General features: G+C 45.6%; 2 protein-coding genes across 4 annotated transcripts; both read right to left on the bottom strand.

Annotated features, from left to right (window-relative positions):
- Positions 1-43486: 43486 nt before the first annotated feature.
- LOC123052583 (protein TPX2) lies at positions 43487-48361 on the bottom strand. Of its 2 annotated transcripts, none has more exons than XM_044475834.1 (20): positions 47924-48361; positions 47740-47834; positions 47575-47633; positions 47282-47388; positions 46986-47193; positions 46783-46891; positions 46593-46709; positions 46356-46457; positions 45834-46010; positions 45682-45744; positions 45525-45605; positions 45367-45446; positions 45209-45287; positions 45003-45131; positions 44837-44926; positions 44645-44764; positions 44406-44572; positions 44201-44309; positions 44038-44097; positions 43487-43927 (listed from the first exon to the last, which is right to left on the bottom strand). In XM_044475834.1, exons 1-20 carry the CDS (start codon positions 48105-48107, stop codon positions 43748-43750), a joined length of 2316 nt encoding a protein of 771 aa, XP_044331769.1. In that variant the 5' UTR covers positions 48108-48361; the 3' UTR covers positions 43487-43747. The 2 variants fall into 2 exon arrangements, with proteins under 2 accessions (XP_044331769.1, XP_044331768.1); XM_044475833.1 differs by having other exon boundaries at positions 46986-47196; positions 47924-48360.
- A 1431-nt stretch (positions 48362-49792) lies between these two features.
- On the bottom strand, positions 49793-62755 carry LOC123052582 (serine/threonine-protein kinase svkA). 2 transcript variants are annotated; one of them, XM_044475832.1, is made up of 20 exons: positions 62442-62755; positions 61238-61294; positions 60733-60760; positions 60497-60619; positions 60226-60337; positions 59172-59209; positions 59011-59064; positions 53135-53203; positions 52948-53064; positions 52769-52837; positions 52217-52296; positions 51973-52104; positions 51628-51901; positions 51455-51547; positions 51186-51350; positions 50978-51102; positions 50772-50892; positions 50398-50522; positions 50160-50321; positions 49793-50069 (listed from the first exon to the last, which is right to left on the bottom strand). In XM_044475832.1, exons 1-20 carry the CDS (start codon positions 62534-62536, stop codon positions 50030-50032), a joined length of 2079 nt encoding a protein of 692 aa, XP_044331767.1. In that variant the 5' UTR covers positions 62537-62755; the 3' UTR covers positions 49793-50029. The 2 variants fall into 2 exon arrangements, 1 of the variants encoding a protein (XP_044331767.1); XR_006424777.1 differs by lacking the exon at positions 49793-50069 and having other exon boundaries at positions 50232-50321; positions 50986-51102.
- Positions 62756-72089: the final 9334 nt, after the last annotated feature.

The following is a 72089-nucleotide window of genomic DNA, read 5'->3' as shown; positions in this document are numbered from 1 at the left end:
AGCCATTGGTTGCAAATGGGTCTTTAGAAGAAAACCGATGTGGATGGAAATGTTCAGATCCACAAAGCTCGGCTTGTCGCTAAAGGTTATGGACAAGTTCAAGGAATTAACTACGACGAGACTTACTCGCCGGTAGCGATGCTGAAGTTGGTAAGGATCGTACTAGCTATAGCTGCATATTTCGATTACGTGATATGGCAGATGGATGTCAAAACAGCTTTCCTTCATGGAAATTTAACCGAGGAAATGTATATGATACATCCTGAGGGTTTTGTCGATCCGACTGGTGCTAGTAAGGTATGCAAGCTTAAGAAATCCATTTATGGGTTGAAGCAAGCATATCAGAGCTGGAATTTTTGTTTTGATGAGGTCATCACTGGCCTCGGTTTCATCAAAAGTGAAGAGGGCACTGTTTATACAGGCAGTTGAGTGGGAGCTCGATAGTGCTTTTGATCCTATATGTGGATGACATATTGCTGATCAAAAACGATGTTTCGATGCTGAACTCGGTCAAGGAATCATTGAATGGCAAGTTTTCAATGAAGGGCCTAGGTGAGGCAGTGTATATTTTAGGCATTAAGATCTATAGAGATAGATCTAGGAGGCTGCTCGGCTTGAGCCAGAGCACGTACATAGATAAAGTGTTGAAGCGGTTCAACATGAGTGAGGCCAAGAAAGGGTTCTTTCCTATCTCACATGGTATAAGGCTAAGCGAGACTCAGAGTCCTTCGACATCTGATGAGCGAAGCAGGATGAGTCGGATTCCATATGCCTCGGCAATCGGATCCATCATGTATGACATGATATGTACACGACCTGATGTTGCTTTTGCAATAAGCCTAACAAGTAGATATCATGCCAACCCAGGTGAGAGTCACTGGGCGGTAGTAAAGACTATTCTAAAGTTCCTGAAAAGGACTACAGAGATGTTCCTAGTTTATGGAGGCGAGGAAGAGCTCGTCGTAAAGGGTTACGCCGATGCTAGTTTCCAAACCGATAGAGATGATTGTCGATCACAGTCCGGATTCGTGTACATCATGAATGGAGGAGCAGTGAGCTAGAGGAGCTCCAAGTAAGAAACGGTGGCCGATTCTACCATAGAAGCCGAATACATTGCGTCTTGTGAAGCTGCAAAGGAAGGTGTTTGGATCTGGAACTTTCTGGATGATCTTGGTATTTTCCCAGCCCCGGTAAAACTGTTGGACCTTTATTGTGACTAGAAGAACGCCCGCGCGTTGCAACGGGGCCACATTAACTTTAAGAGTTCAATATTAATATTCTCATACATATCAAGTGACATTGGCGACCTTTTTACCATCAAATCCTCACACACACACTCTCCCTCCCTCTTCCTCACTCTCTCTCCCCCTCTCCCTCGCTCTCTAACACACACACACATATCCATCATATTGGGTACGGGACTATAATCCATCTATTTCACACGCACACACACACGCTAGTGCATAACAATATGGATTATGTGTATTATATTTGCCACCACAACTGAGGGAATTAATTTCATGTAAATCAGCCAGCCACAGCTCCAAGAATACGCGGAGAAGGTGGCCCGGGTCAGCGTCGGCGTCGTCCGGCGCGGGCCACGGGCCTGCTTCCAAGTGCGTCTGCACGCCGGCCACCCACGCCGGGTCCTTCAAGTGCCGCTTCCACCGCACCAACTCCCAGGGCCACGGCCACGGCCAGGGAAGCCGCCCTTCTTCGCCCCCTTCACCGGCCGCGGCCAACATGGTGCCGCGGCACCCAGCCTCGTCGTCCTTGTCCTCCGGCACCGTCGTGACCCAGTGACGCAGCCCAAGCATCGGCCTCGACAACGGAGAGGGAAGGGAAGATCATATACATGACATAAGAAAGGGAGTTTATTTACTGCTCCCTCGATGTATTGTTTCCTTTGTTTGGAGATTGATTACCATCCGTGAGTTAGGGTAAGGTTAATGTGATTGAGCGATTTTTCTGAAAATCAATTATTTGTTTTCTAATTAATGTGATTGATTGATTTAAGGTAAGGTTAATTAATTTAGATTTGATCTTTAGAGATTGTTCGTGATTGATCCTACATTACTAAATAACTTGCGCCAGTATGGAAAGTTCTGATCTGTTCAGATTTCTTTCGTTGTGTGAGAGGGTGATGCAAAAATAAACCGATGAAGTGGGGGGAGGGGATGAAAAAAATCTACGAAAAAACCAGCGAAGATGGGAGGAGGTACCAAAAAAACCATGGAAGGTGGGACAAAAAAAACCTGGAAGCGAGACTACCAACTGCTCCATTAGGAGTAGAGATAATTCTGGTGCCATCGCACAAGCCAAGGAGCCGAGGAATCACCACAAGACCTGACACATAGATCGGAAACATCACCTGATACGAAAGATCGTAAAGAATTGTGATATAGAGTTATGCAAAATTCACACGTATGCAAATATTGCAGATCCGCTGACTAAGCCGCTTCCACAACCCAAGCATGAGGGGCACGTTAGAGCTATGGTCATATGATGTATGTTTGATTGACTCTAGTGCAAGTGGGAGAATGTTGGAGATATGCCTTAGAGGCAATCATGTATGATGATATTTCCTATATGTTTATGAATAAAGATAGTCCTTGGACATTATCAATGATGTGTATCAGCAAGTACATGACTTGTTTGTCGGACTATGCATTGTATGATGACTGTCCTAAAAGGTCCCTAGTCAAAAGGGTTGTGTGGACGCAGAGCCAACTAGACTAGCATATGACACGGTGGATGGCTCGGTCTCACTAGCCATGGAGCCTTAGATGCTAACCGGATAATATGGGCTCGGAAGGATCTTCTCGGATTCGACATGGTCGGATCCAACTCGAGATAAGGTTCGAGTTGGACAGACCCAACTATGAGACGCAGCGATATGTCATCTGTGAGTCTCTAGTACAACATACATTCTATGTCCTAAGACCTGAATTGGCGCATGTACTCGGGATGGCGACATGCCTGCTTTGGGCCGACCAAACGCTACTCCGTGACTGGGTAGTCATAAAGGTAGGTTTCAGGCTTCTCCAGACCCATGCTGCGAGACATGGTCGAGCAAGATGGGATTTGCCCCTCCGACCAGGAGAGATATACGCTGGGCCCCTGGTGTGATCCGACCAAGGTAAGCATGGCCATGCAACATAGATTATGAGATAATCCGGTTTGTTGTCGACATCACTGGAACGAGAAAGAGGTTGGGCTAGCACAAGGATGACAGACTTGCCTTGAGCCCGACAACATATATCGTGTGGCAAAGGGAATAGAAGTGTGACACGGTGTACATGTTCGCCTAACCAGTTTCATCGGACACTTGGAGTAGGCACGCTTTGCTAGAGGCCGCTACCGACTAGATGAGCCGGATATGATCTGACTCGCGACCAAGTAAACGAGAACCTAAGGGGTCGCGCGCTTAAGGGAAGGAACCTACGAGGCTGGACACAACTCCACGAGTCGGATGTGATCCTACTCGGACTCGGATCCAGACCGAATAGACTTTGGGCTTTAGGATCCGTGCGAGGCCCAAGTGTTGAGCCCGCGATGGATGCTTATATATAGTGGGGTTGCGGCACACTCATTTGGTTGATCACTTCGGCGCTGTCACTAGGTTTTGCATGTGTTGCGAATAGCCACCTCCACTCGTCGCCGACTGTGTGATCGGACCTAGCAGCCCGCCGCACGGTATTCCTCCTGCACGCGCGGATACCGTTAGAGGCGGTGCACTTGCGCCACTCTGGCGAACCAGTACGCCGGATCCGACGACCGGCTGTTCGAGGGAGATCAGACGAGGAGGAGACGAACCACACGGACGCGCTTCCCCAACTCTTCTTTCGCTGCACGACACTGCACGTCTAGTGGTAACGATCTGTGATCTATCTCCCGTAGCATGTTCTTGGTTGATCTTCGTGTAGGAATTTTTAATTTGCAGTCGACGCACCCTACTGTAGAACCCAACATAGCTAGCTCCTGAACCGAAGCCCGCCTCCACCTGGGACCCTCTCTAGTGCCGAAGCGCTATCACTAGGACGCCCGAACCCCTATCCGTCTCGCTAACCTCTCTCTATCCCGCTGACGTTGGGCCCCGCCCGTCTTCTTCTTCCTCACAAAAACATGCCCAGAGCAGAGCGCGCACAACGCCGCCGGAATCCTGATCTTCTCGAGATCGCCTATGTCGCGCTTTCCCCCCTCGCCCACGAAACTCCGCCTATATAAACCCCCGCCTCCCCTCGTCCAATTTTTGCCAAAAAAATCTCCCACCGTGCCCTAGAGCTCCGCATCAAACTCGCCGGAGCGCCGCCACCTTACTCCGCGAGCCACCGTCACTTCAGATCGCCGCCGACTCTATCTTCGGACTCGTCGTAGAGCACCGCACCTCTTCATGTATTCGCCTGAAGCCGAGGAGCCCCGGAGTCGTCACCTCATTCGAGCCAACGCGCGCGCTGCCATCTTCCCCGACGCCGACGACACCACGCCGCTGTCGCCCTGCCTCGTCCATGCATTGCTGAGGAGCACCACCGTCACCTTCACCTTCCCCGCGCCGCGCTGAACACCCTCGACCCTCGCCCATCACCGGAGGACCGCCGGAGCAGCCACCCCGACCACCGCCGCGTCCTGTTCTTGTCTATTGTCGGTGCCACACCACTGTAAGGCGACCAACTCCTCCCGACCGTTCGTCTAGGGTTGACAATACAGATTAGTTCGACATTTTCTTTTCTGATAAGATTTCGACTATATAGCGGGCATTCGTTAGTTTACTTTAGCAGCGAGCAGCCCTAGACCGTCCAATCGAGATCTAACCGTCAGGTTAGATCTGTTTTTTTTCTGTTGCTCACCAAAGCGTTTTTTGCTGACTATAGATCGTCCGCCACTATACATTTTCGGTCGCTAGCATGACCCAGTAGGAACGCGCCACGTAGCACTGCCCGGCTCGTAGTGTTTTTCTTTATTTTCTGTTTTAATTTCTTTTCAGAAATAGTTTCAATTTTAGATTGCTTATATCTTTCAAGTTTTAAGTCCAAATTGAGTGATTCTTTTTTTCATTAGTTTTATAATGTATTGAAGTTTCTGTTTGTCCCATTAGTTTTCAAATTTGAATTGCTTAACTTTCAATTTGCATGAATTTGCTCAAATTAGTATTTTGACATAACTTGAGTTTGAAAATAGTTTTTGAATTTATTATTTTTGCTCCTCCACACTTGTGATATTTTCTAACAATAGGTTTGATTTGGGATATTTTAGAAAAAATTTAAATTAGGGTTTTAGGCAAAACATTACGGTTTTACTTATAGTTTTGTGTTATCTTTAACTCTTTTGCTTTTATTTGTTTTTATTTATTTCTTTTGTAACTTCTGACAACTTTTTGTTTGTTTATGTTAGGAACAGTGGGCACTTTTATTTGTAGTTAAAATAAAATTTTATTATTTTTGTTTTCTTTAGTTTTGTAGTAAAACTTGCATAGGTCATAAATAGAGTTTTGTAAAAGCTTTTTATTCATTTCTTTTTTATAGTAAAAAATTATGAAAAATACTTTCTATTAACTTAGTTGTTTGTTATTTTTCTTTTTTGTTAATTTATTAGTTTAGTAATTTTCTTTGTGGTTAGGTTTTACTTAGGACAAATTTATTTTTGTGCGCATCATAGAGTTTTCTTATGTAGTTTCTTAGTAGTTTTCTTTTGAAGTTTTCTGTGGATTTCTATTTGGTTGTCTTATGGATTTCTTTGTTGCTTTTATTTTGATTGAGTGTTAATATGATTGATAGTATTGATTGCTAGAGAGTTTGCTTATGTGAATGTCATGCTTGTTTAATATAGATTTCATTGGAGTGATGAATAGTTCAATCGAGTTCGTTTTCTGGGAGCGATTATATCTTCATCGACTTACCAGGCAAGTTCACTTTGACCATGTTGTTTTATACCTATGATTTTACTTGCATTTAGTGCCATCTTTTAATCAATTCCTACAGTAGTGAAGTTGAATTCTTGTAGTTGAGTAGAATGCATGAGGTAGGAACCCATCTCCCTATTACCAAGCCCGAGACGTTGTTTAGTTTTAATGCCAGGTTAAGGTAGACAGGGTTGGTATGAGTGTTCGAGAGTGGTGTGAGATGGAGGACCCTATGGCAATGACGACAACTCCATGATGACTCTACATCAAGACGACAACTTCATGATGGCATCTTCAAGGCCTGTTTCTTCAAGACCAAGACTTCAAGACTCGAGACAAGATTTTAGTACACACTACTGGGTGGAAATTGGACCGTGCGGTGATACGTCCATTTTGCATCATGCTTTTATATTGATATTTATTGCATTATGGGCTGTTATTACACATTATGGAACAATACTTATGCCTTTTCTCTCTTATTTTACAAGGTTTACATGAAGAAGGAGAATGCCGGCAGTTGGAATTCTGGACTGGAAAAGGAGCAAATCTGAGAGACCTATTCTGCACAACTCCAAAAGTCCTAAAAATTTACAGAGAATTATTTTGGAATATATAAAAAATATTGGGCTAAGAAAGCACCAGAGGGGACCCACCAGGTAACCACAAGAGTGAGGGGCGCGCCCAGCTTGTGGGCCATCTGGCAGGCCTCTGGTGCCCATCTTCTGCTATATGAAGGGTTTTGACCTAGAAAAAATCAAGACAGAGCTTTCGGGATGAAGCGCCGCTGTCTCAAGGCGGAACTTGGGCAGAACCAATCTAGGGCTCCGGCGGAGCTGTTCTGCCGGGGAAACTTCCCTCCCGGAGGGGGAAATCATCAACATTGTCATCACCGATGATCCTCTCATCGAGAGGAGGTCAATCTCCATCAACATCTTCACCAGCACCATCTCCTCTCAAACCCTAGTTCATCTCCTGTATCCGATATTTGTCTCAAAACCTCAGGTTGGTACCTGTGGGTTGCTAGTAGTGTTGATTACTCCTTGTAGTTGATGCTAGTTGGTTTATTCGGTGAAAGATCGTATGTTCTGATCCTTAATGATAATTAATACTCCTTTGATTATGAACATGAATATGCTTTGTGAGTAGTTATGTTTGTTCCTAAGGACATGGGAGAAGTCTTGTTATAAGTAATCATGTGAATTTGGTATTTGTTCGATATTTTGATGAGATGTATGTTGTCTTTCCTCTAGTGGTGTTATGTGAACATCGAATAAATGACACTTCACCATGATTTTGGCCTAGGGGAAGGCATTGGGAAGTGCTAAGTAGATGATGGGCTGCTAGAGTGACAAAAGCTTAAACCCTAGTTTATGTGTTGCTTCGTAAGGAGCTGATTTGGATCCACATGTTTCATGCTATGGTTAGATTTATCTTAATTCTTCTTTCGTAGTTGCGGATGCTTGCGAGAGGGGTTAATCATAAGTGGGAGGCTTGTCCAAGTAAGGACAGCACCCAAGCACCGGTCCACCCACATATCAAAATATCAAAGTAATGAACGCGAATCATATGAGCATGATGAAAACTAGCTTGACAATAATTCCCATGTGTCCTCGGGAGCGTTTTGCTTTATATAAGTGTTTGTCCAGGCTTGTCCTTTGCTATAAAAAGGATTGGGCCACCTTGCTGCACCTTTGTTACACTTCTTACTTGTTACCCGTTACGAATTATCTTATCACATAACTATCTGTTACCGATAATTCCAGTGCTTCACAACTCACGAGCATGGCAAGATTACGGTCTAGCACGACAAGTCTTGTCCTGCAACTGGCCACGTGCAAGGCCAGGTGAGTACTTCAAATGTACTCGCAAGACAACCAAATACATATCATCCAAACAAGCATATGACCAAGCAAGTCCCATGCTAATACATGAGTGTATCTCATGGCAATGGATAAGCATGGCATGATATTAACAAGGAACATGGATCAAGCAAATCTTTAACATATCATGGCATGGCATAGTTGTATCTGCACGACATGGATATATGCATGAAACTAGGCTGAAAAATAAACTCCACTGACCTCTCGTGGAGAGTTAAAGTAATACATTATTCATTAATTAGTTTCACTACCACTACCCCTCTGGGCTAGCTCACGACTCACCCAGATCTCATCTCGGGATCATGTTAGAACAACACCGTGACTTCTCACGATTATCTCATAGTCCAGGTCACCAAATTCTTTATAGCACATTCTTTATCAAAATAATTATATCAAGTTTATCCTCCATGACGACAAAGACCTGATAGTTTGAACTAGTACGAATTGTGTCCATAACCGAGGACGCGGCTATCGATAGAGTATACACTCTGCAGAGATTAGCACACTGTACCCATACCATGGAACTCATGGCCTCGTGCTCCCATTCGGGTGGACCAACGATGTTCCAACAAAACCAATTTATTGCATGACACTCTCCTGGCCACTCCGACAAACTCCCCTTTGGGCTATGTCATCGGTGGCCCCGATGTCAACTCGTGACATCTGCCACCTTTGTGGCCGCCATCGTCGTGGCCAAACAATAACGGTCCCAAACAGGGACATGAGCTCAATACCAAAACCGGGCACACAAGGTTATGACCGCCTACCGGGCCAGGGTAGCGCAAGCACATAACCTTCCCTAGTAGGCGGCACCAGCGAGAGGCATGACAATAGACCGAACTAGGGCCTCCCCATCCAGGCAAATGTGGATGCGTTGTAAAAGCTCGGTTCGGTGGCACTATGACTTGATCCCATAGATAACGGAGGAGGTTTGTTATTAAAGTTTAACTTAACATCTCCATCATCTTATCATATCATCAAAAGTTATGAACATGAGTATTACAAATACATTGATGAGCAATTATACCAAATTTCTCAAGTGAACAGACATAGCATATGAGGCAAGGCAACACATGATAAAACATATCAACAATGCAACAAAACTATAATAGTATTGATAACCATAACATGATACTAAATCAAGGTATCAACGTGATATTGTCAATAAAGGTATTATAGCTAACGTGGCAACATATAGTACAAAGTTAAATCATGGCATGACATAGCAAGCAATACGAACATACATCACAGATAGTATAAATGCAGACGGAAACATGATATAAATATACTGTCGCTACACACACATGGTTCAAGCAAAGTCAACATGCAAGACTGGGGCTCATGATAAGAGGTTGGCTTGCCTTGGGGTGGACGAATGCATCGGATGCAAATGCGACGATCCGCAGAATACGACTCATCGGAACTGGTGTTCTCGAGAGGGGCCTAGAATAAAAGAATGGAAAAGATGGCATTTTCAACATGTGACAGCATTATGAAAATGGCACCATCGAAACGGGCTCGACGAACTGAGAACGTGGGCTTTGGAATTACCTCAATCGGAGTTACGGTCGCAAAAATACGGTTGTTCATTCGTTAAGTAGAAAAACAGACAAAATCTGTTCGTTTCTGCCCTTAACGGGCGAACGTTAACAATGTAACTATGTCGCCGGCGGGCTGGGCTGAAAGCGCATTTCCGAAAATACGCCTCCGCACGAGGCCGTGGCGACGTACGTTTCCTCAAGTGAAAAGCTTATCTGGCGAAATACGCCTTCACTTAAACTGGTCAACGGGCCCGCCAGGTGAGCGCTGTGACAATGACACGCGGAGCCCACCGCGTCCTCTCTCACTCTCCTCCTTCCTCGTCTTCTTCTTGCTCCCGACCGAAGGCGGAGGGGGATGCGGCTGCCGACGCAGCCGACGAGTGGCAGCGTGGGAGGGCTGGCCGACGCGTGCAGGAGCTCTGCCGCTCCACGCCATCTCCATGGGTGGCCATGAGGTTGCTCGGGGCGGCCTGCAGTGCCGGCGCCACGGCCGGAGCACGGCAAGGGAGGAGTAGCGCCGGCAGGGCTCCCTGGAGTAAACGAAGGGGGCGGCGGTCGTCGGGCGTCGAGGAAGGGCCAAGGGCACCGAAGAAAGGGAGGGGGAGGGCTTCGAGCATGGACTAGCCAAGTGGATCAGCGGTGGCAATCTCCAGCAATGGAGGGGGGAAACGGAACTCTGAGGCTTTGGGAGGCCTGTGGGTGGCGAGAGAGGGCTCGGGACACGCTAAAGTAGCCGCGGGGAAGGCTCGGGAAGGGGAGAGGTGGCACGAAGCTTGGCAATGTGATGACGCTCCGGCGAAGCATCTGATGCCGGCACGCACGGACAGAAGCTAGGGGACGGGGAAGGGGGTGAATAAGCGACGTGGGGCGAGGTCATGGCACGCCATGGCGAGCTGGGCAGCTAGGGCCTCCCGCGGGTTCAGTGCACAGTGCACCCTCACTGCATGCAACGCGCGCACTCTACGCGTGGTCACCGCGTGACCGTGGCTTGCCACGTGTTCTGGGCAGCCCGGGCATGTTTGGCGGGTTAGGCACTGTCCATTAACTGTGCGGTGCAAAGAGACAATATCTATGGTCCACTATGTGACTGCACGGTGCACAAACCTTAATCAGTAGCAAAGTGTTTGATTGAAGGTGAGAGCAATGCACATCTCTATTTGGCCTGAAATTTGGGTGAGGGTGGTCATCTACTTAGGTTATTATTGTGCCAAAATCTCAGCTCCAAAAAATGAGGCTAGCTGGTACTTCGTTTGCAAAGTGCCCAACTGGCCAGAAATGCAAATGAGTGGTGGGGAAGAATGGCTAGGTGGAATTGGCTGAAATTTGGTGGAGACCAATGATGTAGTCTTGAGAATGATCTGGTAAAATCGCAACTCATTTGGATGCCCTATGAAGGTACTTCCTTCACAAAGTTAGGATCTGAACATAAACTTGAGAAAATTATAGGGGAAGATTGGATAAATGGGTTGAGCTGATTTTTGGTTTGCAGTAGTAATATATCAATATGAACTGCCCTGCAAAATTTCAGCTCAATTAGATCAAAGAATCAAGCACTTCTTTCACAAAGTTCCACACAAGGCAGAAACTTGTATTGGATCATGTGCTCAAAGTTTGAACCATGGATCATGGGGTTTGGGTGGAAATGGTGAAGATATAGCAAGTAGAAGGTCCAAAAATTATTTGGGAATTTTGCTGGCTACCAAAATGGTAGTTCTTTTGGAAAGTGGCAGATAGACAATATTGGTCTTGTCAACGGAAAATCAAATTTTCCTTCATGAAATTTGGCCAATATTTTTACCAGAGCTTGGAATAGGCATCAAGATCATCTCCACAAATTCTCATGAAATTTAGAGATGTCTAGCTATGCCTCTGGATTTAATTCCTCAGAAAGACAGGAAAATGAATTAACCCCAGATGAAAAATATTGCATATGACTTGGCAATATTTTTGCATATCCAGGGTTTATAGGTGTAAGAGGATCTCTAGGAATTTTTGGAGGATCAACATAGCAAAAGAAAGGTGGGCCCCTTTGTAATATCAAAGGCAGGATTTCAAATTCCAATTTCTGGAATTAGGGTTTGGATGGGTTTTGGGATGATGGAGATGGGGTCTTGGCTAGCATCAAAGACATGGGAAAGGCTCTGAAAAGTTGAAAATTGCATGAATTCACTTGATCATCCAGCAAACTCCGGAGAAAGATTTGGAAAAAGAAATCTAGGAAAGAATAACAGCACAAAAATTGATAACCCAATTTTTGGGGTGTTACAACATTTCACTCCGAAAAACAAATACCTGAATAATAGCTATGAGTGAAATGCATAGGGGAGGGGACATAATCCAAATAGCAAAGAGAAATATGAGTGAAAATATCATATAGAATTGAGAACCGAATAGAAATGTTGGTGGCGTAACTCACCGTATAAGAACTATGCGACCCAGGGCATCGCACAATTTGTCGTGGCACCATAATAGTCGAGTTCTTCGTTAATGTATTCACTCTCTGGAAGAAAATTTCACGTTGTCGAAATTTTCAAGCTCTTCGAGTGTTCTGCGCCAATTCCTTCTGAGATGTGGAAGTGTTGGTATGGTAAAATTCCACAAAGAGCAGTAAGCTGACACAAAATTTTCAAGCTCTTTGAGTGTTGTGCGCCCATTCCTTCTAAGATGTGGAAGTGTGGGTACTACAACACTCATTCCTTCTAAAATGTGGAAGTGTCACTGGTACGCGTCGGTCCTAAACAAACGGTTTTTAACCCCTTTCCGCGACGGCATTTGGAACCGTCGCCAAGTGAGTGTGGGCGATAGGGGGGTCCTTCCCACACGACCCAGAAACCGTCGGGGATATGCCCTCCTGACACACACGCTCGGCAAAATGAGGTCGTGTGCGATCGGCGAGCGCTCAAATACGGAAATACGTAAAGTAGAGCTAAAAATACAATTATGCAGCGAAATTGTTTCCGTTCGCAAGTACATCCCACACAGTCAGTCCCCGCTAAACTTTTCCGTTCGTATGTACATCCCACAGAGTCGCTCCAAGGAAAACGTTTCCGTTCATATGTACATCACACATAATTTTTCCCGTTAAATCGTTTGTGATAGCCTTGCCATTGCACACGATATTAATAATTTTATCGTTTGTGTTATTGAATGCATCACACACGGTGCGTAGAAGAAACTGTGTGGCAAAGGTTGTCCATCACACACACTTTTTATGTGGTAAACGTTTGTGCAAGGTGGCCTAACGCAAAAAGTTTTCAAGAGAAAGTCGTGTGTGCAGTGGAGATTGATCGCACACGTAGTGGATCCTAGAAACGTTTCTGATCTCCACGTATATCGCAGACGTTTCGCTTTCGCAAACCATGTGCAGTGTAATCCCTAATTTAAAAATCACATGTTTTGAATTTGAAAGTAGGCAATCACTTATTTCATGTCCAACCATGTTTATCACAAATATAGGTTCAACCACGAATCCATAATTCAATGCACAGGTACATATACTGAAGAACTACAGAAGCACCAAGTAAAGAATGATGAACCATAGTTGTACTAAAGACTGTAAAGAGAGAGGCGAAAGACATTCTGGTTGCTGGAGAAGGTGAAGCAGAATGCCCATATTGTGCCCTCCTCCATGCGTAATGCGCGCACGACTCTAGGCCAACCCCTTGTGATGGCTGTCGGTCCATCCTTCACTGTCTTCATTAGGACTTCGATGCTCATTGTAGTCTGTATGAAATACTTTAACCTTCATTGCGTGTCCACCAATCATGTACTTTGTGAGGTAATCTTGAGTGAACTGCTTCGAGAACTACTGGGAACGAAAAAGATTCAGACATTGTTGTCTAACAACTCGTTATGGGCAGTAAAAAGAGAAGGCTGCAGAGTTTGTAGTTACCATCCTACAGCTCACTGTTGTGTTGGATAGAGCATAAACAAATAATTTGCTTGCCACCATTCGTATCTTTTTGCTAATAATCCTTATCAGTTTCCTCACTTGATGCTTGTTCATCAATATCTCATTGCCCCATACGCAAAAAGGGTCGATGCGTGGATCCTTGTAGCGACCAGACCTCAAATGGTCTGTGCTGCTGTGCACCAGTGTCATCCCTGGATCAGTAATGCTGACACGCACAGTACAAATGGAGGATTTATAACAGAGTAGCAATCACACACTTATTACATTGAATATCTCCAAAGATATTAAGTATGATAAATATGGCTTAAGGCCATCTAATAACGATAACAGCGGAAGACTTGGAAGATAAGTGAGTCCATCAACTCCAGCGGCATCACTGAGTATAAGACCACGACCTAAAGCACCTTACTCGTCGTCTGAAAAGTCTGCAACATGAAATGTTGCAGCCCGAAAACGGGTCAGCACACAGAATATGCTGGCAAAGTAACACATAGAGAGTAATGAACAATAATAATGCTATACTACATGCATATATGGCTGGTGGAAAGCTCTATGGTTACAGTTTATGCGAAAAGCCAATTTTTCCCTACTTCAAAGGAATAAATTTTATTTAACTATCATGGTGGTTGTTAAACATTGAGAAGGTACCTCCAACTCAATCCCAATTAAGTATCATCATTAACCAAACAAAATTAATTAAAAGTAACATGGTGATGAGATTCAAATGATAATCCAGGTACTAGATACTCAAGTTGTCCATAACCGGGGACACGGCTAACCATGATTAGTTTATACACTCTGCAGAGGTTTGTGCACTTTTCCCCACAAGACTCGATCACCTCCGCTTGATTCTCGCACTGCATGATGTTTGAGAAACGGATGACCGAGACATAGTCTTTCAGGAACAATCACTCTTTACTCTGGGTGGACCGGTACACCTACTTTCCCCTACATATGCTAGCCCACCTCATCAAGAGATCATGTAACCTACTCAACTACGCTAGAGCCCATAATAGCTTGTGGCTGCACACGGAAGTTTCTAGCATGAATAATCTTATGATCCCTTTGAGCCTGGGTGGCGGACCTTATAAAATCAGACAACACTGGGTTCTCCAGGTGCCTCAATCCACCCAGATGTGAGTTTTAGTTGCCACCTTAAGTTGAACCATTAATAAACATCTCACATCTGTCATGAATATCTCTCAAACCCAATCCACGTCTACGAGCATAGCAAGGCAATATAATAGCAACGTAGAAGTAACTCCCAAGGGTTTGATAAGAAAACAGGTAATAGGTACTACCTCAACTACTTCCCAGTTCCCACAATTTAATCAGATCCTAATCATGCAATTGTTTGAGGAAAAGATCTAATGCAATAAAACTGGGAATGGAAGGTATGATCAAAGTGTTACTTGCCTTGCTGATGATCCGCGAAACCTAGCGATTCGAAGTAACAAGCGGCACACTCCGGGTACTCTATCGCAAACAAACAAGCATACAATCAGTACTCATCTAATGCACAGGTAAAACTCGAATGAAAGATCCAACCAGAAAGTTCAACTTAAGAACTCCGGTTTGCAAAAAGAATCAACTCGAACGAAGCAACGAAAGTCAAACTGCGAAAGAAACAAGCTTTGTTTACTAATCTGGATCTTGGTCAAATTTTACAGTAGCAAAAACTTGTTTGAGTAGGTTAAACGGAAAGAGAATTTCGAGACGAAACTCTAGCCGCTTGAATCGCCTGATTCCGATAAACGAGCGAAAAGTTAAACAGAAACGAAGATTCGATCAGAAATCGAATCTGAGATAATCGCGGAAAAATCCGACGAAAAAGAAAAACGGACGAACGGTTAATGAACGGACGTTCGTAAACAGAGAAAAACCGACGAACGCGTTCGTTAGAACGAACGGTTCGGTGAACGCTCGCAAAATAACAAAACCGAAAAAAAACGATCTAGGGTTTTTTTTAAACGAACGTTTTTTTAAACAAAACCGGCAACGAGGCGAGGTGCGGCTACCTCGTCGGGGGCGTGCTCCGGCGGGGCTCCCGTGCTCCGGCGAGGGGCGGCGAGGGCGGTGGGGTGCGGGGTGCTCGGGGAGGGCGAGGGGCGGCGGCAAACGGCGGCGGCGGCGGCTCCCGTGCTCGACTCCGGCGGCGGCGGGCAAGTGCGGCGGCGGCGGGGGTGAGAGAAGAGGGGGGTGCGGGGTATAAATAGGAGGGTGGGGCTCTGGTGGCTTGGGGGAGGGGCAAGCCGGGCGGGGCGGCTCCCGTGTCCGCCATGGACACGGCGCGGCGGCGGCGCTCGTGCGCGAGGAGGACGACGCGGGCGGGCCGGCGGCCTGGCGCGGCTGGGCTCGGCCCAGTCGGGCGCTGCGCTGTTGTTGTTTTTTTTAAACGTTCCGCGGAAAATAATTCGTAGAAAAATAAATAAAAGTCCAAAAAAGATAAAATAAATTTTCCCCGTCTAGTTAGAAAATCTAGAATAGGGTGAACTTTTTTTAACACAAAATAAATTTTTGAAAACATGCAATATTTTTAATGCAATAAAAATTGCAAATAAAATCCGAATAAATTCCAATAACTGATTTTAACACTTTTCCTCCAGTATTTCAATTGTTTTGGAGAAGTCATATTTTCTCCTCTCATTTATTTTGTTTAATGAAATATTTTTCCGGAGAGAAAATAATTAAAACCAAAATCCTCGTCTTATTATTTGATGAAAATCAAATATGAAAATTCGAGAAATTCCCCAACTCTCTCCGAGGGTCCTTGAGTTGCTTAGGATTTATCGAGGATTTGTCAAAATGCAATAAAATATGATATGCAATGATGATCTATTGATAACATACCAAATTGAAAATTTGGGATGTTACAAACCTACCCCCCTTAAGATGAATCTCGCCCTCGAGATTCGGGTTGGCTAGAAAACAGGTGGGAGTGGTCCTTCCGTAGATCTTCCTCTCGCTCCCAGGTGGCTTCATCTTCCGTGTGGTGACTCCACTGGACTTTGCAAAACTTGATAACCTTACTGCGGGTAACTCGGCTGGCATACTCAAGAATCTTAACTGGTTTCTCCTCATAGGTCAAATCACTTTCCAGCTGAATCACTTCCAGTGGCACGGTATCTCTCAGTGGTATCTCAGCCATCTCTGCGTGGCACTTCTTCAACTGGGAAACGTGAAATACATCATGAACTCCAGACAATCCTTCGGGCAATTCCAGCTTGTAGGCAACCTCTCCCATACGTTCCACAACTCTGTATGGTCCGATAAAACGGGGCGCTAACTTTCCCTTAACTCCAAAGCGCTTCACTCCTCGAAGTGGTGATACTCGAAGATAAACTCGGTCTCCAACTTCGTGAACTGTCTCCTTTCGTTTAGAATCAGCATAACTCTTCTGCCTGGACTGGGCTACCTTGAGCCTATCGCGAATCGACCTTACTTTCTGTTCAGACTCCTTAATCAAATCTGGTCCAAACAACTGACGGTCTCCAACTTCGTCCCATAACAACGGTGTTCTACACCTCCTTCCGTACAAAGCTTCGAAAGGGGCCATCTTCAAACTGGTTGTTATACGAAAACTCTGCATATGGCAAATTATCGTCCCAACTAGATCCATAATCTAATGCACATGCTCTCAACATGTCCTCCAAAATCTGGTTGACTCTCTCGGTCTGTCCATCTGTCTGCGGGTGAAAAGCTGTACTAAATTCTAGCCTGGTTCCCAATGTTTCATGTAACTGCTTCCAAAACTTCGAGGTAAATTGGGTTCCTCTGTCTGATACAATGGTCCTCGGAACTCCATGCAAACATACGATCCTGGTCATGTATATCTTTGCCAACTTAGCACTGGTGTAAGTGGTCTTCACTGGAATGAAATGAGCCACTTTCGTCAAACGGTCGACTACAACCCATATTGAGTCATAGCCTGAACGAGTCCTGGGTAATCCTGTGATAAAATCCATGCCTATTTTATCCCACTTCCATTCAGGTATCGGCAATGGTTGTAGCAATCCTGCTGGCTTCTGATGCTCTGCCTTCACTCTCTGACACACATCACAAACTGCTACATATTCTGCAATGTCCTTCTTCATTCCGGTCCACCAGAAAGTATTCTTCAGATCCAAATACATCTTGGTATTCCCTGGGTGTATCGAGTACGGTGAATCATGGGCTTCTTGCAAAATCAACTTCCTGATCTCCGGATCATTTGGCACATATACGCGGTCCTCAAACCATAAGGTGTCGTGCTCATCCTCACGAAATCCCTTGGCTTTTCCTTTGCTCATCTTCTCCTTTATCTCTTCAATCTCCTTGTCTGTCTTCTGAGCTTCTCTGATCCTTTCCATCAAGGTAGACTGAATCTCCAATGTCGCTAAATAGCCTTTTGGGACTATCTCCAAACATAGCTCGCGAAGGTCCTCGGCTAACACCTGAGGTAACTCTCCTGTCATGAGGGTGTTGACATGACTCTTGCGGCTCAACGCGTCTGCTACTACGTTAGCCTTTCCAGGGTGATAATGCAATCTCATATCATAATCTTTAATGAGCTCCAACCATCTCCTCTATCTGAGATTTAACTCCTTCTGCGTGAAAATATACTTCAAGTTCTTGTGATCCGTGTACACCTCACAATGGTTTCCGATGAGAAAATGTCTCCATGTCTTCAATGCATGCACCACGGCTGCTAACTCCAAATCATGCGTAGCATAATTCTTCTCATGGGGTTTAAGTTGTCGTGAAGCATATGACACAACTCTTCCTTCCTGCATAAGCACTGCTCCAAGTCCTCGACGAGAAGCGTCGCAGTAAACTTCATAATCCTTGCGTTGATCTGGCAGAATCAACACTGGTGATGTAACCAATCGTTTCTTCAACTCTTGGAAACTAGCTTCACATTCCTCAGTCCAATTGAATTTGGTGTCCTTCTTCAATAGCTCAGTCATGGGCTTAGCAATCCTTGAGAAATTCTCGATGAATCTCCGGTAGTATCCTGCAAGTCCAAGAAAACTCCGGATTTCTCCAACTGTCGTGGGTGCTTCCCAACTTGTCACTGTGTCAACCTTGGCAGGGTCTACTGCTATTCCTTCTCCAGAAATAACATGTCCAAGGAATCCAACTTCCTTCAGCCAAAACTCACACTTGCTGAACTTGGCGTATAACTGATGTTCTTTGAGCTTCTCAAGTACCAATCATAAATGCTCCTCATGCTCTTCCTCATTCTTGGAAAATACTAGAATGTCGTCAATGAACACCACGACGAACTTATCCAAAAACTCCATAAACACTTTGTTCATCAGGTTCATGAAATAGGCAGGTGCGTTAGTCAGACCAAATGACATAACGGTATACTCATACAATCCATATCTGGTGGTAAATGCCGTCTTGGGTATATCCTGCTCTCGAATCTTTAACTGATGGTATCCTGATCGTAGATCGATCTTGGAAAATACTTTAGCTCCTTGTAGGCGGTCAAACAAATCATTGATCATCGGCAGTGGATACTTGTTTTTGATGGTTACTTCATTCAATCCTCGGTAATCAACAACCATCCTCAGCGATCCATCTTTCTTCTCCACTAGAAGTACTGGTGATCCCCAAGGTGACGAACTTGGGCGAATATAGCCTTTATCCAGTAACTCCTTGATCTGCTTCTTAATTTCCTCCAAATCTTTTGCGGGCATCCTGTACGGTCTCTTAGATATTGGTCTTGTGCCTGGCAAAAGTTCAATCAAGAACTCAATGTCTCTATCTGGTGGCATGCCTGGCAACTCTTCTGGAAATACATCCGGATAATCCTTCACCACTCTTACTTCCTCCTGTACAACTCCTGATAAGGAATTTACTTGAGTCCTCTTCGGCATATGCCGGGATACATACTTGATCCTTTTTCCTTTTGGGGTGGTAAGCAAAATCGTCTTGCTGGCACAATCGATGTTCCCTCCATACAACGATAGCCAATCCATTCCCAAAATCACATCCAAACCTTGCGATTCCAAAACAATGAGGTCTGAGGGGAAAACATGCCTACCAATGGCCAATGGTATCTGAAAACATCCTTGGCTTGCCATATACTCTGCTCCTGGCGAGGTTACTAACATAGGGGTTTTGAGAACTTGGGTGGACATCTTAAACTTATTCACAAATCCCCTTGATATGTATGAATGCGATGCACCAGTATCGAAAAGAACGGTTGCAGTAAATGACTTAACCAAAAACTTACCTATTACTGCATCAGGCTGAGCTTCAACCTCCTCCACGCTCACGTGGTTCACATGTCCTTTATTGAACGGGTTCGGCTTCTTCCCAGAGCTTCCATTGCCATTTCCATTTTGGGCTTCAGGACAATCAGTTGCATAGTGTCCAGTCTTCTGGCACTTGAAACAAGTAATGTGACTTAGATCCCTCTTGGTTGGGGTAGATGGGTTGGTACGGTTCTGTCCGTTGGTTCCTCCATTCCCATTACCATTCTTGGGGCCATTATGGTTGTGCGAACTACCTCCTCCATGGGTATGCTGAAACTGTCCTCCCGGCTTCGGGGCAAATCTTGGCTTCTGCTGAGCTCCAGAATTGTACTTCCCTTGTCCATACTTCCTCTTACGGTTTTCAATCTGCTGTTGCTTCCCTTCAATCATGAGAGCTCTATCTACCAGCTCCTGGTAGTTGTTGAAGGTTGCTACCATCAACTGCATACTCAGTTCATCATTCAGTCCTTCAAGAAACTTCTCCTGCTTGGCAGCATCTGTAGTAACGTCATCTGGTGCATAATGTGCTAACTTACTGAAATCCTCCACATACTGGCCTACGGTGCGTCCTCCTTGGCGTAGGTTGCGAAACTCACGCTTCTTCATAGCCATAGCTCTTGCTGAAACATGTGCTGTACGGAAAGCTTGCTGAAACTGGTCCCATGTGACAGTGTCAATAGGGTGCGTGGCTGTATAATTCTCCCACCATGATGCTGCGGGTCCATCAAGCTGATGGGCGGCAAAACGCACTCTTTCCGCATCTGTGCATCCTGCAGTGGTCAACTCCCTTCCAACTTTGCGGAGCCAATCATCTGCAACAATCGGCTCGGTGCTACTGGAAAACACCGGCGGGTTTAGCCTTAAGAAACGGGCTAAGTGATCAACAGGTGGTGGTGGCGGTGGGTTGTTGTTGTTGTTGTTGCCTTGGTTCTGCACTAACACTTGCATCAGGGCATTCTGTTGCTGAATCAACTGGGTGATCTCTGGCGGGAAAACAAATCCGTTGTCGCGTCTCGGAGGCATCTGATAGGTTAGAAAAGGTGACAGTTAATAGTAGAATGAGGTCTAGAGAGAAAACACTACCCATATGCTCATGAGACAAATACAATCAATATCACTCAATCAATTCAAACAAGGCATAACAATCGATCTAACTAGCGTTACAAAGTGCTTGAACTATACTATTAAATGGGGGAAAACTACTACTAATATGGTGGTCTAATAAAAATTCTAATCCGTTGAAGACTCCATGATGTCTGCTCCAGCTTCGTCAACCCAGTCATCTTCACTTGGTTCCGAGTCGGTGTCGTTGATGATGATGTAGTTATCCGGACAAGTGCATTCGTCATCTTTTGCTTTTGGCACTGGATTTCCCATGAATACTCCAATCTTCTTCTCCAGGTCGTCATTCTTCCCTACTAGTGCGATGATTTCCTCCAAATAATCCTCGCGTGTAACCTTGAGTTCTTCCTCCAGCTCCTTGATCTTGGTTAGTGCCTTCTTCAGTTCTTCCTTGTCCGTGCACATCTGGTTCTCCTGGCGACGAATCTGTAGGTTTTGCTCCTGGATGAAAGCTGCGATTGATCCATCCTTCTTGGTTCTGATCATCTCCCATTGCGCGTCTCGGTGTCCACAAATCTGATAAGTTGTATCCTTAAGCTCCTGGTGGTAGACTTCTCCAATCCGTCCCATGGCGATGTGTGCGGCCATGCTCTTCCCTAAACTCCAGGTTGGTGCTTCGAAAACCAATCTTATGGGTTCAGTAGTTGGCACAAACGTCCTTCCTGGAATGTGAACTTGAATCTTCCAGCTCTCCTCTTCGGGTAATGTGGCGTTGTAGGTTCCGGTGATGCTTGGTATTCCTATGTTCAAATACTTAGTGACTTCCTTCAAGTGTCGACCAAACGGCGTGTCTTCATCTGGTTGCATGAACTTGCTCCTTGCATCCGCCATTCCTAAAAGAGTAGAAAGTGGAGAGGGGTCAGAAATGAGAAGAGAGAAGCTTTCTAGGGCTTAAGCTTAGTGGTCGTGTCCTACAGTCAGCGTGTGCTCTGATACCACCATTTGTAGAGACCAGACCTCAAATGGTCTGTGCTGCTGTGCACCAGTGTCATCCCTGGATCAGTAATGCTGACACGCACAGTACAAATGGAGGATTTATAATAGAGTAGCAATCACACACTTATTACATCGAATATCTCCAAAGAGATTAAGTATGATAAATATGGCTTAAGGCCATCTAATAACGATAACAGCGAAAGACTTGGAAGATAAGTGAGTCCATCAACTCCAGCGGCATCACTGAGTATAAGACCACGACCTAAAGCACCTTACTCGTCGTCTGAAAAGTCTGCAACATGAAACGTTGCAGCCCGAAAATGGGTCAGCACATAGAATATGCTGGCAAAGTAACACATAGAGAGTAATGAACAATAATAATGCTATACTACATGCATATATGGCTGGTGGAAAGCTCTATGGTTACAGTTTATGCGAAAAGCCAATTTTTCCCTACTTCAAAGGAATAAATTTTATTTAACTATCATGGTGGTTGTTAAACATTGAGAAGGTACCTCCAACTCAATCCCAATTAAGTATCATCATTAACCCAACAAAATTAATTAAAAGTAACATGGTGATGAGATTCAAATGATAATCCAGGTACTAGATACTCAAGTTGTCCATAACCTGGGACACGGCTAACCATGATTAGTTTGTACACTCTGCAGAGGTTTGTGCACTTTTCCCCACAAGACTCGATCGCCTCCGCTTGATTCTCGCACTGCATGATGTTTGAGAAACGGATGACCGAGACACAGTCTTTCAGGAACAATCACTCTTTACTCTGGGTGGACCGGTACACCTACTTTCCCCTACATCTGCTAGCCCACCTCTTCAAGAGATCATGTAACCTACTCAACTATGCTAGAGCCCATAATAGCTTGTGGCTGCACACGGAAGTTTCTAGCATGAATAATCTTATGATCCCTTTGAGCCTGGGTGGCGGACCTTATAAAATCAGACAACACTGGGCTCTCCAGGTGCCTCAATCCACCCAGATGTGAGTTTTAGTTGCCACCTTAAGTTGAACCATTAATAAACATCTCACATCTGTCATGAATATCTCTCAAACCCAATCCACGTCTACGAGCATAGCAAGGCAATATAATAGCAACGTAGAAGTAACTCCCAAGGGTTTGATAAGAAAACAGGTAATAGGTACTACCTCAACTACTTCCCAGTTCCCACAATTTAATCAGATCCTAATCATGCAATTGTTTGAGGAAAAGATCTAATGCAATAAAACTGGGTATGGAAGGTATGATCAAAGTGTTACTTGCCTTGCCGATGATCTGCGAAACCTAGCGATTCGAAGTAACAAGCGGCACACTCCGGGTACTCTATCGCAAACAAACAAGCATACAATCAATACTCATCTAATGCACAGGTAAAACTCGAATGAAAGATCCAACCAGAAAGTTCAACTTAAGAACTCCGGTTTGCAAAAAGAATCAACTCGAACGAAGCAACGAAAGTCAAACTGCGAAAGAAACAAGCTTCGTTTACTAATCTGGATCTAGGTCAAATTTTACAGTAGCAAAAACTTGTTTGAGTAGGTTAAACGGAAAGAGAATTTCGAGACAAAACTCTAGGCGCCTGAATCGCCTGACTCCGATAAACGAGCGAAAAGTTAAACAGAAACGAAGATTCGATCAGAAATCGAATCTGAGATAATCGCGGAAAAATCCGACGAAAAAGAAAAACGGACGAACGGTTAATGAACGGACGTTCGTAAACAGAGAAAAACCGACGAACGCGTTCGTTAGAACGAACGGTTCGGTGAACGCTCGCAAAATAACAAAACCGAAAAAAAAACCGATCTAGGGTTTTTTTAACGAACGTTTTTTTTAAACAAAAAACAAAACCGGCAACGAGGCGAGGTGCGGCTACCTCGTCGGGGGCGTGCTCCGGCGGGGCTCCCGTGCTCCGGCGAGGGGCGGCGAGGGCGGCGGCAAACGGCGGCGGCGGCTCCGTGCTCGACTCCGGCGGCGGCGGGCAAGTGCGGCGGCGGCGGGGGTGAGAGAAGAGGGGGGGTGCGGGGTATAAATAGGAGGGGGGGCTCCGGTGGCTTGGGGGAGGGGCAAGCCGGGCGGGGCTGCTCCTGTGTCCGCCATGGACACGGCGCGGCGGCGGCGCTCGTGCGCGAGGAGGACGACGCGGGCGGGCCGGCGGCCTGGCGCGGCTGGGCTCGGCCCAGTCGGGCGTTGCGCTGTTTTTTTTTTAAAACGTTCCGCGGAAAATAATTCGTAGAAAAATAAATAAAAGTCCAAAAAAGATAAAATAAAATTTCCCCGTCTAGTTAGAAAATCTAGAATAGGGTGAACATTTTTTTAACACAAAATAAATTTTTGAAAACATGCAATATTTTTAATGCAATAAAAATTGCAAATAAATTCCGAATAAATTCCAATAACTGATTTTAACACTTTTCCTCCAGTATTTCAATTGTTTTGGAGAAGTCATATTTTCTCCTCTCATTTATTTTGTTTAATGAAATATTTTTCCGGAGAGAAAATAATTAAAACCAAAATCCTCGTCTTATTATTTGATGAAAATCAAATATGAAAATTCGAGAAATTCCCCAACTCTCTCCGAGGGTCCTTGAGTTGCTTAGGATTTATCGAGGATTTGTCAAAATGCAATAAAATATGATATGCAATGATGATCTATGTATAACATACCAAATTGAAAATTTGGGATGTTACAGCCAAGGGCATATGTACCTACAAGCAACAAGTCAATATTAGAAGCTAACTAGTGTCCAGGCCTGGATCTATATGCACTACAATATGGAACGATGGGGGGAGTACAAGCCGAGGGATGAAGCTAACCTCGGCGGAAAATGGTGGCCACTCCTGTTGTTGTCCTGCATAAGTAGTGGAAAGGCATGATAAGTATAGCAATCTTAACATCAAACAAATATAGCAAAGGTAAACAACATCATCTCCAAATGATAGCTTGAATGTGTTGGTTTCAGCATGCTGTTAAAGCAGGTATAAAATGGAAGGGCGGATGTTACCGACAGCAGGCTTAACAGCCATCAAATATTGCAATTCAAACTGGTATTGTTGAAAATGAATAGAACGTAGGTAATGCTTAAACATCGCACTGGATAAATGTGTCAAACTGAAATAAAAGGCATGTGTTAACTACACCAGGAATAACTGGAACCAAATATAGCCGTTCAAACTGGTATTGATGTAGTCGAGCAGCACAGTTCCGACTTGCACATAATGAACAACACATTGTGAATGACTGAAATAAACAAGGCATAAATGACCAGTATAACAACCAAATATAGCCATTGAAAACTGGACAGGGTCTCACTACAACCAACCTAACAAGCAAATACAGATAAACAGGGCATATGCTTGAAAACTGGACAAATGCTCACTGCAACCAACCTAACAAGCAAATAAAGATAAACAAGGCATCTGCTTGATAACTGGACAAATGCTAAAAAAGCAACCTAACAACCAAATATAAATAAACAAGGCATCTGCTTGATAACTGGACAAATGCTAAAAAAGCAACCTAACAACCAAATACAGATAAACAAGGCATCTGCTTGATAACTGGACAAATACTCACTGCAACCAAACTAAGAACCAAATATAGATAAACAAGGCATCTGCTCGATAACTAGAAAAATGCTCACTCCAACCAACCTAACAACCAAATACAGATAAACAAGGCATCTACCCACTATAAACAACCAAATATAGCCATTCATGAAACTGAAGTGGACAATTCATACTTAAACATCACATAGGCCTATTGAACAATACATTTTAGCATAACTGAAATAATTAAACATGGCACAGTTAAAGCACCGCACGGCAAATGCTACTACAACAAAGGGTATGGGTTGGCAAGCTAGAAAAGGTAAGATTTGCTGATAGAATGTTGCCTCACATTTCATGGACAGGATCCTTCCAGTTGGAAGAGCACAGACCAATGGTGCGCTCTCTGATGTCACAGATGGGTTGTTTCACCTTGGAAGAACCTTCGTGGGTGCCCTCCCCGTGGTCGTGGTTGATGAGATTTGACTTGGCAATTGAGGATCCCAAGCCGTCGCCGTAGAACGTGTCCTTCAGAAGTGACAAAATGGGCTCGATGGCGTATAAAGCTCGCAAATCCTTGACCGCTTGGCAGAGGAGATCAGCGGCAGGGCCGTCGAAGAGATCGACGGCGGTTGAACCAGAGGGTTGGGGATGGACCACTTAACCTGTGACATGGCCTGCGTGAAGCCGTCGGTGTGGACGAGCTTGATGTCGTAGCCAGCTTTCCTGAGATACAGTAATACGCTAGCCCGCTGACATGAAGCCTTCGGCATGGCAACGTAGACAACGTCTTCGCCGGCTTCCGCGGTGACGTGTTGCTCCGAATCGACAGGTCGGGGCAAACGGCGGCCACCTCGCCAACGTCCGCAAGAGAGGCCATGATAAACCTCTTGTTGGCCGAACGCTCGTCGAGCTCCCCGGGATACGTGGTCGAGCTTAGGTTGCGACATTCTGGAGCATGGGATGTGGATCTGGTGGGAAGGGAGACCACATGCCTCATCTAAAAACTCAGGGGAGTGGGGCGACGGTATGGGAATCGCTGGGTAACCTGAACTTTATTATCTAAGCTAGGAGGAACGGGCAGACCGGCAGGGTTGGCGGCGGCGCCGGCGGCGGCCCCGAGCTAGGGTTCAAGGGGGGAGGGGGCAGGTGGGGGACTGTGGACGGGGGGTGGTGTTTGAGGATACGCCGCGGCTACTAAATTTTTTAGTAATGGTGGTGGAGATGGTGGTGGACGAGGGAGGGCGACGGTTCAAATGCCTCGGCTACTGCAATTTTACTACAAGGTCGGTGCTGGAGGAGTGTGGGCGACGGTTGAAGTACGATGGCTACTAAAATTTGGTTAAAGGAATTAATGCGGGGAGGGAATGCCCAAGATCGCGCACGGTCCAATAACAATATGCGTGTGTGATAATAAGGAAAAGTGGGGTGGATCTGCCGATTTTTGCAACGCTCAAGGCGGGTAGTTTGTTTTTTATATTTCTAGCTAGCTGGTCTATCGCACACGGTTCGTCCTAATTTCCAAATAAACTTGCCCGCCTTTAGCTTGCACAGGTGGTGGTTTTACAGCGCACTTGCATCGCACACGGTTAAGCCAGTACCTCCACCCTTTGCTCGCGCTTGCGCTGTCGTGGTGATTTCAGTGCACTTGCATCGCACACAGTTGAGCCAGTACCTCCACCTTAATTTTCTCGCGCTTGCGCGGTCGTGGTGATTCACATCGCACTTGTATCGCAAACGGTCAAGATATTATACCCCGTGTCCGTTGAGGGTCATCAGAGTCTTTGCAGCAAAAAATAATGTTACAGAGGGTCAAAAGACAGCCACACCAGCATGTGGCCCAAATATATATGAGTGAAAAGGGTGGTCTGTGATGTTCAAAATTTCAATGCACAACTTTGACCCCGCGGGCCCACGGTTGGGCGCGTCGTTGAAGATCGATGAGAGGGGCCAGAAGTCAAGAACCACCTGGAAGTGGCCAAATATATGTACGAATATTGGGGATGTTTAAAAATTTAAATACACAATGCATAACTTTGGTGGCACCTGCCTCACAAACCCGAAAGTACCCTAACAACCACCTAGCTAGGATATATATATATAATGACATAATGTCATACCTAGCTAGGATGCTTGGCCCACCACCTCCCACTTCGTGTCAGCGGGGAGGATGCACGTAATGGTCGATACTTTGGTCATACATGCATGTCGCCATGACCTACCATAAGATGGACCAATGAATCTTTCATTTGGTCAAATGACAGTTGTTGTTGTCGATAAACCGCTTGGGCCCATCGATTGAACCATCATAAAAATCGCACGAGAGGGACCACAAAACCAGCACCTCTTGCATGCGGCCCAAAATGATGTATGTTGGGAAGGGGTGATGTGTGTTTTCAATATAGAATAATGTACAATTTAGATGTGGTGCCTACCTCTCGATACAGACAACCATGAAGGCAAGGTAGTTAAGGACGAGATATGTATGCAGGGTTTGATGTAGGTCGAACCCAGCAATCCGAGCATCTAGGAGGGAATCCTGACAACACATGAGCTCGAGCTTTGGTTGACCGACATTTGACGGTGACCGGCCCTAACACGAATTAGGAGGAATCCATTCATGGCCAACACATACCCCTCATTATCGGTCAAAGGGATGATATATATACACTCAGGGAGCCCACAGATATCCGTGTCATCACAAAAAACCGCACAAGGGAGACGTAGTCGATCAGAAGACCCGTATACACTGCATGCGGCCTGAAAATATGTATGGGTACGATGGTGTATGATGTGTTTGTTGGAAATATGCCCTAGAGGCAATAATAAATAGGTTATTATTATATTTCCTTGTTCATGATAATCGTTTATTATCCATGCTAGAATTGTATTGATAGGAAACTCAGATACATGTGTGGATACATAGACAACACCATGCCCCTAGTAAGCCTCTAGTTGACTAGCTCGTTGATCAATAGATGGTTATGGTTTCCTGACCATGGACATTGGATGTCGTTGATAACGGGATCACATCATTAGGAGAATGATGTGATGGACAAGACCCAATCCTAAGCCTAGCACAAGATCGTGTAGTTCGTTTGCTCAGAGCTTTTCTAATGTCAAGTATCATTTCCTTAGACCATGAGATTGTGCAACTGCCGGATACCGTAGGAATGCTTTGGGTGTACCAAACATCACAACGTAACTGGGTGGCTATAAAGGTGCACTACAGGTATCTCCGAAAGTGTCTGTTGGGTTGGCACGAATCGAGACTGGGATTTGTCACTCCGTGTAAACGGAGAGGTATCTCTGGGCCCACTCGGTAGGACATCATCATTATGTGCACAATGTGACCAAGGAGTTGATCACGAGATGATGTGAGTTACGGAACGAGTAAAGAGACTTGCCGATAACGAGATTGAACAAGGTATAGGGATACCGACGATCGAATCTCGGGCAAGTAACATACCGATAGACAAAGGGAATTGCATACGGGATTGATTGAATCCCCGACATCGTGGTTCATCCGATGAGATCATCGTGGAACATGTGGGAGCCAACATGGGTATCCAGATCCCGCTGTTGGTTATTGACCGGAGAACGTCTCTCTTTCGGCGCAGCCCTACCCCTCTCCCTCCTCCTCCTCTCCCGCGGTGCTTGGCGAAGCCCTGCGGGATTGCCACGCTCCTCCACCACCACCACGCTGTCGTGCTGCTGCTGGACGGAGTCTTCCTCAACCTCTCCCTCTCTCCTTGCTGGATCAAGGCGTGGGAGACGTCACCGGGCTGCACGTGTGTTGAACGCGGAGGCACCGTTCTTCGGTGCTTAGATCGGAATCAACCGCGATCTGAATCGCTACGAGTACGACTCCTTCATCCGCGTTCTTGCAACGCTTCCGCATCGCGATCTACAAGGGTATGTAGATGCACTCCCCTTCCCCTCGTTGCTAGATTACTCCATAGATTGATCTTGGTGATGCGTAGAAAATTTTGAATTTCTGCTACGTTCCCCAACAGTGGCATCCTGAGCTAGGTCTATGCGTAGTTTCTATGCACGAGTAGAACACAAAGTAGTTGTGGGCGTAGATGTTGCCAATTCTTCTTGCCACTACTAGTCTTATCTTGTTTCGGAGGCATTGTGGGATGAAGCGGCCCGGACCGACCTTACACGTACGCTTACGTGATACAGGTTCCACCGACTGACATGCACTAGTTGCATAAGGTGGCTAGCGGGTGTCTGTCTCTCCCACTTTAGTCGGAACGGATTCGATGAAAAGGGTCCTTATGAAGGGTAAATAGAAATTGGCATATCACGTTGAGGTTTTACGTAGGTAAGAAACATTCTTGCTAGAAACCTATACAAGCCACGTAAAAACTTGCAACAACAATTAGAGGACGTCTAACTTGTTTTTGCAGCATGTGCTATGTGATGTGATATGGCCAGAAGATATGATGAATGATATATGTGATGTATGAGATTGATCATATTCTTGTAATAGGGATCACGACTTGCATGTCGATGAGTATGACAACCGGCATGAGCCATAGGAGTTGTCTTTATTTTTTGTATGACCTGCGTGTCATTGAATAACGCCATGTAAATTACTTTACTTTATTGCTAAGCGCGTTAGCCATAGAAGTAGAAGTAATCGTTGGCGTGACAACTTCATGAAGACACAATGATGGAGATCATGATGATGGAGATCATGATGATGGAGATCATGGTGTCATGCCGGTGACAAAGATGATCATGGTGCCCCGAAGATGGAGATCAAAGGAGCAAAATGATATTGGCCATATCATGTCACTATTTGATTGCATGTGATGTTTATCATGTTATGCATCTTATTTGCTTAGAACGACGGTAGTAAGTAAGATGATCCCTCACTAAAATTTCAAGAGACGTGTTCCCCCTAACTGTGCACCGTTACGAAGGTTCGTTGTTTCGAAGAACCACGTGATGATCGGGTGTGATAGATTCTAACGTTCGAATACAACGGGTGTTGGCGAGCCTAGCATGTACAGACATGGCCTCGGAACACATGCGAAACACTTAGGTTGACTTGACGAGCCTAGCATGTACAGACATGGCCTCGGAACACAAGAGATCGAAAGGTCGAACATGAGTCGTATAGTAGATGCGATCAACATGGAGATGTTCACCGATGATGACTAGTCCGTCTCACGTGATGATCGGACACGGCCTAGTTTGACTCGGATCATGTATCACTTAGATGACTAGAGGGATGTCTATCTGAGTGGGAGTTCATTAAATAATTAGATGAACTTCATTATCATGAACATAGTCAAAAGGTCTTTGCAAATTATGTCATACGCTTTAGTTCTACTGTTTAAGATATGTTCCTAGAGAGAATTTAGTTGAAAGTTGGTAGTAGCAATTATGCGGACTGGGTCCGTAAACTGAGGATTGTCCTCACTGCTGCACAGAAGGCTTATGTCCTTAATGCACCGCTCGGTGTGCTGAACCTCAGCGTCGTCTGTAGATGTTGCGAAACATCTGACATACACGTTTTGATAACTACGTGATAGTTCAGTGCGTAATGCTAACGGTTTAGAATTGTGGCACCAAAGACGGTTTTTGAAACGTCGCAGAACATATGAGATGTTCCGAAGACTGAAATTGGGATTTCGGACTAGTGCCCACGTCAAGAGGTATGAGACCTCTGACAAGTTTCTTAAGCCTGCAAACTAAGGGAGAAAAGCTCAATCGTTGAGCGTGTGCTCAGATTGTCTGAGTACTACAATCACTTGAATCGAGTGGGAGTTAATCTTCCAGATGAGATAGTGATGGTTCTCCATAATCACTGCCACCAAGCTATTAGAGCTTCGTGATGAACTATAAATATCAAGGATAGATGATGATCCTTGAGCAACTCGCGATGGTTGACACCGCGAAAGTAGAAATCAAGAAGGAGCATCAATTGTTGATGGTTAGTAAAACCACTAGTTTCTAGAAGGGCAAGGGCTAAAGGGATACTTCATGAAACAGCAAATCATTTGCTGCTCTAGTGAAGAATCCCAAGGTTGAACCCAAACCCGAGACTAAGTGCTTCTGTAATGAGGGGAACGGTCACTGAAGCGGAACTACCCTAGATACTTGGTAGATGAGAAGGCAGGCAAGGTCGACAGAAGTATATTGGATATACATTATATGAATGTGTACTTTACTAGTACTCCTAGCAGTACCAGGGTATTAGATACCGGTTCGGTTGCTAAGTGTTAGTAACTCGAAATAAAAGCTGCGGAATAAATGGAGACTGGATAAAGGTGAGATGACGATGTGTGTTGGAAGTGTTTCCAAGGTTGATGTGATCAAGCATCGCATGCTCCCTCTACTATCGAGATTTGGTGTTTGCGTTGAACATGATTGGATTATGTTTATCGCAATACGGTTATTCATTTAAGGAGAATAATGGTTACTCTGTTTATTTGAATAATACCTTCAATGGTCTTGCACCTAAAATGAATCTCGATCGCAGTGATACACATGTTCGCGCCAAAAGATATAAAATAGTAATGATAGTACCACATACTTGTGGCACTGCCATTTGAGTCATATTGGTATAGAACGCATGAAGAAGCTTCATGTAGATGGATCTTTGCACTCACTCGTTTTTGAAAAGATTGAGACATGTGAACCATGTCTATTGGTATATATGCATGAAGAAACTCCATGCAGATGGATCGTTTGGACTCACTTGAGTTTGAATCACTTGAGTTTGAATCACTTGAGACATGCAAATCATACCACATGGGCAAAATGACTGAAAAGCCTCGTTTTTCAGTAAGATGGAACAAGAGAGCAACTTATTGGAAGTAATACATTTTGATGTATGCAATCCAATGAGTGCTGAGGCATGCAGTGGATATCGTTATGTTCTTACTTCACAGATGATTTGAGTAGATGCTGAGTGTATTTACTTGATAAAACACAAGTCTGAATTATTGAAAGGTTCAAGTAATTTCAGAGTGAAGTTGAAGATCGTCGTGACAAGAGGATAAAATGTCTGTGATATGATCATAGAGATGAGTATCTGAGTTACGAGTTTGGCACACAATTAAGACATTGTGGAAAGTGTTTCACAATTAATACCGCCTGGAACACCATAGTGTGATGGTGTGTCCGAACATCATAACTACACCCTATATGATATGGTGCATACCATGATGTCTCTTATCGAATTACCACTATCATTTATGGGTTAGGCATTAGAGACAACCGCATTCACTTTAAAAGGGGCACCACGCAATTCCGTTGAGACGACACCGTTTAGAGAAACCTAAGTTGTCGTTTCTTAAAAGTTTGGGGCTGCGATGCTTATGTGAAAAAGTTTCAGGCTGATAAGCTCGAACCCAAAGCGGATAAATGCATCTTCATAGAAAACCCAAAACAGTTGGGTATACCTCCTATTTCAGATCTGGAAGCAGAAGTAATTGCTTCTAGAAACGAGTCCTTTCTCGAGGAAAAGTTTCTCTCGAAGGAATTGAGTGGGAGGATGGTGGAGACTTGATAAGGTTATTGAACCGTCACTTCGACTAGTGTGTAGCAGGGCACAGGAAGTTGTTCCTGTGGCACCTACACCAATTGAAGTGGAAGCTTATGATAGTGATCATGAAACTTCGGATCAAGTCACCACCAAACCTCGTAGGACGACGAGGATGCGTACTACTTCAGAGTGGTACGTGATCCTATCTGAGATATCATGTTGTTGGACAATACTGAACCTACGAGCTATGGAGAAGCGATGGTGGGCCCATATTCCGACAAATGGTTAGAAGCCATGAAATCCGAGATAAATGCATCTTTGAGAAGAAGACGGACGTGGACGGTAATGTTACCGTCTATGAAGCTCGACTTGTGGCAAAGAGTATTTCCACAAGTTCAAGGAGTTGACTACGATGAGATTTTCCCATCCGTAGCGATGCTTAAAGTCCGTCGGAATCATGTTAGCATTAGCTGCATTTATGAAATCTGGCAGATGGATGTCAAAACAAGTTTCCTTACCAGTTTTCGTAAGGAAAGGTTGTATGTGATACAATCAGAAAGGTTTTGTCGATCCTAAGGATGCTAAAAGGTATGCTAGCTCCAGCGATCCTTCCATGGACTAGAGCAAGCATCTCGAAGTCAGAATATACGCTTTGATGGAGTGATCAAAGTTTTTGGGTTTATACAAAGTTTGTTGGAAACTTGTATTTACAATAAAGTGAGTGGGAGCGCTACAACATTTCTGATAAGTATATGTGAATGACATATTGTTGATCCGAAATGATGTAAAATTTCTGGAAAGCATAAAGGGTTGTTTGAAAGGAGTTTTTCAAAGGAAGACCTGGATAAAGCTGCTTACATATTGGGCATCAAGATCTATAGAGATAGATCAAGACGCCCGATGATACTTCCAAAGAACGCACACCTTGACATGTTTTTGAAAGAGTTCAAAATAGATCAGCAAAGAAGGGGTTCTTGGTTGTGTTACAAGGTGTGAGTATTGATTAAGACGCAAGACCTGACCACAGCAGAAGAGAGAGAAAGGACGAAGGTCGTCCCCTATGCTTTAGACGTAGGCTCTATAGTATGCTATGCTGTGTACCGCACATGTAGTATGCCTTGCCATGAGTTGGTCAAGGGGTACAATAGTGATCTGGGAAAGGATCACATGACAGCGGTCGAACTTATCCTTAGTACCTAGTGGACTAAGGAATTTTCTCGATTATGGAGGTGAAAGGGAGTTCGTCGTAAAGGGTTACGTCGATGCGAACTTTGACACTAATCCGGATCACTCTGAGTAGTAAACCGGATTCGTATAGTAGAGCAATTATTTGAAATGGCTCCAAATAGCGCGTGGTAGCATCCATAAGATGACATAGATATTCGTAAAGCACACACGGATCTGAAAGGTTCAGACCCGTTGACTAATAACCTCTCTCACAAGCATAACATGATCAAACCAGAACTCATTGAGTGTTAATCACATAGTGATGTGAACTAGATTGTTGACTCTAGTAAACTCTTTGGATGTTGGTCACATGGTGATGTGACCTATGAGTGTTAATCACATGGTGATGTGGACTAGATTATTGACTCTAGTGCAAGTGGGAGACTGTTGGAAATATGCCCTAGAGGCAATAATAAATAGGTTATTATTATATTTCCTTGTTCATGATAATCGTTTATTATCCATGCTAGAATTGTATTGATAGGAAACTCAGATACATGTGTGGATACATAGACAACACCATGTCCCTAGTAAGCCTCTAGTTGACTAGCTCGTTGATCAATAGATGGTTGCGGTTTCCTGACCATGGACATTGGATGTCGTTGATAACGGGATCACATCATTAGGAGAATGATGTGATGGACAAGACCCAATCCTAAGCCTAGCACAAGATCGTGTAGTTCGTTTGCTCAGAGATTTTCTAATGTCAAGTATCATTTCCTTAGACCATGAGATTGTGCAACTCCCGGATACCGTAGGAATGCTTTGGGTGTACCAAACGTCACAACGTAACTGGGTGGCTATAAAGGTGCACTACAGGTATCTCCGAAAGTGTCTGTTGGGTTGGCACGAATCGAGACTGGGATTTGTCACTCCGTGTAAACGGAGAGGTATCTCTGGGCCCACTCGGTAGGACATCATCATTATGTGCACAATGTGACCAAGGAGTTGATCATGGGATGATGTGAGTTACGGAACGAGTAAAGAGACTTGCCGGTAACGAGATTGAACAAGGTATAGGGATACCGACGATCGAATCTCGGGCAAGTAACATACCGATAGACAAAGGGAATTGCATACGGGATTGATTGAATCCCCGACATCGTGGTTCATCCGATGAGATCATCGTGGAACATGTGGGAGCCAACATGGGTATCCAGATCCCGCTGTTGGTTATTGACCGGAGAACGTCTCTCTTTCGGCGCAGCCCTACCCCTCTCCCTCCTCCTCCTCTCCCGCGGTGCTTGGCGAAGCCCTGCGGGATTGCCACGCTCCTCCACCACCACCACGCCGTCGTGCTGCTGCTGGACGGAGTCTTCCTCAACCTCTCCCTCTCTCCTTGCTGGATCAAGGCGTGGGAGACGTCACCGGGCTGCACGTGTGTTGAACGCGGAGGCACCGTTCTTCGGTGCTTAGATCGGAATCAACCGCGATCTGAATCGCTACGAGTACGACTCCTTCATCCGCGTTCTTGCAACGCTTCCGCATCGCGATCTACAAGGGTATGTAGATGCACTCCCCTTCCCCTCGTTGCTAGATTACTCCATAGATTGATCTTGGTGATGCGTAGAAAATTTTGAATTTCTGCTACGTTCCCCAACGGTGTTTAAATCCCAAATGCATGACTTCGATGGGCCACGCCAACTACATTACAAACCAAACACCGTACCCGACTCCAAGCCTGGTTCAATACCTATGATGTCAGTTTCCCAACTTTGAGGCGGCGGCGGCAGGGGGTCTTCCCACGCATGCGCTCAACTTTATTTTGTGCATGGGACACATCTATATATATCTATACATCTATACACCTATATAGTGTGCGAATAACTTTGAAAGTTGCTCGTTGGATGAAGCCAATCCGACGGTACAGGGATGGCAAATCCGAGCACTACTGGCCATTGGATATCATCTACATTCCTCCAGATTCTGCCACATGTACAATCTAGAAGACTCCATGGTTGAACTTAAGCATAATGCACAAACCTCAAAACACAAGCACTTCTCCTTTGTTCTCTAGAATCTTCCATATCTTAATTGCCCAAACCTTTTTTTGATGAATTGTCACTTTTTATTTTTACCTTTACAATGCACAATTCCATGAATCTTAAAATAGTTTTTTTATAAAAATAATTGATTTTGGATGAGATGAACTATAAGAATTAAATGAACATCTACATCATGCATATCTGGGAGAAGAGGCGGGAAACCGATGAGAGGAGTGGCGAGAAATGGTAGCCTATTTTGAATGAAAACCTAGTAGAGAAGGAAGCGTGAGCTACACGACGCATGCGCACAGTGCTTACCCATGTACTGCATGTGTTGTCGAAAGGGCTCAGGGTTCCCGTTCGATCTGGGAGCATCCAACGGTGCACACGTATGATCCGTGGGGTTTGGGTTCTGGCCAGTCAGAACGCATGACTCAGATCGCGCGCGCAGCGGGGGGGGGTATCATATGGAAACCAACATTCGGCGGAAACCGGTGAAAACCACGAGAAAAATATGTTTTGAAGTTTCAAAAAAATGCGGGACGTTAAGAGGATGATGTTTTATTGCCACACAAAATTTCAAGTTGAAACACATTACGAGATGTGAGCTATGAAAAAGACAAAATCAGTGTCGAATAGTAATGTCACTATTCAGGGCGGAATTTGTCTTTTTCATAGCTCACATCTCGTAATGTTTTTCAACTTGAAATTTTGTGTCGCAATAAAACATCGCCTTCTTAACATCCCACATTTTTTTCAGATTTTTATGAAACTTTAAAATATGGTTTCCATGAAGTTTTCATTGAATATCGGCTTTCGTGAGTGAACCGTGTGCTATTTGAAAACATTTCGTGAGAAGAATCTCGGTTTTTAAATCTCCATAAATCCAAAACTAAGCTGAAAATCATGAAACCTGCCATGGTGTCACGACATGGCTCTTATATGTCGAGGATTTTTTTTCGTCCATTGTGGCGCAAGTTTTATTACAAGCCTCTTACAAACCGAAGCTTCTCTCAAAGAAGCCTCGTGGTTTCGATAGGGAAACGTGTCCCCCTTGTGGGCGAAACGTAATCACTACCTCTTTTCGCCTTGTATTTTCTTCTACGAGCAACATGGAACGACAGGATATCCGTGCTGAAATTTAAACTTATTCAGAGTTCGTTTGGCCTTTTTATACACTAATTGAGTTTTCTAGGCATTTAATGTCCATAATTCAAATCTGAACTACAAATACATGCTCCAGTTCACCAAAATGGCTAGAAAAATTATACATGTGTCCTTGGGTGCATGTTTAGGTCCCATGCCAGGAATGGGAACGAATTACAACCGTACCGGTGTCATGGCTCGTCCTCAAACATTTCGAATCTCGGTTTTTAAGTCCCCATAAATCCTAAACTCACCATAAAGTCATCAATGTCACGTCATGGCACATATATGTCGTGGTAAAAACATTGTCCAATTTGGTCCAAGCTTTATTACAAACCTCTTACAAAAACTGGAGCTTCTCTCAAAGAAGCATCATAGTTCTGATAGGGAAACGTGTTCCCCTTGTGGGCGAAACGTAATCACTGCCTCTTTTCGCCTTGTATTTTCTTCCACGGGCAACATGGAACAACATGATATCCGTGCTGAAATTTAAACTTATTTAGGGTTCGTTTGGCCTTTTTATACACTAATTGAGTTTCCTAGGCATTTAATGTCCATAATTCAAATCTGAACTACAAATACATGCTCCACTGCACCAAAATGGCTAGAAAAAACGTACATGTTTTCTTGGGGTGCATGTTTAGGTCCCATGGAACGAATGGGAACGAATTCAACCGTCTCGCCATCCTGGCTTGGCCACAAACATTGCGAATCTCAGTTTTTAAATGTCTGTAAATCCAAAACTCACCAGGAAATCATGAAACTTGGCAGGGTGTCACTACATGGTACATATAATTGCCCAATTTGGGTGAAGCTATATTACAAGCCTTTTACAAACTGGAGCCCGTCGCAACCCTCGTGGTTCCGGTAGGGAAACATGCCCCTCTTGTGGGCGAAACGATAATTGATGCCTCTTCTCGCCTTGAATTTTGTTTTCTACAGGCAACATAGAATAACAGGAGCGCCGGGCTGAAATTTGAAACTGTTCAGGGTTCGTTTGGCCATTGTATATATATTACTAATTACTAAGTTTTCTATGCATTTAATGTAGTCCATAATTCAAATTTGAACTACAACCACATGCTCCAGTGAAGCAAAATGGGTGGGAAATCGTACATGTGTCATTGGGTGCATGTTTAGGTCTCGTTTAGGAATGAGAATGAATTACAAACTTGTCGTCGTCCTGAAACAATGAGAATATCGATTTTTAAATCCTAGTAAATCAAAAAGTTGCCCAAAAAACATGAAACTTGGAATGGTTTCATGACATGGCACATATATGCCGTGGTAAAAAAAATCGTCCAGTTTGAGAAGAGGCGCACACATTAGTAGCCAACGAAGTCCTTTTTGAAACAAAAAGCTGACACGTTAATATCGCAAACGGTTATATTATATTTACCGTGTCGAAATTTAACCATACTCGGTGGCGTGTGTGCAGCTGTTTGATTAGACGGGACGAGCGCGAGAAGTCCGCCGTGCAGGCTCGACGGGATGCGTGCGAGCAGTCCGCCGCGCAGGCTCGACGGGACGCGTGCATCATGTCCACCTCGCAAGCTCGACGGGAGACGTGCGAGCAGCAAGGCCGCCCATGCTCACCGGGAAGCGAGCTCTTTGACCTTCATGCACTAGCCGTCGCCCGCCTCGCTCATAACTTCTCCATTAATGGGTTAATTAAATCACCTGGATGGAGGGTGTTTGCTTGTGATCCCATGGCAAGATTTGCTTTGTTCGTGTTTTCAACTCGTATTCCACCCTAATTTAAATTGCCACAAAGGGCAACGGATAATACGACCACAAATAAAATGGCAACGGATAATACGATGACAAATTTATAATGGCGCAGATAATAATTGTCTTACATATTCCTGATAATTTAAAATGCCACATGCAGCAAAGCCCAGAAGACACGGGGGTAAGAGAAGAAGGAAATTGCAGACAACGATCTGGGTCGCTACTGTCTCTACTCGTCGATGGAACGCCAGGCGGCGAAATCCTCCAGCTCCTTCTTCAATTCCTCACGACTTTGCTTGAAAGCAGCCATGGATTCCTCCACCTCCTGCTCGTGCTCGATCCGGAGCTTCCTCGAGCCACCCATCAGTTTCTCGACGACCGCTTTCAGCATCATCTCCGAGGCACTGCTCTGCTCATGCAGCATCTTCTAGCTGGCGGCCTCCTCCTCCCTCTCGGCGACCAACTTGAGGAGCTTCGCATTGTCACCCATGAGTTGCTCGACGAGGCCGGTCGCCTTGTCAACCGAGGCATCGCTGATCTTGAGCAGCTTCATCAAGCCGTCGACCAGCTCCTGCTGCGTAGTGACGCCAGCGAGAATGTCATCGTCGCCGGCGAAGGACTTCAGAAACGCCGGTTCATCGCGATGGCCGATGCCGCGAATGCGCTTGTGAGATCCCTCGCGTGCCCGTGAGAGCTCGTTCGAGGGCTCCGCGGCGCGCCGGGACATCTCTGCTGCGGCTGCGGCTTCGCGGCGGGACCTCTCTAGTGCTTCCGAGGCCTTGGTCTTTGCTGCCTGGTTATATGTCCACCCTAAACTCCTCCTACCGGTCATGGCGGAACGACTTGACAGAAAAAACTAGTTTTGTGGGTGATGAGGACAGGAACTGTGAAGTAATTTTCGAGTGGGTAGTTTTTATAGCCCGGTGCTAAGTGTGAACACATATTAGTTTGATAGGCGTGAACATATTTGCAATTACTTATTGCTTTGTAATCAGCAATGTGACGAGAAACAAGGTCAAAATTTATTGATGGCACAAGGTTGACCACGTGGTTGCTTGTCGTTGAGGCGGCCGCGGCGCGCTCCGCTCTGGCGTCCCTGCGCACGCTCTGCTTGCCGTTGAGGCAAAGTTACAATGGCAACGGTTAACAATTCTTAATAATTGTCTTACATATTCAGGATAATTTAAAATGCCAAATGCGCAAGGCCCAGAGCACTCACGACCTACATATGCATACAATTATAATAAAATATAAGCTAAAAGGCTGAGCTGGCAGCCTTCCGACGATGGTCTTCTCGGACTCCATGATCAGCATAGCACCCTTGCGGCCGTTCACTCCTAGTGTCCCGACCCGCCTCCGCCTACGGAGCTGCTGGCGCTGGGAGGCTCTTGGGGCTGCTGGGCCTCTTCCAGAAGAGCTTGACAGTGTGCAATCGCGCGCATGACAACTCCACGGAACCGCACCATTTCCATGTCTCTGGCCTGGTAGGAAATTCCGTCGATCACCTGCATCCTCAAGATATCACGTTGGCGATGTTCTACTTCGTCGGGGACGTCAACTCCGCCAAGGATGCGCTCGAGCCTGGCCACCACATCATCGGGATCGAGGTTGACACGGCCGCCGTGGGCAATGATGAATCCGGAGGCTGCTTTTGTCTTGACTGAATCGGAGAGGTCCTCTGCCCATTCCTTGCGGGGCATCAGGCTCTCGATGAGCACTGGTGACGACGGTTCTTCGGGTGGGTCGTCGATCATGCCGCCGAGCAGCTCTGGATCTTTTGCACGGTGGATGGCAAACTGCTCATCACACCTCCTCTGCAATATGTCGATTGTGCTCCCAAGGACTGTGACGCCGATATCGCTGACGATGGGCCATGGTGCCTGCACCGGCCGATGAAGCTCTTGCTCCCCGACCTGCTCCGGCTCATTCTCCTCGCCGAAGATGTAACGCCGGTAGGCGTCCACATCGAAGCTTTGGTCGTTGCCTGACATGCTTGGAATAACTAATGGTAGATGGGTGAGGACTAGATCTTCGCAGAGTGTCGCGGCGGTGCGTTGCCGCCTAGGTTATATGCAGCAAGCCATTAGCTGGTGGCGGGAAACCGATTAGGGAATAGGCGTGGATTTTACAATTCACCCATGTGAAGCGCGGGAAGCATTCGCTGGAGCGCGGGAAGACTAAGTGAAGCACACACACAACCCGAATACCGTATCTGGTGCCACGTGTTATTTATCACACAAGTGTTAACATAAGGAAATGCATGTGTAACTTACTAATCATCGCACACGAGTACTCGCAGACGCATCGTGTGCGATACTCCTAGCCACCGCAAGCAACTAGTTTGTATTTTTTAAAGTTTTTGTACACACAGAATCGCACACGAACTAACTGCATTAACCGTCTGTGTTGTAAATTCTCATCGCAAACAGTTCATCCGAGTCGGTTGTTTGCCACGTATCACACGCATCTTGTTAAGTTGAACCGTTTCTGTTGTGTTCGCTAATCGAAAATAATTTGTCCGAGTGAACCGTATGCCCTATATCACACACACCTTGATCTGGCTAACCGTTTATGTTGCACTCCCTAATAGCAAACGGCTCATCGAGCGAACTGTATGCCGTATATCGCACACACATTGATATGGTTGCCCGTTTCTGTTGTTCTGCCTCATCGCAAACAGTTCGAACGGGTTAACCGTGTGCCCTGCATCGCACACGCAACTAAAATCTGAACCGTGTTTAATGCATCCTCCATCGCAAACGTTTTGCACCTTTTTGACGGGTTTTTTACATCCCCGTTTGTGATTAATGAATCGCACACAGTTTCGTGAAAGGGTCTCTGATCGTAGTGTCGCGTTAGCAGTATCCTGCAGTAGTGTGTGGGCACTTCTTACCTGAGGAGTAAGTTGACACAAAAATAAGCTTGGACTAGAACTGAGAAGCACCAGCAGACCGCAGCCGGCCGACTCCAACAGCTTCGAAAAGCCACACAGCATTAAAAAGCAAGCCCAAACGAAGAGTGTGTGGTCTACTCTTGCTATTGGGTTTAACCAGAAGGGTCTTTGTGCCAAAGCGCAATGGATAAAATGTGTTTCTTTTAAGCATCGTTTGTTGAGTCTATTTCATATGCTTTTCTTGCCTTCTTTGTTGCTTATTGATAGTCATGCATGAACCAGACACCCTCCAATGATATATCACGGTACAATGTGCGTTCCGCATACAATCGCATAGGTTAATGATATAGTTGGAGCAGACCCGATTGTACGGCCAGGAACATGGCATGCACGTGCAAGTCGAGCAAACAACCCACAAAATGAAAACCCGCAAGCTCCTCCATGGCCAAGCCCACATCCGCCCATGAGCCGGCGAGAGGATCCCCCGTTGTGACCATGTCAACAAGGCAATTACAGAGCTTAAAAGCTAAGCAATACAATATGTGGAATTAGAAAGAATAAATAATAGCACCCAATACACGTCCATCATAAAATTCCAAGTAAGTGAGAGGTCAGTCCGCATCAACAAATCTGACTATTACACATCACATATACAATAGCGTCCTGGTTTGGCACCGGCGATCCACACATTGGTGGGCGTGTGCCTTGCTCGGGCCTATCACCGAGTGTGAGGCTGCTCGGAATTGTCGGGTAGCCTACCCGACCTGTCGTGTGATGCATCATCTGCTGGAGAGCGGTTGCCCGGGCCTTCCAACCAACCACTTAATCCTTGTTCGTGCCCTGTCGTTCAATACCACCGACCAAACTATTCAGAATGTATGGACTTAGAACCCGTGGCTTGGGCCCTACGGTGCACTTGGTTTCTCGCGGCGATCTACCAGGGAGCTCGAGTGGAGCCCCATGACGTGACCCCAAGGACAAGCCACTCACCAATCCTCTCACCATCCACCCACAATTCCCGAACACAATATACCCGCATGAATCTCAATTTCGAACAGATAAATTCTATCGCAGCAAGAAGACACACACAAAAACAAAATGCATGGATATCAACACGAAGAGAACAAACTACGCTACACACGCAAATTAAACGAGCAAACCTCAGTGCAGCAAAGACGAAAGACGACGACGGACGGTGCACTCAACCAAACGACAACATCATCGAATCCTCCAGGCGCACGAAGCAACCAAACCTGCCAAAGAAATAAGGGTCGGGCACACCCACTTTGTTAAGCAGAGCACACGAAAATGCCCAAAGAAATGGCTCACCTAGAATTCGTGTATGCTCCAAAAACCACCTCAACCAAAGCACGCGAAGAGTGCCCTAAGAGGCAAAGCTCAAAAAACATCCGGCCGCCGTCGCCCATCTCGAGAGGCTGGCGATGGCTGTGTGGACGAAAACAGGAGTCACGTTCAAACCACCCCATAGACGGGCTGACGAAGAAACTCGCGAAGCCGCTTCCATTCAAGGGCAAAAGAAGCGAGGTGGAGCTGGTATGGATGAAAAGAGAAGTCGCGGTGGATCTAGAACTAAAATACGTCTAGATACCCCTTTTATCCTTTTTGATGACAAGTATTTTCGGACGGAGGAAGTACAAAGAAGCGAGTTGTTTATTTTATTTTTAGTGTTCATTTCATCCAAACATATTCTTTTCATCCTCTTCTTGCAGACGATGTTGCGCATGTGTTTTATTTGGACCAATACGTTTTGGCTGTCATAATGTGGAACAAAACTCAAGCCCTTCAATCAAATAGAACAAAAGCAGCACGAGTTTTGCAGCAACGGGACAGACAATTAAGCGGCACTACAAGTTGTTCATCAAAATAGTGAGACGTGCACAAACAACAGATAAACTGGAATTAATATAGACACAATAACATCAATCAATCAGCAATCCGTAATAGCCCCATCTCAGATCCACAGAGTCAGCTGTGTTGACTGACTATATACTACAGTACCACGGAACTCTGAGGCCTATATAACGATGAGAAAGAATGACAACAATACTTTGGTGACCAGATAGGGATGATCTTGGCGTCAGGGGAACAGGTACAGCAGATGGAGAGCAGGAGCTGGAGACTGAGATCATCTATTCTTATCTCATGAACGGGTGCCTTCTCGCCCCTCTTTCATTCACCTGAAGCTGTGGCGACTTGGGCCTGGTCACCTGCTTCTTCGACCTTTGTGGACGGAACGGCCTGTCGAACTTTGGGAGGGGCCGTGCTTGTGGCACCAAGGTCCTCCTAAGCTGCTTCAGCGCCTTCTCTTCCTCGATCTTCACACACACATTACATATACAGAGAGGTTGGTTAGTCGCTATGGTACAACACAAGAAAAAAGACTGACGAACAGGCAGGGATGCGTCGCGTGTATGTATGTTCGTACCTTCTGTGCAAATTCGTTTTCCTCTCGCAACCTCTTGTAAGTGATCTCCTTCTCCTTCACCTGCATCACAATGAAATGCTCCATAAACCCTCCTTCCTACAAAGCTAGTTCATTTCAGAGGTATAGTAGTATACAAGGAGCAAAAGCAGGGAAAATTACTGACTTTGTTATCAAATTCTGATCTTTGAACCGCCCTCTCATCAACATGCAGTTCAAACTGTTGCACTTCAGTAAGAGGCTTTCGCTCCTTCTGTGGAAGAGGAATAGGATCCCTGCAACCAAATTACAAGTTAGCCTTCCTCCCAGATATAGATAAATCATAAATCAAGAGGTCGTACGTAGGACAAGAGATTGCATATGCTACTTACTCTTTCAGTATCGGTTGTGCCCTGACAATTCTCCTCTGAGCCTCTTCCCTCTCCATCCTCTCTCTTTCTTCCATTAGCCTTTGCTGCTCCACTTCATGTCTCACCAAGCTCTCCAGCTGAAAACCTTCTGCCCTCGTGCATGGTTTCGGTTCAGGCTTTGGTGGCACCTGAGTGGAAAATGTTAAGAGATGGCCTGGGACCAGGATATGTTCAGCATATATCTATCACTTTGCACGTACCACTGGATAGTCTGTGGTGTAAGGATAGGGATTAGCCTTGAATTTCCGGGCTTTCTCTTCCTCTAGCTTCTTCTGCAACAGTTGTGCCTCTAGTTGCCTCTCCTTGTCATGCCCTCTTTCCTGTAAACATGGGTACAGTGTTATTCGCTTGAAGCAAAGATCGGCAAGAGAGTATAAACACATTTCACATACATCTGTATGTAGATTGAAAGGGTTGGGTATCGTCAGTCTCGGCATATCTTTCTTGTCATGGTAGGAAGAAGATTCAGAGTACAGAGAAAGCTGCAAAAAAAGGACAACAGATTTAAAAAGGTGAAAAGGTTGCTGACAACACTATTTGGTTTACTTCAGCACACACCTTGTCGAGAAGATCCGCAACTGCAGGAGGTCCCAAGCGGTCGTCAGTACGAAAATGGAACTCCTTGGGCTCTGTTGCCTGGGCCTTCGGGTGGGCAAAAACACCAATATCACCCTTGCTCTCAAGAATCTGCATGGAATGATGTTCAGACTAATTTTCCGAAGCATTATATAGTTGAATGTATACAAGCTTGAAATGTACAAGACCTTTTTGTTCAGTGGCTTGGCCTTGAACTTGGGGGCTTTCTCCAATTCTTCTAGTTCCAATTCCTGAGTACTTTTCACCCTGTTAAAGCTGATGTTAGAGTCGAATATACAAGGTTGCAGCACAGTAAAAGTGATTATTATTTTCTCAATAAATGTACCTTGATGGCCTTGCGCGCAGTGCTGTCTCAAGTTGTGGGGGTTTCGCTTCAGCAAGTTTAAGTGGCTTACTACCCTGACTCTACAAGATGTATTTAACTTTCAGTAATTGCCACAATCAACAACATAACGTGGCAAAACCAGGTGCTAGTATGCTTACCCGCATAGTTCCTACGGAAGAAGCTTCTGAACACGTGTCAGCATGTCGAGACGCTCTTTCCATCGTTTTAAGGTGAAACTCCTGTAGTCAATGCAAAGGCATGAGTTAATTAGTGGACGATCACTCGGTGAATTTGTTATGACAGTCAAATACGTACATTGAATTCGGGGAGCTGTGGAGCTGTCCTTGGAAGAGGAGGGAAAGACGGAGCTTCAGCTATCTAAAAGCAGAAGCAAGAAATTAGTTAGGCTTCATGCCCTGAAGCGTGCAATTCATTTAGTTAAACAGAAACACAGGAAATTTTCCCACCTTTTTGTTAAATGGCCGTGCTCTGAACTTTGGAATCTTGGCCAGCATTTCCTCCTCTAGTTCTGAAGAGCTTTTCATTCTGACTGCTCGGACCCTGTGGGTAGTCTGAAACTCAGGTTCCTTTGGCCTTGTTAGCATAAGTTTGGGCCTTCTTTGTGAGGCAGTTGCTGCATCCTCCTGCATGGTTAATGCAAATTATAATATATTTTTCATGGACAAGTATTAAGATGTAATAAATGCTACAATTCATCAAACTCTGGATTGCTAGTGGAGATATCCATATCATGGCACCAAGAAAAATAAATTAAACAACAGCAATTCACAATGAGCATACAAACTGCAATATGGATGTAAAGCTCCTAGTCAACTACTAATACCGTTTTCATCATCGAATATTCACAGATTGATGATAAAGGTATGATTTTTTTATCAAACTTCGAACTGCTATATCATGCGCCAAGAATAACAAAAATTAAGCAACATACACCCACAAGATATGTGGAAAGGAATACTTAAACTTACATTAGACATGGATCTGCTGTAGTGGCTGCCCAAATCTCTAGTCCCTGACTCAAACTTCTTGACCATTTCAGCTGCTGAAATATATGGAGTCACTGTCACGTCCTGAAAAAACGGGCAACAATTACAGTAAGTACAAATTCACAAAATAATAAAATCACATTACACCTGCAGTTTCATATCTCTCCCCACTACGCAACAAAATGAGCTTTATTTAGAGTCAGAAGAAGATATCCCCACCTTCAGAGAGTGAGCGTCATCATGGCGGTGCCTCATGGAAGACTGTCCCACCTCGGTGCTTCCTGCTAAACTACATCTTCCTTTGTGAGGCAGCACCTGGGACTTGACGTTCAATATCTGGTCATTGCAGTGATTTGTAAGTTCACAGTACATGGACAAGTTCTGCCAGTAATATAAGTTCCTGCTATACCTGTCTTGTACTTCCATCATCTAGTTTTTGCTTCTTCACAGCCTGATTTTCTTGCCTAATATCATTTGCAGCAGCAGCTGCCTTTCCGGCCACCGCATCACGAGCCCCCCTAAGAACCAACAACCCAGGACATCGTTAAGCAAACCATCTCAAACTTTGGACAACGGTATCAGTATCTACGAGTCAGCATATATTTCCCCTACTTGATCACACTCTTCTTCGTTAATGCCAGCGAGGACTGCTTCAGATTAGACGGTTGCACGGTCTTTGAGCGAGTGGATGAGCTCCCCTGCACCTTGGGAGTGCACGCTTCAGCCTTCACTGTTGACTTGGCACGAGTGGTCGCAGCAGTGGTAACTTCCGCAGGTGGAGGCGGCCTCTGAATCTTGGGCGTGCTAGACCCAACATCTGCTGCTAAAACCACGGCAATGTCAATATCAGAACTGAGGAATCAATTCCCAGCCGGCATTCCTCCAAGAAATACTAGTTAGTGACTCACATTTTGCAGCCAAATCTTTGGACAGGGGGAACTCGAAAGACTTGGGTGACTCCTCCTTCTCTTCTGTTGGCGGCGACTCTGACATGGTGTCAGGACAAGCAGACGTGCTGATCAAATGAAGAAAGACAGGCAAACATGGTATGAGGACAAAAGTATGCCAAAGACAGAAGGAGAGATACGAGGTCCAAATAGGCAATTTTGGGGGGTGTCACAGAACACAATTAACTGGCAGAAACAGAACACAAGGAATGATATGTAAATTCTAGAAGAAAGAGAATCACCCCAGCGCTTACCCATCGATATCCCCTGCCGGATTTGTGACGTTGACTGCTGCCTCCTCCGTTGCTTGGTTCTACCGCCGCAAACACCAACACAGATTGGGTGATGAGAAGGGGGAACAGAAACAACCCAACCCAAATCAGAGGAAAATCGAGGCAATCTCTTTCCATTTTCGTTACCTTTGGAGATGGAGCCGGGTCCTCCGCGTCCGCGAAGTCGCAGAGTGCGTCGATCTTGACCTCCGCTCTCGACTCCTTGATCCTCGGGGCGAAGGCTGCGCGCAAGAAGTAGAGAGAGAAGAGCGAGTCAGGGTAAATTTCCGGGAGAGAAGCCGCGGGGAGGGGGAGGGGGCGGGGTGCGTACGCGAGGGCGCGTGGCTGGCGCCGGCCTCGAACCAGCGCTCGGCGGCGCGGATGTCGGCCTCCGTCTCGTCGAGGACGAAGTCGAAGTACTTGGGCGCGCGGTACTCGTACGCCTCATCCACCTGGAACTGCACGGCCGCCGCCGCCGCCTCCGTCCCGGAGGAAGGTTTGGTCTCCGCCGCCATGGACGGGCAGAATTCTAGGGTTAGGAGCGCGCGAGCTAGGGTTCTCTCTCTCTCTCTCTCTCTCGCTCCGGATGTGGTGGTGTGTGATGTGTGGTTTTGATTGGAGGCGGGGAGAAGAAGGGAAGGGAAGGGGATCGGCTGGATCGAGGGGGAGGAGCCTGGTGGGGTGGGTTGGAGAAGAACGTTGCGAGTCCAACGGTCGGGGGATTTGAAGTGTTTGCCGATTGCCAAAGGGGCAAGTCTTAACGGAGGGGAGGGGAGGAGAGGAGGACTGGACCTGGGTGGTTGGGTGCTGTGAGAGAGATAGATCTATCTCGGCGCTGTGTGCGCAACGGCTATTTTTGCGGCGCGGCTGCCAGCGGTGCCCATTCAGATTAAGGGGGTGTTTGGTTCCAGGGACTTTTTTGTGCTGGGACTAGAAAAAGTCCCTAGCAAACCAAACAGGGTGGGACTTTTTTGAACTTTTTGTTAAAAGTCCTTAGAAGCACCTCCTTAAGAGTCTTTTTCAAAAAGTCCTAGGGACTAGAAAAAGTCCTAGGACTAGAGAACCAAACACCACCTAATGGTCCGCCGGACTAGCAACTTTTCGAGGACCAACAGATTAGTGGTACTGCTACAGCTATCGATCTGGCACAGACTGCCCATGTTGGTTGTAGCTTAACGGTCATGATGCAATGTAAAACTTGCTTTTTTTTAGGGGAATGTAAAACTTGCTTAGAATAACAGGATGCCTTCTTCTCGCCTAACAACTCGCCCTACTGTGTTGGATCTTATTTGGAAATTCAACAAGTTGATTTCTAAGCACTTGGTAAGGGAGGATTATTTCACACAATATTCGGTGATCTCTATGCTTACAAATTTGCCCTGGCAAATGGGTGATGAACCCCTACCATCCTTCAGGCCTTGTTTGGTAGCCCGTGATCCCCTTCAGCGACGCTGATATGCTCTAAGGCACTCCCACGATGCCAGTGGATCGGGGTTGTCACCCTCCTCTTTTCCTGAATCTCCCCTCCGTCAGCTCAGCTCATGTCACCTCCCTCTTCCACCCCAGCGTTCTTGCTTATGAATGGTGGACAAGGCCGCAGATCCACGAACCTGCTCTTGCGAGGGATTTCCTTCCCTCCCCTTGTTGCCATTTGGGCACCTGGGGTAGTGGGAGGGATTCCATATGCATAGGAAAATCTCTCCCTAGAGGTTTAGGCCTCGTTGATTCAAAGAATTCCTAAAGAAATTTTGGAGCATTCCAATTCGTAGTTTTTTTTGCTATGTAGCTTGTTTGATTCGTAGGATTACAATCCATAGGATTCATTTGTGCTAGTTTTCATAGGGAAATTTTCATCCACTCCAACCTCATGTGAAGCATCCAACATATTTCCGGTGCACTATCACTATCAAAAGACTACTAATCCTATAGCATTGAAGATGTCATGCCACTTATTCCTATGTTTTTCCTATTCCTACATTTTACAAATCAAAGAGCCCCTATTGCTCTGGATTTCCACTTCCCAACAACCAACTGAGCACTCAGGTTGCAACCCGCGTGGTTTTGCCTCTGCACTCGGTAAACCGTTGACAACAATAGATGTACAGGCTACACATGGTCAGTTGGTCACATCCAGGGACAAATGCATGGTTAGATTTTGTCACCAGTCCTGAAACAAGTCATTCACAAATATTCCCAAGTATAACCAGCAAGATTTGGATATGTTATTTGTGCATCTCAGATGTCATGCACGTATGGCGGTAGCAGTTACGTTAGAAAATGGGCAGCAAATATGTTGTCCTAGTAAAACAAAACAAATAGAACAAACAGATGGCAGCACAAGCCGCTGAGAACATCTAGCAGAATGGGGTTTCTTCTAAGGAGTTATGTACACTCAAAATTAATTATACACCGAATCAAAACATGGAAGAATTTTCGATCAAACGGAGTTAAGGTCTTGGGAAACTTGGTTTTGCCACCTGCACCAATGATAGCAGCTATTACACCTCCCTTTGTTTTGGGTGCATAATATCAAGATGGGCAAAAGAGTGTAATGTCTCTAGACTAACCTGGTAAGAAGGAACCTCGCCAGAGGGCTTACGGTAGGAGCAGCCAATGGTGGCGTACTAGCTTGTTTCTTGTTGCTTGCAGCTTCCGAGGGGGGCTCAGGTTTCTTTGTAAAAATCGATATTGCCGTCTCATTTAGACTTTGCAACGACAAATCCTTCGAGCTGCACATGAGGCACAATAAGCTAAGGACACAGTATGAAAGTGAGCAAGCACACACGGTGAGAGTCAAGGTCGTACCTCCCTAGCCGATGTAGAATTCTGCCAACCAATACCTCACAGGATCCAGGTATTTCTTGCTCTAGATCCATCAAAGAACTGAGGACTGCATGAACAACAGGTCCTTCATACTTGTCACCAGAAGCCTACAAGAGAAGTTCTAAAGTTGGAAGACACTTCTGGAGGGATGCAAAGGTCAATATTGGAATATCACAGTGATGGCACAGCTAAACCGTTATTGGGATTTGATTATCTAGCATTCAATTTGGTTCCTATAAAGACCATCAGCATTTACTTGAACCCACTCTGGTCTTCACGAGAGTTAAGAGGCACTAATGCAAAATCAATGTACTCCAATAACAGGGCACGAGGTTAATGCGTCTAATATAGTTTACCTCTTTCAGAGAAGGAATTATCAAGGATGATAGTGCAGGTGAAGCTGCAGAAGCTCGGGGAGCTGATTGCCCATCGGATGGCTGCCGTGATTTGCGACCTTTTTGCGAGTCAATATTCTCACTAGGACAAAGAACATACTTTCGTTAAGGAATGATATAAACAGCACACATGTAAGTCAAACAACACTTAACTAAACTTGAAATACCTTCGAACCTCATGACTGTTTACCCCAGAAAATCTAGGTTCGTGTGATTCCTTTTCATGTTTGTTGGTGGCTGGTCTTTCTCGAGCATTTCCCTTTCTGAACCCAGCTTGTAGAGCAGCCTTTGCCTGCGTATATTGCTCAAGTGCATTATAAATATGCATCAACCAAGCAATCGAGCATTTGGCAACAAAACATTCATGTCCGCTACCTCCGCAAGGTTAGTAGCACTATCCTCAAGTGAAGCATTTGATGTTTTTTCTAGAGTCCCCAGCCTTGACCTTGAAGATCGTGGCATTTCTGCTTCTTCAGTTTGATTCCTAACAACTGTCCCACTGATAGACATATCTTCGTATGAGGAGAATCTGCTGGGAGGCTAATGAATATGATGAATCAGATGCTGCTGCTTATCTTAGTATCTTGCTTGCAGGGTAAGGTAGGATTGCAAATATTAAAAACCCCAAACTGATATCAATGTACCTTAGAACTGTGATTAGGACCTGCTGGGTAGACCTGAGACGCTCTTGGAGAGCGTAACACCACAGTTCCAGACCCACTTACAGATTGGTCATTCTGACAAGAAGCCATGGTTAAAATCAGAATTAACCATTAATCAGGAGTTTACAGATTGCACGTGTAGATGGAAATCTCACGTATTCTGTAGAACTTTCTAGCCTCCCATGATCAGTTTGAGCTTCTTTCTTAGACATGTTTGTTGAGGATGATTCTTCAGATCCAGTCCCAGATGTTCTCCATTGGTTTTCTCGATCAGCTGTACGTTTTAGTGTACTTGGATTCTGAGGCATATCAAATCTACCATCCTTGGTGGAGGTTATTTGTGGTGGCCTCAAACCACCTCGAACAGTTCCCGTGCCCTCTGATCTATCAGGAAAATCCCAGCCAGCAGCTTTCCTAACTGTTCCTTGACTATAGTAGATCAAAAATAATCAAGCCCATGAAGACAAAACAAAGCTTATTAACTATTTTGACAAACATACCTGGAAGGAGAGGCTGCATGTCTTGTATTTCTATCAACCTTAATAGTACCTCCATAATCATCTTCTTCGATATGTGTTTGACCATTTTGCGTGGCATCAATGCTACCTTTTACTGTAAATTTTGGCCTCTCTCTGCCAATAACACCAACAGAGGCACACGAAGACAATGAGATGTCGATACACTTGAATTATTAGTCAAACATTGTTTCACTAAAAAAGTGTAAAGAAAAACAACATCATGTACCTTATTCTCTCCAGAAGCTTTGGAGTTTTTCTGGCATTTTTTATGAAACGGTGCTTAAGAAGTTCCTTAGCACTAGGCCTCTGTGAGAAAGTAATACACATGAACAGAACTAAGCAAAAACGACCGAGACTATAAAATGCACTCTTTCCAGCTTAGACATGACACTACCTTAGTCTCAAATAAGATGGCCCAGGGACTTGCACAAAAAATGAAAATTCTGAATTTCAGCATAGCAACTACTAAATTGTCAAATACTTCTAGGTAGAATTATGTACTAGATTTATACTAAAGGTTACATCTGGCAGGACTGGAACCCTTCATGGCATCTCGTAATGTTAGTTGTAGCCTTCTAGCTAGTGGGACTCCCAAATTTGGCCAGTACAGAACTAGTGTCACGACGGACAACAAGAAATTATAAAAAGAAGAGTGACACTGCATATGTTCAAAAGAACAAAGCAAAGTGAGAACACACGGTAACTTTTTCTGAATCTGAAACTTCTATACTGAACAAGTGCAGAGGAAGTGCTTCCTGGTACATGATAAGAATTTTACCTCTGCTGGATTCTTCCTTAAACATAGTGACACAAACTCTTTCATTGGTTTAGAGAAATGCTCATCAAGCTGCATGTTAAAAAATATAATACTTATTTTCTTGCAAAAAATGCAAAACAGATGCTTTGATAAACTGAAATGAAGTACTTGATAATAGTTGTTAAAAGTACTCCAGTGACCTGAGGAGGATTTTCACGAGGTATCATGAAAAGAACTCTCATGGGGTGAATATCTGCCAAGGGGGGTTCACCTTTTGCCATTTCTATAGCAGTTATACCTAAAGACCAGATATCCGCCTGCATTGAGACAAAAGCTTATGTAACAAAGTTCATTATGAAGCAAAAGGTTCAACAAATTGGCAAGCACCTTTTCATTGTACCCATCAGAATTTTGAATAACCTCAGGTGCCATCCAAAAGGGAGTTCCGACGAATGTCTGGGCAAATCAAAGCCATTAGGCATTAGCAATATACTATGGCATATTCTTAGCTGATCTATCTGAAATAAAAAACAAATTATGTTTCTTGTACACAATTCCAACAAAGGGAAACAACAAGTTCACTGTTAAGCTAAAACACTGCCACGGGCCCACAACAACTGATAAGGGGAATTCCATTTAGTGCATGCTCGGCTGGTGCAAACATACGTGTGGTTGTCACACCTGCACCGCACACCACTGCAGTGTGACTAGTGGTTGGGCCCTTAGGCAGGGTTGTTGCGTGTGTGGCCTAGGCCAGCTGGCGTGTGTGTGTGCGTTTCGTAGATACTTAAGTGTTCTGTGTTGTAACGTGAGAATTATGCATTGAAGTGAGATCTGAATTCATCCCCGTTCTCTCTTCTCACCTTCTTCCTCTCCAAGTCTCTCACCCCAACTACCCTTTCTTCCTGCCTACTACTGGTCGCTCACGATCCAGAGATCAGGGCGTGACAAATCGGTATCCAGAGCCACCTGCGTTTTCCCCAAAAGAAATCTTCGTCGTCAGTTGCTTGTTCCTCTCTCTGGATCCATGACATCCACCGCTAAGGGTGTATATTTCGCTCCGGCAAGATCCACCCAAAGTCCCAAGCAGGGCTGGATCTGGTATGAGTGCGACGACGGCGAACACCAAGCCCTCCGTGCAGACCAGTCACATCCTGTCGGCCATGGAGGAGAACACCAACTCATTCAAGGCCCTCATCAAAGGCCTGATCACTCACTTCGATGAGCAGAAAATCAACAGCGACAAGCAACGCAAGTCAGCTTCAACAATCAGGTATCAGGTGTCAGCACGAGCTCCGCGCTTCACCAAGCAAATTGATCTTACCCAGGCAGATGTGGATGAGACGCGCAAGACGCTGGAGGCGTCGGCATCCCCACATGGCTCGGTTCCGGTACTCGTGCTGCCACCACTGCCTTTGCCGCGCACCCCACAAGCTAATAACCAGCACCGCGGGCTGACCCGTTCGCCAGGCTTGGAGGCAAGCGGCCCCCTCTGATTCCGCAAACACCAGGAGTGCCGAATCATGCCGTCGCATCGACTCAGGAGGCGGCGCACTCGTAGATCCCGGAAGCGCCACCCCTAACCGCGTCGGACGCGACGACTACTACACCAAGCCTCACAACATGAGTTCCCTCGATTCAACGGCAGCACACCACTGCCATATCACCGAACTGGGTCACAACGGCGAGCTATACATCAAAGGGCAAGCAGCCCACTAGCTTCATGCATTTCATCAAACACACAAAGGCATGACACTGGGGGTGGGGGGGGGGGGGGGGGGGGGGGAGTGTTCTTCGGAATGACTGGGCGTAAAGGGCACGTAGATCACCGAGGAGTTTGGCTCGGACGAGTTCAAACTCGACATGCACAAACTTCTCCAACTGCGTCAGATCGGCAGCGACATCGAGTACAGGGCAGCATTCAACGCCCACATGTACCACTTGCTCGCGCTAGACCCGTCGCTCAGTCCCAAATTCTTCATCACCGCGCTGCGATGCGCCTTCCGGCACCGTCGAGCATCATGCAGGCGTCAGTCCTGGCGCACATACATGAGGAGCTGGGGGCACAGCGACCGCGTGCTCGACCTCTACCTGCCGGCCTGTTAAACTTCATGCACTAGCCAACGCAACCAAAAGGCTGAACTGATGGAAAGGGCTAGACAACACACATATACACTTCAAACCCCCTCTCACGTGTGACGCGGAAAGTCAACTGTATGGCTCAAAAGGCCAAAAGGGAGGCAGCAGCAATTTTTGGATAAATTGCGAAAGCCATGACTTGAACTCAAGACCTTGGGCTCTGATACCATGTTAAGCTTCATGCACTAGCAAATGCAACCAAAAGTCCGAACTGATGGAAAGTGCTAGGCAATCCACATATGCACTTCAACAGTCCACCGCCACCAGCAGTTCCCCTTCATCCCGCGGCGGCACCTCGCCTGCCGAGTGACGACTATAGCAGCAAGTGGCAGCTCCGCGAGTTTCGGCACACGAACGGATTGTGTTTCAAGTGAGGGGACCGCTACTGCAGGGAGCACTAGTGCAATCACCAAGCACAGTTGCTCACCATCCAGGTGGGCGAGCATGGAGAGCTCCTCTCCGACGTGGCAATTCATGCTCTCGCCCTTCTCGACGATCCTGTCGTCGACGCGACCGCACCAGTGTTGCCTGTTGTCAGCGCATGCTTTGGACGGTTATGATTCGCCTGCGAGCGCTTGTGGGCAACCAAGTCATGTCGATGTTGCTCGATTCGGGCAGTACACACAGCTTCATCAACATGGCCTTCGTCGAGCACGTCGGTGTCGTCACCAAGGCGCTGCCGCCAGTGGAGGTGCACGCCGCTAACGGCAACCGCCTCACCTGCTCCCGCATTGTTCCCGAGCTCAAATGGTGGATGCAAGGGCACACATTCACGACACCAATGTGCGAGTTGGACATCGACGCGTACGACGGCATTCTTGTCATGGTCTGGTTGTCCCAGTTTACTCCAATGAACTGTCACTGGCAAGACAAGTTTGTCTCCTTCGTCTACAAACGGCGAGTCTGTGACCCTCCAAGGTGTTCGCCCATCGACCTCAAGCACATTGTCTGCACTGGAGCTTGGTTAGCCCAGTTTACTCCAATGAACTGTCACTGGCAAGACAAGTTCGTCTCCTTCGTTTACAAACGGCGAGTCTGTGACCCTCCAAGGTGTTCGCCCATCGACCTCAAGCACATTGTCTGCACTGGAGCTTGGTTAGCCCAGTTTACTCCAATGAACTGTCACTGGCAAGACAAGTTCGTCTCCTTCGTTTACAAACGGCGAGTCCGTGACCCTCCAAGGTGTTCGTCCATCGACCGCAAGCACAATGTCCGCACTGGAGCCCGAGGAGTTCCGCAAACTGCTCGCGGGCAATGATGTATGGGCGCTTGCTACAGTGGATGCGACAGCCACCACAATGGCGCAACACATTGACATAACCGCGCCGATCCACGTCCTCATCAACGAAATGGAAGACGCGTTTGCCAAGCCACAGGGAGACTGCCTCCGCAACCGCAATACGACCATGCGGTCACTTTCACGGATGGGGCAACCGGCGAACACCCACCCTTACCGATACTAACCCTTGCAAAAGGACGAGATCAAACGGCATGTTCGTGAGATGCTACGTTCGGGCATAATCACCCACAGTATGAGCCCCTATGCAACCCATGCGCGGCTGGTCAAGGACACTACATGGAGGTTTTGCTTCGACTACCGCCGGCTCAACGACGTCACGACCAAAAACAAATTTCTGTGGCCGATCTTTGATGAGTTGTTGGATGAGCTGGCCGGCGTTGCATGCTTCTCCAAGCACGATCTCCATGCGGGATATAATCAAATCCGCATGAATGAAGCTAATGAGGAGAAGACCGCTTTCAAGATTCACGTCATGCCATTCGGATTAACAAATGCTCCGACAACCTTCCAATGCCTGATGAACTCCATCTTCGCGGACTACATTCGTAAGTTCGTAATCGTCTTCCTTGATGACATTTTGGTTTACAGTGCCACTTCCAGGAGCATGAACTGCACTTGCGCACGGTGCTCGACCTGTTGCACACGCACAAGCTTTACGCCAAGATGTCCAAGTGCTCATTCACGAGGGATCGCATTTACTACCTCGGCCATGCCATTTCTCGGAAAGGCGTCGCCACGGACAGCGACAAGACCAAGGCCATGGCGCGCTGACCAACACCAACGAATGCCATGGAGCTCTGTGGATTCCTTGGACCTACTGGATACTACCGTAAGTTTGTGCCAAGCTATGGGATCATCGCCAAGCCGCTGACACAATAACTGACCAAGAAAGGCTTCACATGGACGGATCAAGCGCAGCTCGCCTTCAACATGCTCAAGGCGATTGTGACCACGAAGGTTCTCGCTCTGCGACATAGACATTGGCGCCGTCCTCGTTCAAGATGGTCACGTCGTCGCCTACTTCAGCAAGGCCCTCGACGCTCGTAACCAAAAGCTTCCAACAAACGAGAAAGAGTTCCTCGCCGTCATGATGACCATCGACAAGTGGCAGCCCTATCTCCAGCATTGCCCCTTCAAGATCGGCATCGAGCACAAAAGTTTGTGTAAGCTGGGGGAACAACATCTGAAGACGGAAGTTCGGCGAAAGGCGATGTCCAAGTTGGTTGGACTTCAATTCCGCTTCCAGTATAAGTGCGGTATCGACAACGACGTGGCAGACGCCCTTTCCAGTGTCGGCAATCGGCTCAATGTTGACACGTTGTCCATGTGCCAACCAGCATGGGTTCACGAGGTGGCCAATTCATATGAAACCAACAAAGACGCATGGGGCCTACTCCAGCAATTGGCTCTGCAGAGCCCAGACGCCAAGGGGTTTGAGCTCCACCGCGGGCTCATTCGCCGCAAGGGGCGCTGCTCTAGATCGGCGCCAACACCGCACTCCACACCAAGCTAACCAGTCTGATGCACGACAGTGCGGTGGTCGGCCACTCCGGCGCAACGGACGCGTACCACCGTACCAAGAAACTCCTCGAGTGGAATGGTTTTAAGGCCGCCGTCGACAACCATGTGCGACAGTGCACATTCTGTCAGCAAGTGAAATACGAGCTCAAGAAACCGGCCAAGAAACTAGCGCCTCTTCCTGTGCCTATCGCGCCATGGCAAATCTGACGATGGACTTCGTCGAAGGATTGCCGAAGTCAGAGGGCTATGATGCCATCATGGTGGTAGTCGAACGCTTCACCAAATTCACGCAGTTTATCCCTCTGTGCCACCCCTTCATTGCCATTCAAGTAGCGCGGGCATTCTTGGACAACGTCGTCAAGCTCCACGGCGTCCTGGCATCATTGTCTCTGACGGCGACAAGGCGTTCACCAATGCTCTCTTGCGCGAGCTCGCCGTCCACGATACACCTCGGCAATGGAAGGTGGCTGCTGTCCACGGAATTCTGGTACATCTCTTTGTTCCATGCGTCACTCTGTTGTTCACCATTCAAGACCCTCTATGGAGTGGAAGCAAACCTAGGGAGCATGCACCTCTGGCCCGAGTCACCACCAACCGTGCCAGAAGTCGAGGAGTGGAAGTGGGACTGGGCGGCGCACATTACACGGCTCCATGCCCAACTAGAGCGAGCCCAGAAGCGCTTCAAGAAGTATGCTCATCGCAACCCGACCGAGCGTGCCTTGCAGGTGGGTGAACAAGTTCTCCCAAAATGACACATATATAACATTTCTTTACCAAGTTCCACTAAAAATTAGCCATTGTTAGTTAGTTCCTCGTACAGCCAGCTAGCCTATTTGTATCCAATTTTAGAACCCTGAATAAATTGCCTTCCGCAACTAAAACAGCCCACATGCACTCAGTGAAGGACAAGCTACTATGATGTCAACAAAAGTCCATTCAGTACAATGGGGAGAAGCTATATTTTGCGCTAAAAGACATAACATCAAAAAAAGAAAAGAGGTGGCAATTGATATGCAGCATTCACTCAAGCTGGAACGAATTAAAGCTTCTGAATAATTCAGAGCATAGGATATAAAAACACAGCAAAATTTGTCAGCAATACAAACTGCCAGTTTACACGTGTAAAATAACAATTATTTAGGTGAGTGCAACTACAGTAAATACCAAACAACACTAAATCTAATTCTTTTTCAAAGCTTCCCTTATTAGTATAACCATTATATATACAGCCCAGTCAATTAAAACTACAGCTGAGAAGAGTCGGTAGGTTCCTGATGCATATGGTTAGAAGTTTAGACGTTACCTTCCTCCTAGACATTGTTTTAGTCAGCTGTGCAGAGACGCCGAAGTCTGCAACCTAAGGAATATAAATACACGTATTAACTTTAGGAATATATATTATATGTTATGCAGTAATAACCTTACAAAAAACAGAATCATCCGCATGCTCTACAGAAGTGATACCTTCACATCTCCGCTTTCAGTCAGGAGGATATTTGCCGCTGCAAAACATGACATGGTGTTGTCTGTTACGATTTGAATTATACTTGGAAGTAAATAACGAGGTATATAAAAATATATGCAATGCACTGAAGAACACATCCCCATATTAATAAGTCCTTAATGCTTGCACAATAGCTTGTCCTTATTTAATCTAAAACTGACTGCTACATATTAATTTGCGTCATCCTTTAGCTAACATGCATCACCGGAGCATTGAATCCTTACGAACAACCAACCAAAACTGTCATTTGCTCTCACATTAGCAAAACAAGGGAACGAAAAGGCTTGCATACAAACTTATCGCAAAGGAATCTTTGTGCCACACATACATATACATGGCTATCTTTTTTTTTAGTTGGAGTATACATGGCTATCTATAATCCTTAATTCCATTCCTGCCTTTTCCTTTCCTTTTCATGCATGTGTAACACTAGCATTTATGTGCAAGATTACATGAGAGACAATACAGTTGTAGAAACGGTTTCTCCATTGCGGAAAGGCATCTATTTGAAAGGTCGTGTCCGTGCGTGTAACCTTTGATACAGTAAAAAAATATGATTGGTTGCTTGCCCATTAGACAAAGGAGAACACGGTAATGCAGGCCAGGTTCAATGTGCTTCAAGGGTGACCGAGTAAGGATCGCAAGAGAACGCTGGGGTGATCAGATATTCGATTCCATGGGGTTCTTTGTTGTGTTTAACAGAGTGGTGCTAAGGCTGACTACAGTGGTCATAACAGCCGCAGCAGCCAAGGCAGGAAAGAATACCAACTAGAAAGAGAGACCTAACACACTAAGCGGCAAGGGGATCAATCTGGACAGACAAATTACCCAGAAAGCATCTGAAGCAAACACAGCTTAATGGTAGGATCACTTCCATTTTGCATCCTCAGAAGACTGATGCTGCTTGGGAGTTCTAGGGGTTATCCGATTGGTATTTTCTCAAAACAGTATTGAATGTTTGCAAGGCAAATGCAGATAATAAGAAAGAAAGGAGTCAAGAGGAGTAATAAAGACCTTTAATGTCACGGTGGATCTTTCCTTCAGAATGCAGATATTCAACTGCATGTAACAAGTCCCTTAGAATGCATGCAATAGATATTTCATCCAGAGGAGGGCCAGCTTGAAGCTACATGTGGAAATAGAAGTCGCAGGAACATCACAATTTGAACCAAGTAGTTTGCGCTGACTATGAACTGGAATATTCATCAAATACACTTGATCTACTATCTACATGGTGTCAAGTATTGTGTTGTGTCCATCAAGATATAGAATATACAGGACATACTAGGTCAGCAACAGAACCACCAGCCATGTACTCCATTACTATCCACAGTTTGGTTTGATGAAGATAAGAGCCATAATAGTCAGTTATATATGGACACCGGCATTGTGATAAAACAGATATCTCCTGCAACATGAAACAAATCCTTTTAGAAAAGCTTTTTCTGTCTTAATTGCACAGTAAGTTGATACGCCATGATAACCTAATACTCAGCATAGCGCATAAGGTGGAAGTAAAACCTTTTGGATATCTTCGATATCATCCTCGCTGCATAGAATAGGTTAAAAGTACATTAGAAGTTAGATAAAATCCTCGAATTCAGTTACCAATATGAAATAAGGTTATCTTCGGTTTACATTTTCCTACAGTACATAAACAAACATGTTTTCATGATAAAAAAGTTGTTTTACAAAAAAATGATGTGATGACATGATATAGTTCTACGCTAGGTTTAGAACACTAATCAGAGGAAATGTAATGCAACCAGGCTGAACTCACTGCAACAAGGATGCAATTTTTTATGTTTCCCATTTAAACGCATTGTGTAGAATAAAGGTTGTGAAATATATTAGTATTAGTACACTACCTCTTTTTGACATCCCAAAGTAAATGGAACCATGGTTTAAATAGCAGCAAATAATGCAATTAACAACAGGTGCACTTACATTTTATAGTGTAAACCTATTAAATATAATATGCTGCTTTAGATACAGAGTCAAAGTGAAATTTAGGCTAGAGACTCACGCTTCTTCCAGATCAATAACTTTTATTGCAACCTCCTTGCTGAGTTCCTTGTCAAACCTATGAATGAACACAGGTAAATATTCGATAAGCATTAAATGTATCATCCCAACAAAACAGAAGGAAAGGATAAGAAATACAAGTCATGGGCTACATGTGGCCCAGAAAATATCCAATAGCTTACAAAGTGGACCCAGAAATTAGTGCATATATATATATCTCATCCTCTATGTAAATACCATGCTGACCTCTATGTGTATAATTTGTGGAAGGCATGACGCAGGTACACAACAAAATAACCATTAAACATGCTGGCCTCTATGTGTATAATTTGTGGAAGGCATGACACAGGTACACAACAAAATAACCATTAAAAATACTGGCACTAGACAGCATAGCAAATTCTATTGAAAAGCGAATAACAACTTATCATTCAAGTTATTTCATCCTCTGTTGAGATAACATGCTGGCATCTATGTACTAATCATTTCAGGACAATACATGTAAATTTGACATCTACTGAAAATAAACATAACGTGTTTGAAAACAACACTTGTGAACCATTGGTTCGTATTTGGTTGAGCAATCACAAATTAACTAGCTTAATGATCAGGAGCATAGTGAAAATAAGAATAGCATCGCATAACATTTGGTTTATTTTGTTGCTTGCACTACAGTAGTCGAATAGAGGACAAATCCAGCTTTATATAATTTAGCAGGAACTGGCAATGATACTCATAATAGGGACAAATTCTCACACAGAGTGAAGCCCTGCTATCTAAAACCAAATTAGCACAAATTTGTGGCCTATCTCTAATAGCCTGATAGGCACTAAATTGACCGAATTAGCACTGCTTGTTTCCGTAAATCCCTTACCCTGCATTAAAATAGGACCCTATCGACGTAGATCCTGATCAAATCACCAATGCCACCTTACTAACAGGAATAAATCAGTGAAAAACGCCACGAGCAGCACTAGATTGGCTACTTAAGTGCCTCAATCATGCCGCCTAATGTCCCAATTCGCCATGAGACGTACCCTGTTGACACTCTAATCCCCAATGCTGCTCGATCAAAAGCGAAACGAAAGGCTACACTAGCCGCCACCGAGGAACATCAGCTAAAATCCACGTACAAGGGAGGAAGAAGAGGATTAAATAAACTTTGTTCGCGACGATGGAGGGGGGAGGCAGGTCAACAAACGAACCCTCTGTAGACGTCGCCGAAGGAGCCACGGCCGATGAGGTCGCGGTTGCTGAAACGCGCCTCTGTGGCGGCCGCCATCGACGCCGAGTCCGACATCGTCCCTGAGATCTCGCTTCCGCCGCGGCTAGGGTTTTGGAGGGAAGAGGAGACGACCGGATTCGTCCTCCTTTTCCTCCTTCGGGGCTAGGGTCAGGATTCGTGGGCGTGCTCGCGTCACGCTACTCCCTCGTCGGCGGCTGGCTTCTTCCGGCTTGGCCCATTTTTACATGTCGCGAGATTTGGTGCAGGTGTTTGGTTTGTTCATCTGGGCGAGTTGGAGTGGCCAAGGTGGTGGGGCCGCGTGGAAGAGCTGGAAGGTGGGGCAGCGGTGTCAGTCTGTCAGACGCGGGATGGTGGGGTGTCCGCTAGCGTGTGTTTGCTTAGAGCATCTACAGCCGGACTTCTCAAATCAGGCATCCACGTACCGCAAATTTCGATTCTCAAATCGCCGCAATCTATGCATATTCGATCATACGATACAAACTGTCCGAATGCCAAAGTTTGAAACAAAGCAAAATAAATCATAGTTCAACAAACCGGACATGGCAAAATGAAATTAATGTCCGAGCATGACGGATGGCCTCGAATCACTGGTTGGGCGCCTGCTCCTGCTCGTCCTGCTCTGCCTGCATCCGGGCAGCCTCCTCCGCCTGCATCCGGGCAGCCTCCTCCGCATGCATCCGGGCCGCAGCCGTCCTCGCCGCCTCGTACTTCCTATGGTCGTTGATCTCATCTTCTTGTCCACAAGCCACTTCTTCGCATGCTCATCATAGAGGGTCTCATCCGCCAACATGATCATCGCATCTTCCGCGTCTCGTGCGAGTTGCAACCTCTCCTTCTCAAGCTCTATGTCACCAAATGTCTTGGCCTTCTCGAGCTCCCATTTGATCCCCGCTTATTGCTTCTCGAGCTCGATCTTCGACCTCTCAATTTCCAACTTCTTCTCCGCCATCTTCTGGCCCCACTCAATTCTTTCCTTTTGCGCATCTAACATGAGCTTGTACCTCTCCTCCTTCTTGTTCTCCCTCGCCGAAAAAATGCCCGTCCACGTGGACGACATTTTGATAGCCGCGGCATCACGGGCGGCACGTGCCTTCTCCCACTTGTTTCACATGACTTGGCGGTTGTCCTTTGGAATGGTATCTTTTCCATTCGTCACGACAACATCGTCCAACCCAATTGATTGGTTCGAGCTTGAGCCATCATTCCTCTTCTTCCCGGACTTGAGGTCGGCCACAAGTTGGTTCCACTTCGCCTTGCCATTCAATATGACCCAACAATGGCTAAAAGCAAATGGCTTCTTCTCCACCTCGTGATACAAAGTGGCCGCCATCGCGGTCTAGCAAACAACATATGTATGAGCACGAGAATTCAAACACAAGAAGCATATGCAATGGACGACAAGATGAGGCAATCGAGCTTGCGTGAGTTGCGACTCCCATCCAGTGGCGATTCCACTAGGGAGGCTTCAATAGGCTTAAGCCTACCCTCCCAAATCCTATTTAAGCTAAACATACCACTTGACAAGTATATTCTGGTGGTTTTACATGCAACAATTGAATGCATTTGCTAATTAGACTTAGAAATTTGTGTTTTAAGCCTACCCTCCAATGTCCTGCTAGATTCGCCACTGCTCCCATCCCACTTTGAGGTCGTTTGGTCACTTGTGAGTAGTAGCCAACGTACTTGGTCACTTCCCCTTGAATGATCCCCCAACGATATTGGAGAGATGCCACATTGCCGGTGGTCACGATAGGATGCGGCTCCACATACTCCTTTTGCTCATGATACTCCTTCCAAATCTCCGTCCAATAGGTGTTCCCCTTTTGCTCGGTGCCGCATATTGGATCCATCGTTGTGGCCAACCAAGTTTTGACCAATAAGATGTCCTCAAATCTTGAGAAGTTTAAGGGGATTGACACCCCTCTTGCCTGTGTTGGGTGCAAGTATTTGCTCTTGCGTGTGTAGGTGTTGCTTACTAGGCGTTTGCGTGGTTCTCTTATTGGTTCGATAACCTTGGTTCTCACTGAGGCAAATACTATCTCCTACTATATTACTTCACCCTTCCTTTTCGGGGAAAATCTCAACGCAGCTCACAAGTAGCAGGGACGAAGCTAACGCGTGGGGTCACACGCGTCAGTGAGAGGGAGAGAGAGGGTGCGGCGCACTGGCCTGGCTGGGCTGGCTAGTTGGGCTTCAGCCTGGCTGGCTGACTCGGCTGGGCCTTTTTCCTTTTTCTTTTTATTTTCTATTTTTTGTTTTCTTCCTTTTTCTTTTCTATTTTGCTCTATAAGTTCAAATAGACTTTGAATTCGAAATTTGTTCCAACAGTGAATCTTTCCTAAAATCCGGAGGGAATATTTGTGACTGTGTGAAGTTTTTGTTTGGGCATTTTAGATAAATATCTTCTACAGCTTACATTTATCATTTGAATTTGAATTTTGTTTCAGAACCAAATGTGTTTCAATCCATTTTAGAAAATTAGCAGAAGGTCAACATGCCATTTGGACTTGTGGAATTTCTTTTCCTGCCAAAATTAATGCAAAGCCATTTTCAAATAATATCCCTTTGATTTTGAATTGATTCCAAAATAGATCCAATCCAATTACTGGGGAGTTTATTTTGGCTTGAATATTTCTTTCTTGAGACTTATTAGAGTTGGCCTTATGCTCAAATAATATTTCAAAATGGTTTGGTTCCTACCAGGGCTGGCTAGGCCTGAACTAGTGGCATTGGGATTTTATCTCTTCTAGGCAAACAATCAAGCAATTCAAGGTCAATCACAAGCATTCCTAAGCAATCATGGGTATTTCCTAGAAATTTTTTAATTCCTGTGAATTTTTCAACATACTAGATTTGGGAAAATCTGGGATGTGACAAACAGGTTGTGTCTAGGCCTGGTACAATCCACCGCAGCAAAGCGCATTTGACAAAGTTGGCCACCGCTGAAGTGTAATTTTTAGTGGTTTTGGAGTATTGAAGACAAATAGGTTGGGGAACTAACGTGTTTGTGAGTATACACAGGAGACAGAGTCCCAGAAGATTTGGTTTAACACATGGAAGATGACCCCTAAAAATGATTTTCTTCAAGTGAAGAATTTGATGATGAAATTGGTACGACCTTTGAAGAAATTGATGTGAAGACTTTGAAGTTTGAAGACCTTGTTTTCATAGTTTCTTTTCGAGTCATAGGAAAAATCGTAATGTTAAAGGGGGTCTAGGTGAAACATATTTCACATTTCTAAAGTAATGCTCAAACCTACTCAAACCCATACACAAAAGCCGCTTCGAGTGAAGCCTTTGGAAATCTCGAGTACAGCTGACACATTTGCTAGCAAAAGTGACGAAGTTCATCTGGTCCCTGAGGAAATTGGTCACACTGAAGAGTTAGGAGTTCACCAGTGCGATCTGCCTAAAAGTGAGGAAATTGAGTGCCCCGACGAATTTGAGAGTTCAAATTCTGACCGTTGTTGCGCCGCGTGCCAGCTGTCGAGTGGATCCTTATCCTGACAATGGTCGAATTAGAGAAGGGCATTTATGAAAATTCATGTGGGTTGCCCCTGGCTATAAATAGCCACCCCCCACAACCACTTGTTGGTTAGCTGCTCCGAGAGAACTTGACACTTGTCATTTGAGAGCAACCCATCCTCTGACGACTTTGAGAGAATCCTAAGTGAGGAAAAACCTAGAGCCAAAGTGATTGAGCATCACTGAAGAGATTGATCTGTGTGATCCGACGCCTATTACCTTTGAAGACAGTCATTCTTCCAGATGGTTAGGCGTCAAGTTTTGACCACACCAAGAGTCATTGTGGTGTGTCGTTGAACAAGTCTGTGAAGGTTTTGGAAGTCTACCTTGAAGACTTAACACGAGTGATTGGGCGAGGTATGTGGGCCTTAGCTCAAGAGGAATACGGTGAGGACCGTGTGTCCTCTGAGTTGCGACTCAGACGCCTCAACTAGACATACAGTTGATGCAGCAACTGGAACTGGTCTACCAAATTGCATTGTTGTAACACCCCTGATGTAACTTTCCATATTTGTACTCCAACTCTTGCCATTTTCGGCTATGTGTTATGATATTCCCTACGTGGTCGGGTTTTGTCTTTCGTTTTGCATTTTGTTTTCGTCATGCATCTCATATCATGTCATCATGTGCATTGCATTTGCATACGTGTTCGTCTCATGCATCCGAGCATTTTTCCCGTTGTCCGTTTTGCAATTCGGCACTCCCACCTCCTCCGGCGCACCCCTCTTGTTTCTTTTCGTGAGCAGGTGTTGAACGTTCTCGGAATGGACCGAGGCTTGTCAAGTGGCCTTTGGTATACCACGGGTCAAGTTTCGTTCCATTTGAAGGTCGTTTGGTACTCCAACGGTTAACTGGGCAACCGCAAAGTCCTTTTGTGTGTTGCAGCAAAACTCCCCCTCCAAACAGCCCAAAACCCCTCTAAGTCTCCTCCATGCTCTAGGTCGTTCGATCACGATCGTGTGGGCGAAAACCGCACTCCATTTGGACTCTCCTAGCTCCCTCTAGCTATATATATGTGTCTCTCCCGAATCCTCCCGCAGTCCAAAACCCTAACCCTCTCCCTCCACGCGCCGGACACGTCCGCCCGGCGCCGGACGTTTCTCCACCGCCGCCCCGCAGCCAGTCCGCGCCTGCCACGTGGTAGCCCGCCGCCGCCCGTCCGCCGCGGCCCGGGGAGCCCGCGTCCGGCCCCCGCGGGCCCGTGCCTCGCCCGCACGCCCGTCGCCTCCATCGCCGCGCGCCGGCGCCCGCCCGCCGCCTCGCCGGCGCCGCCGCGCCGCCGTCCCGCGCCCGCGCCACCACGCCGTCGCGGCTCCGTCGCCGCCGTCTCCCTCTCCCTCCTCTGCGCCGGCGCCGCCCCTCTCCATCTTCGGCAGCTGCTCCGGCCAGCTCCATCGCCGGCGAGTGCCAGAGCCCGATCCAGATCCAGCGCCTAGGGTTGACTTTCCCCCCTCTTATATTTCTCCGTCCCATGCATTTTACAATATATGCCCATGTTCATCTCATCATAACTCTCTGCATGTAGCTCCGTTTCGCGCGTGTAATATATTGAAATGTTCATCTTTAGATGCTCTTAATTTTGTTCCATTGCACCATGTTCATTAGAGTTCACCTTGATGCCAAAATCTCTGATGCAAGAGTGCTAGTTGCTGTTATCTGCTATTACTTATCAGAACTTGAGGATTTGTTATTTTTGTTGCTGTTGATGTGTGCATCTTATGGGCATGAGCTCTACATGTGTTTTGATATATGCCATGCCATCTTTACAGAGATTTATGCCATGTGTTTTTGTGATCTCTGTGGTGACTAGCACAAGCATGCAAACTAGGCTCCGTAATGTTTCTGATTTCAGGGACTTAGTAATTTTACTAAGTCTGTGACTGCTGTTATTTTGTTGCAATGTATCCATGTGTCTACAGAGAGATCCATGCTTATTTTGGTGAGGTTCAGTAAGGATGTTTTGTAGATATTGTTGTAATTGATCCATTCATGCCCTTGTTTGCAATTATGGAGTTCCATAACATGACTCAATCTGGCTCTACTTTTGCTATAAAATATTTCTGGCAGATTGTTTACGTGTTATTCAATTTTGCCAAGTTTGTTGTAGTTGATCCATACATGCTATGTACTTTATCTTGCCATGGATAGCTTCATAAACATGCCATCTTGCTGTAGGTATGCTTGTTTTGTCATATATTGCTTTGTGGTGAGTGCATCAAGCTCACCAAGATGCCTTCATATTATTGTTTCTGCCATGCTCTGTTTTCTGCTAAGTCTGAAACCTGTTAACGAAACTTGCTATGTTTACATGGTTGCCATCATATCTTCTGGTCCTTTTTGGCTTATGGTCAGTAAGGGACTTTTGTCATATGCATTTAGTAGAATACTGCCATGCCTTGTTTTGCCATGTTAAGTTCCTGTAGCATGTTGATTTCATGCTCTGAACGTTGCTACCTGATGCTATTTCAGTCATGCCCAGTAATTTCTCTAAGTCTCTGAACCTGATATCTTTTGCACTTTTGCCATGCTTGTTTGAACCTGCTGTGGTGTGATCTAGCTGTAGCTCAGTGTTCATCTTTTGTCAAGCATCACCTGTAGATTATTGTCATATGCTTTGTTGCTACGTTGGAGTGCTGTAGCATTGTTACTTGTTGCATTCTAAGTTCTATCATGCTGTTAATCACAGATTCGTGTCATTCTTGTTTTGCTTGCCATTTGCAAACCGTGCATCCGTTTCCGGTGATCTTTATATCGATTTCGACCAAAATCATCTCATCTTTCCAGTGGCATGCTTGGTTTGCCAAGTTACTGCCTTGTTCATCATTTTCCTTCCGGAGCACGCATATGCATCGCATATCATATCTTGCATATCATTCATGTTTTGCATCATGTTGCTTGTGCATTTCCCGTGATTGATTGTGGTTCCGTTGCTTGTGTTCTTGTTTTGGGTAGAGTCGGGAGACGAGTTCGTGAACGAGGAACCTGTTGAGTACGCTTACGAGGATCAAGCTTTCGACAACTCTGAGAACCTTGCAGGCAAGATGACCATACCCTCGAAATCACTTCTATCTTTGCTTTGCTAGTTGTTCGTTCTATTGCCATGCTGCGCTACCTATCACTTGCTATATCATGCCTCCCATATTGCCATGTCAGCCTCTAACCATCCTTTCCTAGCAAACCGTTGTTTGGCTAAGTTACCGCTTTTGCTCAGCCTTCTTATAGCGTTGCTAGTTGCAGGTGAAGTTGAAGTTTGTTCCATGTTGGAACATGGATATGTTGGGATATCACAATATCTCTTATTTAATTAATGCATCTATATATTTGGTAAAGGGTGGAAGGCTCGGCCTTATGCCTGGTGTTTTGTTCCACTCTTGCCGCCCTAGTTTCTGTCATACCGGTATTATGTTCCTTGAGTTTGCGTTCCTTACGCGGTTGGGTGATTTATGGGACCCCCTTGACAGTTCGCCTTGAATAAAACTCCTCCAGCAAGGCCCAACCTTGGTTTTACCATTTGCCACCTAAGCCTTTTCCCTTGGGTTTTCGCGAGCCCGAGGGTCATCTTTATTTAAACCCCCGGGCCAGTGTTCCTCTGAGTGCTGGTCCAACCTAGAGCACCGTGCGGGACCGTCTCTTGGCAACTTGGGTTATGTTGGTACCTGTACGCTTCGCTTATCCGGTGTGCCCTGAGAACAAGATATGTGCAGCTCCTATCGGGATTTGTCGGCACATTCGGGCGGCTTTGCTGGTCTTGTTTTACCATTGTCGAAATGTCTTGTAAACCGGGATTCCGAGACTGATCGGATCTTCCTGGGAGAAGGTTTATCCTTCGTTGACCGTGAGAGCTTATGATGGGCTAAGTTGGGACACCCCTTGAGGGTATTATCTTTCGAAAGCCGTGCCCGCGGTTATGAGGCAGATGGGAATTTTTTAATGTCCGGTTGTAGAGAACTTGTCACTTGACCCAATTAAAATACATCAACCGTGTGTGTAGCCGTGATGGTCTCTTCTCGGCGGAGTCCGGGAAGTGAACACGGTTTGGGTTATTCATGAACGTAAGTAGTGTCAGGATCACTTCTTGATCATTGCTAGTTGACGACCATTCCGCTGCTTCTCTTCTCGCTCTCTTTTGCGTATGTTAGCCACCATATATGCTTAGTGCCTGCTGCAGTTCCACCTCATTTCACTATCCTTTCCTATAAGCTTAAATAGTATTTCCAGAAGAGCTTCCGGGTATGCCTCCTCACCGGCTAGTTGAGTTCGTTATCGATCTTGAGCTGGGCACGGAACCCGTTTGCAAGCGTCCATACAAGCTTGGACCCAAGGAGCTGAAGGAATTGAAGAAACAGCTCGATGAACAAGAGCGTCTGTGTTTGGTCAGACCGAGTTCATCTCCGTGGGGTTGTGGTGTTCTTTTTGTCCAGAAGAAGGATGGCACGGAACGACTTTGTGTCGACTACCGTCCATTGAACAAGAAGACAATCAAGAACAAGTATCCACTTCCCAACATCAATGAGCTATTCGAGCAACTCAAAGGTGCCAAAGTATTCTCCAAGCTTGACCTTCGTATGGGTTATCATCAGATTCGCATTCGTGAAGAGGATATTCCCAAGACAGCATTTAGAACAAGCTTTGGTTCTTATGAATATACTGTCATGTCTTTCGGCCTTGTCAATGCTCCTCCAACATTCTCTCGGATGATGAATTTCATCTTCAACCCCTATACCAATGAATTCGTCCTGGTGTATCTCGATGATATCTTGGTCTTCTCCAAGAATAAGAAGGATCATGCCAAACATTTGCGATTGGTGCTCGACAAGCTCAGAGAGTATCAATTCTATGCGAAGTTTTCAAAATGTGAGTTTTGGCTCGATGAAGTTCTTTACCTTGGTCACATCATCTCTGCCAAGGGCATCGCTGTTAATCCCGAGAAGGTGTCCGCAATTGTGAATTGGGAACCTCCTCAGAATGTCAAGCAGCTCCGCAGTTTTCTTGGTCTTGCAAGCTATTGCCGAAGATTCATTGAGAATTTCTCTAAGATTGCAAAGCCTCTTTCCAACCTCCTCCAGAAGCATGTGAAGTATGTCTGGTCTCCTGAGTGTGACGTTGCTTTCAACACTCTCAAAGAGAAACTCGTCACAGCTCCTGTCTTAACTCCTCCTGACGAATCCAAGCCATTCAAAGTTTTTTGTGATGCTTCTCTCCAAGGTCTCGGTGCTGTGTTAATGCAAGAGAAGAAAGTTGTGGCCTATACCTCTCGTCAGTTGAAGCCCAACAAAAAGAACTACCCCACTCACGATCTTGAGTTGGCGGCAGTTGTCCATGCATTAATAACTTGGAGACATCTCTTGTTGGGAAGACAAGTGGACATATTCACCGATCACAAGAGTCTCAAGTACATCTTCACTCAGCCCAACCTCAATCTCAGGCAAACTCGATGGGTCGAAATGATTCAAGAGTACAATCCGAGTATTGAATATACTCCAGGCAAGGCTAATGTCATTGCAGATGCTTTAAGCAGGAAGGCTTATTACAACAGCTTAATTCTCAAGCCATTCCAACCGGATCTTTGCGAAGCTTTCCGCAAGCTGAATCTCCAAGTTGTTCCTCAAGGATTTCTTGCCAACCTCATAGTCTCTCCTACTTTGGAAGATCAAATTCGTGAGGCACAACTTCTTGATGCCATGGTGAAGAAGGTGAAACGTGGTATCGACAAGGGTCTTTCCAAATACAAGTGCTATCGCATTGATGACAGAGACACTTTATTCTTCGAGGACCGGATTGTGGTTCCTAAAGGTGATCTAAGGAAAGTCATTATGAACGAGGCACACAATTCTCTTCTTTCCATTCATCCTGGAAGTACGAAGATGTACCATGATCTCAAGCAGTTGTATTGGTGGACTCGAATGAAGCGAGAAATTGCTCAATTCGTGAATGAATGTGATGTCTGTCGAAGAGTGAAAGCAGAACACCAACGACCAGCTGGTCTCCTCCAACCCCTTGCTATCCCAGAGTGGAAGTTTGATCATATCGAAATGGACTTCGTGACTGGATTTCCAAAGTCCAAGCGCGGAAATGATGCTAT

The sequence above is a fragment of the Triticum aestivum genome, chromosome 2D, assembly GCF_018294505.1.
Source record: "Triticum aestivum cultivar Chinese Spring chromosome 2D, IWGSC CS RefSeq v2.1, whole genome shotgun sequence".
Taxonomy (NCBI): domain Eukaryota; kingdom Viridiplantae; phylum Streptophyta; class Magnoliopsida; order Poales; family Poaceae; genus Triticum; species Triticum aestivum.
The sequence above is the reverse complement of the archived record's forward strand: the minus strand, read 5'-3'. Positions and strand labels throughout refer to the sequence as shown.

What these genes read in the sequence shown, in the direction of transcription:
- LOC123052582 (XM_044475832.1), bottom strand. Translation starts at nt 62,536, where the DNA reads ATGTCGGACTCGGCGTCGATGGCGGCCGCCACAGAGGCGCGTTTCAGC. An exon ending in GTCCTAATCACAGTTCTAAG is followed by an intron (nt 51,351 to 51,454) that starts GTACATTGATAT and finishes CATATTCATTAG; the next exon opens with CCTCCCAGCAGATTCTCCTC. An exon ending in TAATTCCTTCTCTGAAAGAG is followed by an intron (nt 50,523 to 50,771) that starts GTAAACTATATT and finishes CTTCTCTTGTAG; the next exon opens with GCTTCTGGTGACAAGTATGA.
- LOC123052583 (XM_044475833.1), bottom strand. Translation starts at nt 48,107, where the DNA reads ATGGCGGCGGAGACCAAACCTTCCTCCGGGACGGAGGCGGCGGCGGCG. An exon ending in CAAAGATTTGGCTGCAAAAT is followed by an intron (nt 47,197 to 47,281) that starts GTGAGTCACTAA and finishes CCGTGGTTTTAG; the next exon opens with CAGCAGATGTTGGGTCTAGC. An exon ending in CTTTCAATCTACATACAGAT is followed by an intron (nt 44,765 to 44,836) that starts GTATGTGAAATG and finishes CCATGTTTACAG; the next exon opens with GAAAGAGGGCATGACAAGGA.